The sequence below is a fragment of the Hirsutella rhossiliensis genome (genome assembly GCF_020360975.1).
Source record: "Hirsutella rhossiliensis strain HR02 chromosome Unknown scaffold00013, whole genome shotgun sequence".
NCBI classification, from domain to species: domain Eukaryota; kingdom Fungi; phylum Ascomycota; class Sordariomycetes; order Hypocreales; family Ophiocordycipitaceae; genus Hirsutella; species Hirsutella rhossiliensis.
In genome coordinates, this window is record NW_025408679.1 from 2,240,561 (window position 1) to 2,295,349 (window position 54,789).

The window sequence follows — 54,789 nt, forward strand, 5'->3', positions numbered from 1 at the left end:
GGTCCGTTGTCTTCCTTGCAGCTGTGGGCTCCTCGGGTATCGTATCCTGCTCGACCGCGAGGGTTCGGTACTCCTCCCATAGCTCTTGCACAGCCGCCCTTCCTCTGGCCAACCAGTCCGGATGATCGGACCACTGCGACTCGACGGTGGACCAGCGAAACGCGGGATGGAGGACGAGGCTTGCGAGGTACGCAGGGCTATCCTCCGTAAGGGCGTAGTATTGATCCAGCTTCATCCAGCCGAGATTGCAGCCGATTCGCAGGTACGGTTCCTCGTCCCGTTCGTGCTGTAGCTTTGCCTCTTCTAGGTGCTTCAGAAGCCACTCCATTGTGAGCAAAACTTCCCAAATCGCGCCGAATTTGCCTTGTCGTGGCTGGCCCTCTAGGCGCTTTGTCGCGATCTTCAATGGTTTCAGGATCGCCAAATACTCTGCAATAACGGACCAGTCCTCAGTGACCATCTGGTCGTCCACAATTGTAGGCTTCTTGCGGCACTTCTTCGGCATCGGCTTTGCCCGTGCTGTGTCCTTCTCGCCACATATTGATTCCACTCTGTCACTTCCGCTTGGACCAGCGAATCGAGTGCATTGCGAAGCATGTAGCCCTCCATCATCGCTTCGGACGAGTTCCAGCGAGTAGCGTTGTCCATGACCACATCGTAGGTTGTTTTGTCTTCGAGGCCCAGGGCGGTGTTCTCGATGGATTGGAGCATGTGGAGCCTTTCAATGCGCTGCCCAGACCTTTCCACCCAGTGAACGATATTGTGCAACTTGCCGATGGGGCCCTTGATCTCCAGAGTCTGACCTCATCTTGGATCTCTTTGTTGGCTTGGCAATCCTCTTCGAACGCGTCGGCGTCCGTGCCGAAAAGGATGGATCGGGCGACGAGGTTGATGATGTGGCCGCAGCAACGGAGCCGACGATGCTGCTTGTTGAACCCCAACTCAGCGCCCAAGTCTTCAAGGCACGTGTCGTTGCTCTCCGCATTGTCTGTGACAAAATATCCAACGCGATCCTCGAACCCATACTCGTGGATTATCTCGCTGACACGGTCGGCCAGGTTTTCCACAGTGGCGACCTTCAATCCGTGGCAAGCCGAGGAGAAACGTACGGAACTTCCCTTCGTCATCAATAAAGTGTACGGTAAGGCCGAGCAGAGATGTGAATTTTCGGGAGGACCAAGCATCAAAGGAGACGTTGATGCGGCTGAGCGACCGACGAAGCAATTCCGTCACGACACCTTTGTGACAATTGAAGGAGCGCACAATCCAGTCGCGTATTGTGCTATGAGTGGGAATACTGCCCGAATCCGCAATTGCGCTGTTCGCGTAAGCCATAAGGTCGCGAAAGTACGGACTCTCCAGTTTGTGGAATGGTATGTTGTCGCATGCCACCCAGCGTATCAAGAGATGTTGAAAGCGAAGCGGTTCAAAGGACGAGATGAAGGCATTCATCAGAGCCTGATCCTTCGGTCGGTTGGAGTCTAGGTCAACCACGTCGAAAAGAGTGCGTTGCTTCTTCCTCTGTGGTAGCATTGGCCCGCCTTTGTTGATGTGGTGAATTTCTTCCATGTGACTGTTCGCTTGACTTGTGGATGCAGCATCGTACATATGGGTAATTGTAGCCTTCTTCCCGTGGCAGGCCTTGCAAAGCCAAAACCGATGACCGGAATCGGTTTTCTCGATATCGAACCCATGCTCCCATACCCATCCCGTCCGCGCTCTTTTTCTATACTTGCGTATGGAGAAACCGAGAGGCGATTCCAATCGATGCCTTCATATCCAACGTAGTCGATCGAAGGTGATGTGTCAAGGTCGGGGAGCTCTCGGGAGCGCTAAAACTGGTGGACGGGACACTAGAAAGGGCGGCTGACAGCGCCTCGCCTTCTGCTGTATGCGCCATTGCAGTCAAGTGCAGAGCTGTCCCATTTTGGCCACCGGCTACAAATATTTCCCCCAGTAATATGGCAGACGCACCCAAAGATATATTTCACGATCAAACGTGTCAGGTAAAACGCAAAAAGAAAGCTTAGTGACACGGCCTGGAAAAGCAACTGCCAGTAATAAGCGACCGCTCTGGGCCGGGGCTGGCTCCCAAAAATTATTGGCCCAGGTCGCCATTGTGGGGCGTATCCAAATAATTGTCACGGCGAGCGAAAGGGGACTGCAGACAAAGCTAGCAAGATACTCTGTAACGAAAGAATACTAAGATGAAGAGGAAAGAAAACCACATAACTCCTAACGCCGTGACCTCCTCATATCCTCCCTGTCGCTTCGGACCTGGATGACGGGGCTGCCCGTACCTACCGTCGGAGCTGCCCGTGCCCGGAGCTGCCCGTCCGAGCTGCCGTCCGCGGGTGCCGTGCCCGTCCGCGGTTTCCGTAGTAGTCCCCAGGTGTGTCACGGTAACCCAGGGGTCCCAGGTAGGGCCTGACACTACCCCTCCTTCCGGAGAGCTCGCCCGAGCTCTGACCAATGCCGTAATGCCAATACCCAGAGACATACCTACTTCGTTACCCGCCGTCGCCTCATTTTTGTGTTGTCTTGCCGTTGAGTCGGGAGGTCGTCATCTGGTGTGTCTAGGGCGACTTGGTCCGTCGCCGCTGCTTGATCCATGCAGCTAAGCGGCCCGGAGGGCCAGGCTTATCGGGGTGGGCGTTGTGGAAGTGTTGTAGGGCTAGCGGAGCGTTTTGAAGTTACTCGCTAGATACCAATCTGGGTCCGGGTCCCAACCCTTCCAACTAACCTGGTATTGCAGCTTTCCCCTGGCAATCCTGGATGCAAGGACTTGGTCGATCTCCCACTCGGATTCCCCCTGTATGACTACCGGCGGGGGCGGTTCGTAGGTCTGTCCTGGTACCGGATCCGAGGGCGCTTTAAGTAGTCGGCTAGCGTTAATAACCCGGTGGATTTTCATCGTTGGTGGTAGGTCCAATTCGAAAGCGTTTGGCCCTTTGCCGATAAGACCCGAAACGGGCCTAGGTAGGGTTGATCAAGCCGTCACTCGGGCGTCCCGTTGACCAGTGTCCCTTTTCAGGTATACCAGGTCGCCTACCTCCCAGTCGACCTCCCTACGGCGTTTATCCGCCTGCCGCTTGTATTCCGCCTGCTTGGTGAGTAGGGTTTCCTCGCCCACCGGACCCCTCGGCGGCCCGGGAGGCGAACTGCTGCGCCGCTGTTCGCCCTAGCTGCTCTCTGGGGGGGGCCGTCGCTGTGGGTGGCGCCACGGACCAGTCGAACGACATTCGGGGTAAGTATCCCATCTCAAGCTCCGCAGGTGCTGACCGATGCTCTCGTGTGGGTGGGTTGAGTGTGCGAAATCCAAGCAGGGGAGCATTTCGGACCAGTTATCCTGGTAGTAGTCTAGATAGGGACGGAGCTTTGTCTGTAGGAACTGGTTTATTATCTCGGTCTGACCGTCCGTCTGAGGATGTTCGGCCGTAGATAGCTTCATCTTCGTCCCCACGAGGCGACAAAGTTCGTTCCAAAGCTCGAAATAAACTGCGGCCCGCGATCTGACGTAATGGTCTCCGGTGCGCCGTAGGTCCTCCAGATATGCTCGTAGAAAAGCCAGGCCATATCCTGCGCGGTACAGGTCGTATATGTCGGTAGGGAGAACGTCCTCTTGCTCAACCGACAGACCGTAACGAAGACCGCCGTATACCCCTTCTTGTCTCGTGGCATTGTCTTAAAGTCCATAGAGATGTGCTGCCAGGGGCGCTCCGGAATTGGCAGTGGCTGGAGTAGTCCCGCTGGTCGGAGGCGGGAGTCTTGGGACCGCTTGCAGTCCGCGCAGTTCGCGCAGTAACGGTCAATAAAACCTCCTATCCCGAGCCAGTAGTACCGTCTCGTTAAGATCTTCCTCATCTTATTCCGGCCGGGATGTGCCTGACTTCGCGGACGGTGCGCCTCGTGACAAAGGGCAGTCCGTAGGTTCGCCTCGTCGGGGACGACTAGTCGTCCATCGTAACAGAGGAGGCCACTCTGGACTTGGAACCGGGAGTCTGGTATCTCTGCTTGCTCCTTTCGGAGCGTAGCGAGGGTGAAGCCCGGTTTGCCTGGAGGATCGCTTCGATAAGCTCGAATCCTTCCAGTAGGCACCCATCTCTAGAGTTTGGGGTCTCGGCTTGTCTTGCGGAACCGGGGGTATATGGCAATAGTAGGGTCGTCTCCGCCTGCGGCGCCTGCGGCTATAGCAGCCCCTCCCGTCGTGCCCCCTGCAAACTGAGTTGCTGGGATTAGGATCTGCGAGCGGTTCAACTCCTTGAGCGCCTTCTGTAACTGCACGTCCTGGGCCTTGCGGGAAAGAGCGTCGGCGACGACGTTTTGCTTGCCCGGGCGATAGTGGATTTCGAATCCAACCATAGCAAGGGTCTCGATCCATCGAGCTTGCCGTGCGTTTAGCATCCTCTTTGTAGCGAAGTACTGGAGGGCTTGGTGGTCGGTGAAGATCTTGATGACTCCGGGAGCGACTAGGGATACAAGGGCATCCATTCCTTCAGGCACACGATAATAGCCAGGAGCTCCTTATCGTGTATCTCATAGTTACACTCCGCTGCGTTCATCGTTTTCGTAAGGAACGAGACCGGGTGCCATTGTCCATCGTCCGCTAGTTGTGAGAGCACGCCCGCGATAACCCCATCCGACGCGTCAGTCTCTAGCTTCGTCTCGCGGTCCTCTATGAAGTGGACGAGGACTGGCGCGGTAGTTAGAGCTGTCTTTAGGGTCTCGAAGGCCTCAAGGCACCGGTCGTCGAAATCCCACCTACTCTCCCTGTCAAGCGGTTTAGGGTCGGCAGATTCTACCGTAGTTACGGATAAACCGACGGTAGAAGTTGCAGAATCCGAGGAAGGACTGCAGCTCTTTTTGCATCGTGGGTCTGCCAGGTCAGGATAGCCGAGACTTTCCTAGGGTCGACGGAGATACCATCCGTACTAATAATAAACCCAAGGAAATCCGTCTTTGTGACACCGAATTCGCATTTCTTGATGTCTACTTGAAGACCCGCTTCCCGAAGTCGCTCTAGAACGAGCCGTACGTGTCGCATATGTTCCTTCTTATCTTCGGAGAACACGAGGATATCATCGAGGTAGGCCGTACAGAAAGAGTCGAGGTAGTCCCAAAGGGTCGTGTTAATAAACCGTTGGAACGTACTAGGCCCGTTGCATAACCCGAAGGGAAGGACCTTGTAGTGGAACTGGCCGTAACGCGTGCGGAAGGCGGTTAGTTCGACTGAATCCGGTTCGAGCCGGATCCGGTGGAACGCCTGCCTAATATCTAGCTTCGTAAATATCTTCGCCTTCGCAATGCGGTCTAGGGTCTCGCTAATAAGAGGATAGGGTACCGATCCTTCTTAGTTAGCTGATTGAGTTCCGGAAATCTACGCAAAAACGCAGCTTGCCATCCTTCTTTTTGCAAAACAGACAGGGATCCGAACTGTGCGCTGCTTGGCTCAATGAAGCCCTTCTGGAGACTATCCTGTAAATACTCCTTCATAGTCTCCAGCTGTTCGCGGTTAAGGCTGTACAATGGGTGCGTTCGTAACGCAGCAGGCCCTGTTAGTTCGATCTTATGGTCTACCCCTGGGCGGGACGGAGGCATCCTATTGCTGTCCTCGCGGGAGAACACGTCGGCTAGGTCTGCGAGCTCTGGAGGTAGCTTTTCTGCGAGGAAACGGTCGTCCTCGTCCTGTTGGTTATCCTGCTCGCCCCTTTCCCCGAGCGCCTTATCGATCATGTGAAGGTTGAGGAAAGTCACATCTTCGTAGGCATGCCGATGGTCCTTCCTGCGACGGATACCTGCGTGGAATGCTGGTGCCGAAATCATCAGTATATCGAGATCCTGCGCCCTCCGTTGGTACCGTGGCCTGATATCCTTCTGGCAGGGTCTCTCCACTCGATGCCCGCCAGTGCTCGGTTCATCTTCCCAGGTCATCCCCTCGATGAGTAGAGTACCGTGGACGATGTTGCCGTGGGCCGATGGTGCTCGTGGCCCTGTTGGTTCCTGTATCGCGGGAGAGATCTGGATGATATGGGCCGCGCCGTCTTCTTCCTGGTCCTGTCTTTCTGCTTCTTCCCAAAGGTGGTCTCGCCGCTCTACGTCGGCCTGAACTCGTAGGGAAACTGGCTTCGGTACATAAGACGAGAAGCCTTAAGTGCAATATCCGGGATCCAGTCCCTCTGGGCTTCCAGCTCAGGAGGGAAGATAAGGCGACGACGGCGGCAGTCGAGACGGATATCGAAATGGCTCAAGAACATAAGTCCTACGATCAGGTGGAAATCGTTCCTCGTCCCATGAAGATTGCAGGGCGCGCATGCGGGCTTGCCTTCCATTCTTCCTGCTTGGGACGATAATTTCGCTTCGTATTCTTCGGCTGGGTGTTCTCCAGATCTAACAGGTAGTGCTCAATGGCCGCCCTGACCCGGGGATCCTCTATCGCGTTCGACATGGTGCAGGCGGTCGCCGTCGCGACGGTGGCAATGGAGGAGGTGGAGGAGGTGGGAGGAGGGAGGTGGAGCGCAACGCGCGTGAGCGAGACCGAAATCGAAGGTCTCGCGCAGGGCCCCGCGGGCGTGGACCTTCGATTTTGCCGTCCGATGGCGGTAATCCGACTAAGAAAACGCCAGCCCCGCAGGGCCGGGCCTTCGAAAACGACATGGTTTTGCGTGGGGCGGGGCGGTAATCCGATTACCGGATGACCGGTCAGCCGGCCCCGGGACCTGTGACACCAATTATTATCGGCGGCCATCTCTCCGAATTCGATGGGCTCGAGCTTATCCAGAACAACTCCACACGCTGGAATTCGTGGTTTCATTCGATCACACGAGCGTTAAATGTTCGAGAACGTTTGGAAATCTTCTCAGCTCGTCATGTACCAGGGAGAGGGTCTCAAGGGATTTCGAACTTCAAACTAGATGGACAGCACTGGTTCGAGCTTGAAAAGATCGAGCTCGCACTAAAAGACTTCTTCGCGGCAACTATGCTTGCTGAAGGAAACAAGACATCCCTCGCTGACTGGTTTTCGACTTTGGACTGTCTTCTCCGCGAGATCAACGAGACGAAGGATCACTACCATGACATTCACGAGGAAGACGACGACGACAACTTCACGTGGAGGTATCTCCAAGGTTGTGCAGATGCTGCGTGGTCAAAGTGCGAGGAGTATTACAGCAACCGACAACGGAATTGGCAACATCGATTTCCTGAAGATACTGATCTTCCGCCAGCGTATTACGCAGCTCAAGTACTCAATCCGTATCGAAAGTGGGCATGGTTCAGGCAAGAATGGGTTCTTCAGGGCGACGAAGGAAGACAGAAGTGGTATGAAAGCGCACAGCTGGCGGTGAAGCAGCTCTGGGAGACAGAGTATAAGGAAAGTACCCTGTTGAGGCGCTACCACCTCCAGTCAGGAAGGACAAGGATCCAGACCCAGCATTCGATCGGCAGAGGGAACATAAGCGCATTCGCATAGACGGCCCGGCTGCTGCCACCGATCTGTATGAGCAGTATATTTCGACCGACCGGCTGCATGACGAGGAGGCAGGTTGCGATGAGGCCATCGCCTATTGGCTATCCCGTTATGACTCGCAAGAGACCTCGCCCGCTTCGCTCTGGATCTATTTGCGGTTTCCAATGTCAGATGAGTGCGAACGGCTGTTTAGTAGCGCAAAGCTTGGTATAGTTGATCGTCGAGGTAGGCTTAAGGCAGATATCATAGAGGCTTGTGAGTGTCTACGTGCCTGGTATGGGAAGCCTCGGGCTGAGGATAGCGAAGATAGCGGGGATAGCGAGAATGAAAGCGAATAAGCGATCAAGTTGACAGCTAGTAGCCAATACATTTCCTATTTTTGCAACCCGCCTCATTCTGAGCGGTCTTGGCGGTATTACTGGTATTACCGGTAAGCCATACCGGTAAGGATATCAGCAGGTGGTATGGTATGGTATAGAGGTCATACCATACCATACCGGACCATTCCGATCACTGATTGAGTCGTCGTAGAGAAATTCTGCCACGGTTTCCTTCGCAAATTGTGATTGATCAATCATCAGCTTTCCATTGTGCCTTTGAATCCGAATTCCGAGAATGTTCTCTGCTTCTCCGAGGTCTTTCATCTCAAATCTTCCCTTCAGCTTTTCCTTGACCCGTTCAATGGCAACCTCGTCCCCCCCTGTAATCATAAAGTCATCCACGTGCACGCCGATGATTACCCCCGACTCTGTATGTCTGAATATTGTCGGATCCACTGTCATCGGTGAGAAACCAATCTCCTTGAGATATTCTGATATTAGCAAATACCACATCCTTGCTGCTTGCTTCAATCCGTACAAACTCTTCAGGATCTGAACGTATTTCCCGAAATATTGCTGGAGCTCAGTTGGCACTTTCATGAAGATCCTTTCCTTTAGGTCTGCTGCAAGGAACGCAGCCACAGCATCCATCTGGTATACCTTCCAGCCTTTCTTCGCCGCTAAAGCTAGAATGATCCTCATCGCATCGAGCCGGATCGTGGGTGCGAAGGTTTCCTCGTAATTGATCCCGTGTTTCTGTGTGAACCTCTCGCGACTAGACGTGCTTTATACCGTAGTATCTTCCCTTCTTTGTCTTTCTTGTGATCAAACACAAGCTTGGCATCAACTACTTCTTCTCCGTGCACGTCAACTTCGTTGATTTCCTCCGAGAATGTCTGTCGTCGAATGAGATTCTGAACTTCCTCATCTATAGCTCCTACCCATTGATCCTTCTCACTGCCTTCCATCGCCTGTCGGAAGGTAAGCTTTTCGGGTCGAAGTCGTACAGGTCTGTATTAGGCTGGAGAAGCGTCCTTGCTACCATGGCTCTTTCCTTCCTGCCACTCTCCCTCGCTTCTTCAGACGTTCTGCCATGCGCTGTTCTTCTCTTTGCCGCCATTCCAGCTCTGCTCGCTGCTTCTCTGCTCTTTTGAGTGCCACGGCCTCTCGTTGAATCTGGGATCTTGTTTTCGGCAGACTCCTTTCAGGAGAGGTTATATCCGCCTCCCTGTATTGACAATGATTGTGTCTCCTTGGAGCTCTTCCTCCGAATCTGCAGTGTCTTGGTCGGTCGGGTTCCCATCCGCTGCTTCTCCGGCATCCTCCCCAGCTTCTGTAGCTTCCTGGTCCGTAGTCCTATCCCCGACCGAATCTTCGGCATCAGAGTCATCATCAGTGAGCTCCCCTTGCTCCTTTTTCTCTTCCTTCTCATCGTCATACTGCGATTGTGATTCTTGGCTGATTTCATTGTCCATATACTTGCTCTCATCGAATTCCACGAATCGAACCTCGTGGACCTTCTTATCAGCTGGGTTCCAGACTAGATAGATTTTATCTGTCTCCTCTTTGTATCCAACAAAACTCCTTGCCATGCTCTTTTCAGAAGCTTTGTTCTCTTTTCTTTGGGAATAAATACCCAGGCAGGACATCCGAACACTCTCAAGTGCCCTGATCTTGGCTTCTCTCCACGCCATAACTCCCATGGGCTTTTAGCCATTCCCTTGACAACTCCCCTATTTCTCAGATAGGCCGCTGTTGCATTCGAAAACTCCCAGTATGCTGCCGGGAGGTCCATTTCGTGACGCATAGCAGACCCCCTCTCTGATATGGTTCTCATGCTCCTCTCAGAGATACTATTCCCCTCCGGGTGGTAGCCCACTGTTGGTTCGATCCGAATAGCTCTCCCGTGCAAAATACCTTCATTGCCTCGTTTAGAAACTCCTTTCCGCGATCAAAGCGCATCGCCTTGACCTTTTCGCCTTTTCCGTACTCGCGACACTCCGCCTCTGCAACAACTACCCAGGCTTTGATCTTGTCGGTAATTCTCGTTTTGTCTCTAGAGAAATAAACCCAAACTCGCCCGGTAGCCTGATCGGTGATTGTCAGCATGTACTTCATTCCTTGAAGTGATAGCTCAACTGGCCCCAAAGATCTATATGGACTCTCTCCAGCTTTTCTGTCACCGCAGACATTGGCTCCTTGAGACTTTTCTTGTCATTTGGCCTCGGTGCAGCTTGAGCAGAATGACGGGCAGAATGAGTTGTCTCCGAGATCATCCATTACGGCGTTCAGTTTGCCCTCCATATGCTTTCCAGGGTGTCCCAGCCTAGCATGTAGTAGTCTTTCAGGCATCTTCAGGATTGACTTCAGCGCTACCCCGTTATCGCCACCCTTTTCTTGGATTGTATGGGCTCGGTGCCCTCTTGTCTGGCTCAAGCGCCACACCTTTTATGTCTGTGGCCAAACAGCACCTCCTCCTGATTTCTTGTCACCGTGACTGTCTTCCCGGAGAGTCCACGACAATACATGCTCCCCTGTCTTCCAGTTCACCGACTGATAGCAGGCTGCTCGTCGCCTCCGGGATGTAGTGCACCCCACGTACTATTGTCGACCTTGCTCTTCCTTTCTGTGAGACGTAAAAGATCCTCACATCTCCTTTCCTCTTGAACGAACCTCGAGGCCGTCTGCAATCTCAACACTTGTCTTTGTAGGGGACAACTTTGAGATAAATTGGTCTTCCCTTGGGGTGATATGGACGGAAGCACAGCTGTCGAGATACCATTGTGGAGGGGCTGTTACTTTTGTGTTCGGAAGCAAGTAGGTAGATCTCTCAGATTCACTACCACTGTCTTCAAGGATCCTGACCGCGTTTGCCTTTTCTTTGCTATCCATGGCCTCTCTCGCCTTCGCTTTTTCAGAGGCTAGCCAGGTCTTCCCTGCTTTGTTCGATATCGCGTATCGCTTAACGAGGGACTGATAAATTGCTCGTGGATCGGTGAGATGGTTGACTGAGTTCTTGTGGATCTGGTCAATACTCTGTCGTATTTTCATTCTCGCAAGAGAGACATTTTTAATGTCCGCAGCATTCTCTCCTGGCATTGATAAATCTGACGATTCCGCTGTTGCCATACCGGTGACGCAGCTCATAAGATCGTCACTCAACAAGTTATCTTCAAGATCCATCTTCCAGCTGTCAAAGGTCTCTTCCATCAAGGATGGTTCCTTTGTAGTCTTTCTTGCCCATAGTGCCGGGTCTTTGCTGTCAACCGTCGATTCTTGACGAAAAGTGTTCTCATATGCCGAGTTCAATCGTGCAGTGGAAGCAAAATAAAAGCAACCGGGTGCATAACCTGTTGCGATTGAACTTGCTTCTATTCAATTCTGTCTGACAGCTCTCAACATATATATACATAGTGGCACGTCCGTGCCACTATCCAGTGACTCACCACTTGTAAGTGCTGCCTAAACATGTCTTGGTCCATGTCTCATACCAAGTCAACAGGGAGAAACTCTGGGCGATTGAAGCAATACTGGACTCGAAACGCACAAAACAGAAAGGCTTCCAGTACCATATACTATGGAGAGGCTTCGACCTTGAGCAGGCAACATGGGAACCACTACAGAACGTCGTCAACGCTCACATCGCCATCAGAGACTTCGAGAAGCACAGCAAAACAAACCCAGACCCACGAAACAAGAAGTGCAAAATGCTCGCCTACAGGCTCAGCAAGACGTGGAAGAATCAGAAGCGATGGAGTAAGGGAGGCCCATGTGTGAGGGAACGATCATGTGACTTTCATACTTATGAAATGTCTCACTTTGATTCATGTAAATAGCGAAAGTCAGAGTCTTCCTTAGGAACCTCCTTCTCTCTTCGTAGACAATCACTTTACCCAAGTCGCACCCGACCTTGTTCGTGCACTTGTACCGTCACAAAGGTGCTACCGGTAATAATAGCTGTATGCCTTGACTCGGAAGCACAATTTCTCGCGAAGGAGAGATCAAAAGTGGGCATAGAAGTGAATAAAGGGACTTTTCATAGGTAGATTCCCAGATGATCTGATAGTCTGTGATTTCCATGTGTTCTTTATCCGTCTAACCCTCCCTTTATATCCTCTATGCCTTCCCTAAGTTAATATCCCGTTTTCAGGTATAGTATACATTCTATCAGGAAGAGGGCACTTCTTGCCTCTTACTGAAGGCCACGTAAGTCATCTATGTCAGCACATTCAGCTCGATCTCCTGATCAATAGCTTTGCAAGCTATTAGGTCGATAGTTTAATCTCTTGAGGTCCCCGAGCCAGTAAAAGTTATGCCGGACTCCTCAAAGGGTCCCCGTTCGAATAGGAGATCCTCCGGACCCCTCAGTGGTCTAGGAAGAAGAAACAACAGTCTGCAGACTTCCCTTCTTACCTGGTTTCAAGCTGTATTATCTAGAGAGACCTAGAGACCTCAACTCGTTCGGACCTTCTTCTCGACACAATTTGCACAAACCAGGCAAGAGTAGTATCACATCGTCAGATTAGATTATAGCCCAAAAAAGGCGCAAGAAGTTGCACGATCGAGTCACCGAAGAATTATCTCTTTTGGGTGTTGTGTACCGGTACGGGGCTTGAGGACGTGATGGTTTTAAGATTTTAATACTAAAGTTGCAGCTTACAGTCCGCCCCAGAATTGGGAAAAGATATCATTTTACGTTGCTAGAGGCAGCAGCATATAATAGCAGCAGGCTCCATAAGACTAATGCATCTGCTTCAAGCCATATATTGATGCGAGAGGTATGATAAATGTGCGATGCGCAATTGCTGCAAAAGGCGATGCAGGTATACTACAGTGGGGTGTAGCCTGATGTGACGCATGCGGTGGCCGGTATTTTTTTGGTGCGGTTTTTGCCAACCTTGCCTAATGTGCGACCGTAGGATCACCTAGAACCTCTGGTTCTGACACCTGCTAACGGTCGGCCGAGCTTAAACTCCTGAGGAGAACTCCATACAACGACCGAAGCATCCATGCCGTAGTCTATCAAATCGTTCCAAACTCGCCAAATGAACCCGCCACAAGAAATCGAAGTTGGTTGTATTAGTTGTAGGAACCGAAGGCGTTACCACAAGCGGCGGCGGCGGCGCGACAGGCGGGGTTACCAGGGTCGTTGGGGGGGGCACAGGCACCACAGGCGGGGGGGGCGTTGCGACAGACGGCGGGGTTACTGAGGACGTCACAACTGGGACAACCGGGGGCGAGGACGGGGTAGTTGACACAACAACAGTTGAGGGCGGCCACTCGTTTCTCCAGTTTTGCCCCCGATTCTGCGTCCAAAACTGGGCTTGCTAGTCCCAGTCCGGCAAGGGCTGTCAAAAGGACGATGGTGACCTTCATTTTGCCAAAGTTTAGGTGCTCAAAGTGGGAATCATTCAGCCGTAGGCTGACTTTACATTAATCGAATAAGTTTTCCCTAATATGAGGGTTTGGTGCAGCAGGGATCAGTTAAGTTTTCTGACATCTGATTGGTTGTATGGTTTCTAAAACGTAACTCAACTGGATGATGGCCTTCTAAAAGTGGGTCCAATTTTGCACTTGCCCTGAATGTCACAGAGCTACTCTGAGCATCGCGGGTCGCCAACAAACCCATCGTACGCAGCTGCTTTCAACCGCAGTGAACCCTATGCCTCATCGAGGGTCTCAAGGTGGCGTGGTTTCCATCGTATGCATTCGCTGTGGCGAGGAGAAACCAGCGCAAGACTTCCTCGGCAGAAGAAAGTCGGCTGGGCACACCAAGAGCTGCTTGGGCTGCCGCAATAAGCGCGCCTATCATGTTGGCTTTATCTCGCGCTCCACAAGATGTTCAATGCTGATCAATTGAAGTACTCCAGGTCCAGACGCATAACCCAGACTTTGAGGAGGTCGCGGTCCGTCCTTCCTCCGCTGACGGGCCTGCTGCGAAAAGAACAGACCGAGATGCTCGCTTACAACCCGAGCAAAAGATACCTAAAGCCCAGCCTACATCATCTGAAAGTTTCCAGGAACGTCATACAGTGAGGTTTTCTTCCGAGGACTCGATGAGCCAACCGCGTGTAGTGCTGGGGACACCACTGCCGCCGACCCAACAAAGTTCAGGAAAGGTTTAGGAGTTGGCAGGTTCTCACCAGAATCCGTATAAGAACGGTTAGGGGCTACGTAACTCCACTTGATGCTACCAAGACGTAGATGACGCAATGAATGCATGACTGTAGATTCTTGAATTTTCAGGCCTGCCTTACCGTTGACAGCAGACTTGCAGCCTTCGGCTGATTGTACGCCTTGCACCACTGCTCTAAAGTGCAAGGCGTGACGATTTTTGCCAACCTTGCCTAATGTGCGACCGTAGGATCACCTAGAACCTCTGGTTCTGACACCTGCTAACGGTCGGCCGAGCTTAAACTCCTGAGGAGAACTCCATACAACGACCGAAGCATCCATGCCGTAGTCTATCAAATCGTTCCAAACTCGCCAAATGAACCCGCCACAAGAAATCGAAGTTGGTTGTATTAGTTGTAGGAACCGAAGGCGTTACCACAAGCGGCGGCGGCGGCGCGACAGGCGGGGGTACCAGGGGCGTTGGGGGGGGCACAGGCACCACAGGCGGGGGGGGCGTTGCGACAGACGGCGGGGTTACTGAGGACGTCACAACTGGGACAACCGGGGGCGAGGACGGGGTAGTTGACACAACAACAGTTGAGGGCGGCCACTCGTTTCTCCAGTTTTGCCCCCGATTCTGCGTCCAAAACTGGGCTTGCTAGTCCCAGTCCGGCAAGGGCTGTCAAAAGGACGATGGTGACCTTCATTTTGCCAAAGTTTAGGTGCTCAAAGTGGGAATCATAAAACTATCCAGCTAAAGTCGAGGTGTGAAAGGTGACAAAACTTTCGACCAGCTCGAGCACTTTATAGTTGTAAAGTCCTCAGCACTCTCTGGCCAGAACATCAAATACTGTTTTATACCACAGGATTTGATCGTCTATTCCGAACCGTGCGGAATCTACGGGCTAGAAAGCCATACCTTAAGGTATGTGACGTATGTCTCAGCGCCACCAAATTTGTTAAGCAAAGCTGTAAATTTGTGCTACGAAGTGACGAAGTACACAGAGTCTGAGCCATTTGATCATATGCACAGGAGCGAACAGGAGCCTCTTGGATGACGATTAATAAGGGGAATTGTTGGCTTGCTTGCAATCCTCTCCAAGCACAGCCTTCGTAGCACATAAATTTACAGCTTTGCTTACTCCTGTGACGGCGTATTCGGCGGCAACCCAGGTATCTTATACAGAACGTACCTACAGATATCTCTCGTGTTGGGCGGGTATGCTACTTGAAGGCATTCCAACGTATGGCTCTAGGCATTCCTGCCCGTGGCTGCAGACATTCTTGCTTGTGGCTGCACCAGGTCCTCTCCGACAACCAGAAGATGGAAAGGAACACAACTCCCTGATAAGGAGAAGAGAAGTTAGATCCTCCACGAGCAGCTACGACAACAGCAGCCGATAAATCCTGCATACGCCTCGCTCCTACCCTCGGAGACGCGTTTCCAAGTCGCTGCGGATGCCCTCAATGATATCCGGCAACGGTATGGGCCCCTCATGAGCTCGCCATCACGAGAAAACTTACGGGTTCTTGCGAAAGTGAACACCGAGTCTATCGCGATGGCGTCACATTCCCAGGGCATAGTAAGCGATAAGAATAGCCGAACCCAGGCGTATGCGAATCGAATGAAGAGAGGCAAGATTGTCAGGCCGCGCGGAGAGTTTATCACGAGCTCCAGCATGGCCGACATCACCCAGGAGTATGAGAAGTTCCAGGCAAAGCAAACCAGGCTTCAAACGCGCCAGGAGATAAGGATGCATCTTAAACGAGTTCGTGGAGAAATGCAGAAGATCCGAGAAGACTATAAAGTCGGGAAGAAGCAGTTAGTCAATGGCAGAGTCAAGAAATTGAACTTTAAGCCCTGGCTAGAGTTTACGGGACGAGACGTTGAGTTCTACACTCTAGAGCAAAGTTGCGATACCCTCATGCGGGAGCTCAAAGAGCCATCCAAGGATTCCTTTTTCTACGATACCACGAAGAGAAATAACTCCGCCAGAGATGTCAGGGCGCGCGCAGCGACCCGACCTCGCCCACTTACAGATATGTCGTCGCTGCCCGGCAGTGACGATACCGTCTATTTCACAGGCCTCGATCTTGACAAACATAGTGAGGATGGCGCCGACGATAAAGACGAGGACAATTTACTCGATACGCAAGAGAATATACCCTCATCGCCGCCGTTAGCAGCGGTTGAAGCGGTAGTCGATACACCATGCCCTCGACCGCACACCCGACCGTCCAACAAGATACAGCAGACGCTCCAGGAACACAGGTATGGATAAAATAGCTTTCAGAAACGCATAACTGGCGAAATTACTACAGGAGCGGTTTAAAAAGCTGGATGCCCGCTGCAGGCGAAAGGGGAGTTCTAGGGGGTCCCCCCCTATTAGAAAGTGTTACGATCAAGGCCGATATGGATAACCAGAAGGGACTTGGAAGAATAGTTAATTATCGACTTCTTAAGGAAGAAGGGAAGAGGAAGAGGAACCGAAGAAAAGGAGGAAGCGGTCTATATACGTAACGGTATGTGGAAGTGGATACCGTAAGGTATGTGGAGGTGGATACCGTAACACGCCCATCCAGAACTTCGGGTCACAACGATCAAGGCTGTAGAAAGTATCGAAAAGGAGTCGCTGGTATTTCTTGCCGATGGTGATGTGGGAATGATGGTGTGGTGTCTGCTAACACTTGCATGTAAGAACAGTGAGGGACCAAAGATTTTGCAGCACGCCACGGCATAAATAGTGTACTTTTTTTGCTATGTCCATGTGCTTCTTCCGCGACTTTTGTCAGAAGATGTTAGAGCAAGAGCGCGGCAATAGCTTTTATATTGAAGATTGTAAACGTCATTGGAACCCGTCGGAAAGAAGCCCATGGCCGCGCGGAGACGATGATGTAACGTCCTCCGGGTCCACAGCGAACATCGCTATGTCGTCTCCAAATCCATCGTTTCTTCCGTCGCCTATGGCACAGCGTCGCCCTTTCACAAATTCAAAACGTCGTGACGATCTAGCGCCAATCTGCCGCTTTCTGGGCTCCAGCCCTCCCAGAGGCTTCATTGAGGGCGAGCTCCACAGAGTCACTGTTTCTGCGGCTCGGACCTAATGAGGAAGTAGGTGAATATGCATCGTGGATCAAAGCTGAAGCTTTTTGTATAACCTCAAATGCTTTTTGCGACATGCGCGACAAGGATATAGTGCTGAACTCGCTACCTTCAATTTGTCCGCCCTCGTCGCATTTCGCCGCAAATATGCCTCCAAAGACCCCAACATTAGCTCAGTTATCTGATATCAATGACCTTCCAAGCAGGACGACTGGGTCAGCCAGAGATAGTATAAGAACGTGGCGGCCGAATAGGTTTTCGGCCGTAAGGGTAAGGCAATATAGACCACCTAGGTAGACCTGGCCATGGCTCTGGAATGGCATCTGAGAGGAAGCAGTGGGAGGCCTGGCTTCCTTTAGCCCTTGAAAGTTGGCGTCTCCGTCTAAGAATGCGCCCTGGTCGCAAATTCCCCAACTTCCGTGTGCTTAAACACTTGACATGTCGTTCTGCGTCGCCCGTTTGCCCTTCCTCCCCGTTTTCGCTATGAAATCGATCGGTTCGAGGCTCTGCACCAACACAGACATGGTTGACTCAGGAGCCGTGGTACCGCCATAGTCAGATGTCTCTCTCGCGTAGAGAGCAGGGCAAGGGGCATAATGTTTTTAGGGTGCATCTGTTCTCCTCCCTTTTTTCTCCCTGTCTGCTGTACCATTCTCCCATTTATGCCCTTTGCCCTCTCTTCTTCAGTCTTCCATCTCCTTCCTTGCTGACTTACTAATGCTTAGGCACCCCCTCTCCGCGTCAGCAGGCCGACGCCACGATATCGTTCCAAGATGGGCCTACAACGGGAAATTCATCGCCTCCGAAGGGGTTGGAACAGGGCGTCATCCGCCCCTTCACGCGTCTTGAAAATCGCACTTGGCTGCATGATCGATCGGAAAGAGATGTCTACGGGCTGCTGATCGACGCCTACCGACTGCGCGTTGAGGACATGTACAACATTGAAGGCGAAGCAGACGCGGATAGCATATATGGTGGTGCCGCCAATGGGCTGCGTGGCTTCAAGCGTTTCCTGGAGCGCCTCGAGCGTTGTCCCGGTATGCTGCCGCCGTGGTGGGATGCAAAGAAGAAGAAAGAGTGTGAGACACTGGGTATGACCTACGAAGCGCGGTGGAAAAGAGCGACATCATCGAGCAATATGGGGATTCCCGATTCCCTATGCAGCTTCGGGTGTTTGCCGAGTCCGTGTACGGTCGAGCTCCGGGCGGGACAAGTGGGACGGCGATGAGTCAAATGATGGTCGCGATAGAGCAGGGTAAAGCAGAGGGGATGGAGTCGCATATGATGGACATGTCAGCAGCCATGCTTGGTCGGCGGTGAAGGGATACGCTTGGTTAGTCGACAGCACCGCAGATCGAGTAGAAGCTGGCCGATCGTGGCTACGACGTACGAAAGGGTCAAACTATCGGGATGGTTAGTATACTGCCACTACTTTTCGAAACCTTGGTCCTCGGATAACCGTCTCGTTTCCGCGGCCAAGTTCTTGAGTCTCTGCATTCCATCAAGTATGGCCTGATCCAGCCCATTGCCAATGAAATCATGGTGTCTCACGGGACCAAGAAGCTTGATGCCCCGAAGCGAGGTGCACCTGGACAGTTGCACATAGAGGCTCGTAAAATCGCACTTGGAGGGTTCACCATTGGTCACACGATTTCCACGCAGCTCCAACAGTACCTCCACGAACGTTTTACCCTGGGCTTTGTAATCAGTGAGAACGAACGCTGGTACGACGGGCAATCCACGTCGCGTGCATCTTGCTGACAAGAATTTGAAGTGAGAGTTAGTCGAATCAAGTGTATGTGACATGGGGCGGATGAGTACCGTCCCCACCGGGAGGGAGGGTATCGCCAAGGCTTTCGTCTCCTCGGACTGCAGAAGAATCCCGAGCGGTGGCCCGAAGTGGATGGTCACGTCATCCGCCAAGTGGTATCCTGGGTGATTGGGATCGAGTATTACGTCCACGGCAGTAAAGTCTGCCCCATTCACAACTTTCAAGCCAGTGTAGATGTTCTTGTTCACAACAACAGGCATGCCCTGAGCGTAGAAGAAGACGCCGGGGACCTTGCAGGCGGAGTCGTCACCTTGTCCTATGGTTCGCGCCACGATGTTTGGAGAAAGCGTGCCGTTGCGCCAGGTGTGAGTCGAGACAAAGATACGGATATGCTGCTTGTTGAAGCGCGCCCAGCCCACGACAGCTTCCATGTTGAGGGCCCACCGGGTGCGGTTCAGCGGCGTTATAGCACGCAAACCATCATGGAAGGTGATTTGGGAGCGTCCTACGATATTGGCATTGAGCAAGTCGAGGTCTTGCTGTGTCTGCCGCCCGTTACGGACTCGATCCAGGAGTGCGCGAAGTTGGGGATCGTTGCGGGCCCGGACTTGGTCTTCAAGGAGCACAACGGTTTTGAACATATGCCACAATCTGCAGCCGCTGTGGTGAGAGATGGTCGCTTGTCGCAGGGTCTGTGTTCGGTCCGGCGGTCTGTTGATCAGGAGGCTTGTTTCCCGCACGGGGGCGAACTGGTAGAAGTCTCCCATCAGTAGAACGACAGGCATCCCACCAAACGGTTCGTCCGGACAGTCACGGAGTGCCTGCAGGTGACGACTGACGTTGTGCAGAGTGGCTCCTCCCAGCATACTGACCTCGTCAATCACGAGTACCAGCTTCTGTTTCCATATCCATTTCTTCGCCTCCGAGAAGGGGGGAGGCGGTTTGTTTGGATCGCGATGGGAATCTAACCCACAGGCCGAGTGGATTGTCGTGCCGCCAATCTGGGCCGCCGAACTGCCTGATGTGCCGGTTATCTGCAGAAGATGTGGCTGGTTTCTCGCCGCGAACACGTCCTTCAGGGCATCGATGATCCTCGACTTTCCCGTGCCACCCGGCCCGCCGGTATATTGAAGATGCTGGCCCGCTGAGTCCGGATTGGCCGCATAGTTGTCCAGAAACACGCAAACGAGTTGAAGGGCCATGGTCTGTAGATAGTTCAGTGTAAAGCTGGCCGCGGTGGTGTGCCCCATCTCCACGAAGCTAGTCACCGGACTGACGTCGACAAGCATCCGGTAGGCGTACGCTTCTAGGCATAGAAGGGTTCGCCCTCCTTGCCTCAGAGGGATTGTCTCGGGGGGGGGTTCGGCGTCCGTCAGCTCGCCGGCCTGATGGCGGAGATGTGCCCATAGCCGAAAGATTGTCCAGTAGAGGGCCGTCAAGTTCAGAAAGGACCAATGCGGCACGTTGGTAAAGTCGGTGTCATAGCCAAGGAGGTGGTAACAGACCTCCACAGCCGAGAGTTGTCGCTCAGAGAAGATCCGATTTGCCGTTCTCATCAGGAACTGACGGCTTTCGTTCAATACTGCCTGCTGCCTGTCGTCGGGCAGGGCGGGACCTGGTGCGCGAGACGTCGGACGACCGGCTTCGCGAAGTTGGCGGGCGACCTCGGTGGCGAGAGCAATGCGCTTCCACATCGGCGTATCCAGTTTGGTGGCGTAGTTCGTGATGTAGTACACCATGGCCAGGCCCTTGGTTTTGGTCAAGATCATCGAGACGTCGTGATTATGACGAAGGCCGACCGCCAACGACTTGTTGTACCGGTTGACGAGTGGATGGTTGCGCCGGATCTGAAGCAAGCCGTCCTCTGTGAACCCTGTCTCCTCGACGATCTTCCACGGTGCTTTGAAGCGGCAGGCTGTCCGTCTCTGTTGATCTGCCCCCTGTTCGACGACCCCCTTCAGAGAATACTTAAGGCAGGTGTACGTGTGGGAGTGCACTTGGCAACAGTATGCGATGAAATTGGATTCGCCTTCGAAGGCCGCAGTGAGAGCCGAGGTGCTGGTCATGACCTCCTCCACCGGGTGGATGGGCTTCCTCTGTTGTCGCACGGCTTTTCCGGCATCTTCATCTAGACACTCATGAAAGACGGAGTCTACGTATCGGATTACCTGGGCACGATATGCTTCTTCCGCGGGATTGGCCATGTCGTCTATCAGGTTCGGTAACCGCATGTTGCCGTCCAGCCAGAGGAGTCCATGCAAGTGGAGGCTGCCTCGCTCGTTCGTTTCCACCGTTGCGTAGTAGTGGCTAATATTCCCAAAGATGGATTCTTGGCCTGTGTTCACGTACTTTTTAAAGAATAAGGATATTTCTCGGTGGAAGAAGATGGCCGAGCTGACCGGATCCATGGTGCTGAGGGCGATTCTGTCGTATTTTTCACGGAGATCGGCCAAAAGTTCCTTTGCAGACTCATAATCGTGGAGCCTATGAATGGCAAGCTTCATCTTTACCGGATTATTAATGTCGTTAGGACTGATGGTAATCCAGATTGCAGGCATACCGGCGCGAATGTCTAGAGCTTGTATCTTCCTCCGCATAAGTAAACGGGATTCGTTGGAGAGCGGCTGTGCATGGCCAAAGACCGACAGCTCGCGAAGCAAGAGCGATATGTCAGGGTCCGACGTAGTCCTTGTCTCCCGCATCTCCGCCTCGGCTCTCTTCAGTCGGTCCTCCGTCAAGTTCGCATACGCTTGCTCGAGCCTGTGGAAGGAATCTTTAGCGACACGGACCATGCTGATGCGGCGGTTGGAGGAGCGAAGGAGGGTGTTGAATACTAAGAAACAAAAGACAGGATGGGTGGCAAATCGGCCTCCATGCCGTTGCAGTACGTATCTGGCCCGATAATTGAGAGAGTGGTTCGGACGACGGTCGGCAGCGTCGCTTTGTCGGCTATGACTCGAGTCGCCCTTCGATTTCGGGCCGCCCCTTCCCCACGGAAAAAGCTTCGGAAATGTTCGAGGGAAGAAATCTTCGTGCAGATTGTCTGCAAAATCCGCACCACGCTCTACTCGGACAAACGGCTGGTCTCCCGTAGTTTGGACCTGCATAACGCACGGCACAGAGTTGCCATGTCGATCCGGATTGGGGTTGACGATGTCGGCCAGAAACGACAGTTTATCGGACTCGGCGAAGGCAGCCGGACCATCGAGAGGAAACATGCCGGACGTAGACGTCTCACAGACAGTGTTCACTTCCTGGCCGATGGCAGCCGGGTCGGGGACAAGAGTCACCGGCTCACCAGGAGAGGGTTGAGTCTGCTCGGTCGAAAGAGTACAGTCCAAATCGCAAGATTCGGCGACGAAAGTAGGATCGACCGAGTTCACGAGATCATCGATACTTCTGAAGCTGTTTTCCTCCAAGCCTCGATCAGTATCCGGCACTATGTGGTCCGTTTGTGTCCTCTCAATGGTCGACGGTTCCTCTCTTTGCATGCGGTCCATGATGACGGTCGGAACACTGGACCCATCGGCATACTGCCAGCCATCTATCTCTGCTTGGTTGATTGCGACATCCTCGTAAAGCGGGTTGCTCCTCTGCAGCCATGCCAGGGCAGCTGCCACACGAGATTTGCGCACCTGAAGCAGGTGTCTGACGTCTGCGGAGCCAGGCTTAGCCGAACCGCTCCAAGAGACGTGGATGTTCTCAATGGCCTGCAGTAGGGGATGAGGAAGAACCGTGGCCACAAGATCGTCCACCTTGTTCGGAAAGACGACGATATGTCCTTTCACGTGCTTGCGGTAGCTGATTCCCGAACGGGTCTTGTTGTCGACTGCGAACTTGGTGATATAGCCAAAAGGCGCATGTAGGGCAATGAGTCTCTCTTCGACGGGAGATAGGTCATCAAGCTCATCGGGGTACCGATGCTCACAACCGATAGCCATGTTGTTGACAGAGCAGGCCTTGGGCAGCCGTCCACTGTCGAAGCTGACGCGACACTCGCGGCACACGTCAACTCTGGCGCCCTCGTGTGACGGAAGGCACGCGCCACACTCTTGGATAGTCCTGGTCGCCCGCCGCATGGAGGGCGACAAGCGATCCCTCCACTGCATGGTGGCGAGTTCGCAAGGCGGTGTCTTCCTATAGCAGAAGACGCAGTGGGAAACCGGCAACGTCCGTTCCTCGGTAAACGCTTGGTAGAAAGATTTAGCAGCGTCTACCTGGAGGGCAACTGGAACTTCGTTGCACCAGAATCTTGTCGATGATGCCTGCTCCTTGACGCGGAAAGTGGCGTTGTAGTGATGCAGTATGGATTCGACAGAGTCTCGTTGAAGTTGAACGGTTTCTCGCGTAGGCCGGGGCCTTTTGGGGGAGCGCCTTGGCTGCGTAGGCAGCGGAGTGGGAAGCGTTTGCCCTTCTCTAGGTCGCTTCGCCGGCTTCGGTGATGGAGTGGCTGGCGGCTGCGTGTGTGCAGTATATTGGGGTTGGGCTTCACGGCGGCGGGTTCGGTCTTCAGCGCGCTGGCAGTCCATATCATGCAACACACGGATGATCTCATCGTGGGGGGTATATTGGGATTGGGCTTCACGGCGGCGAGCTCGGTCTTCAGCGCGCTGGCGGTCCATATCTTGCAACAGACGGAGGATCTCGTCGTGGGGGACCCTGACAAGCTGTGGCCGGCGCTGAAAGGTCGTTTGCGATTCAAGGCCCTCCGAGGTGCGACGAAGCGCTTCGGGTGAGACCGTGGCTGCCTGTTCTCGTGGCATGGTAAACGGGGATGGTGGGAGGACGAGTGCTACGAGGAAGCAAGAGAAAAGAGGCAAACGGTCTGTCGCCGGGGTCCGGGAGCAAGAAGTCGATCATGACATCTAGTCGTTACATCTAATAATGGTTTCGAATGCTTATGGACGGAAAAGTCGGCCGAAGAAGTCTAGAGCACCCACGAAGGCAGACCTTTGATCCCGTGGTGGTAAGAGACGGCGGGGTAGCCGGGGTTAGAGGTGAGGAGGTAGGAAGAAAGCGGTAAAAGAACCAAAAAAGTTTATGTTCTCCCACAGGATTGAATGGTCAGACTCCCATCGGATCCTATCTCTGTAGACTAATCTGGAAGGCCGTTCTTCCTTCGCAACGTTCGCCTCCACCCGACGTTGGAGGGCAATCAGACTGCACAGAGGAGTGTCTGCCCATCCCGTTTTTGCTTTGCTTCAGAAGAAAGAACTGCTTTCGTTCCACGAAACGCACACCTTCACCGCTGCGAGGAGAGGGCGGAAGCATGGGCGGAGCGGCCAGTTGGGCGGGTAATAATGGGGCGGGAGCAGCGGGAAGGGTTGACGGTTGGAGAAGGTGGCGTGGAGGTGGCTGGAAAGGCGGCGCAGGCGTGCACGGGCCACCATGCGATCCGAGCTTACGGAGGGCGGAAGAAGGAGCCTCGTTCCTCAAGGCATACAGGAGACCGGCCCTTGCAGGGTCCGCCAATGCCTTGAGGAACGAAGGAACGACGAAGGTGGCGGTGAAAAGTGGCTGGTGGGCACGGAGCGGGGGTGTGGCGAAGGACGCGGAAGAAAGATCCTTTCGTCACGTCGTTCCTCGTTCCTCAAGGCAAAACGCGATGCACACTGCCAGACGCAAGTACAGACTTGCTCTGGACAGAGGGCGAGCCCTCGTATTTATGCCTGATGGCGGTGACGCCATCACGTGTGGCATGGTCGGCACCCTGCCTTATTGTCTAACGATCCATCCGGTCCCCGTGTGTCCGGGTCTGCTACTAGGGGGCCTCAAAGTCGGCCAATCCCGTGACAGCTCCACAGTCACGGGGGCGGTTGACCTAGAAAAGCTCGTTGACCTGGAAAAAGAAGTACATAAGAGCCCCGCCATTTTGCTAGAACTTAAAAGTACCTCTCTTCCCGCGATAAGTGCAACACATGTTCGCTTTATTGCAAGCTAGTCATAGCAATGCAAATGCATCACCATACTGCCTTTGAGGTGTTTTTGGTGTTTTGGCATCGAATTGAGCTCTATTCGATTTCTTCTTCCTTCCCAGCCTCGAGCGCGTCTTATGATTCCTCTTCATCGCATCTCGATGCCGTCAGCTTCCAAGGAAAGCGTCTGACGGCAAATAGCACGCTTATTTGCCTCCATCACCACTAATTCGGCTGCTTCCTTTACAATCTCGCGATCATAGTACTCCGGCCACATGATCGCCTTGCTTTGCCCTACGCCGCGGTTGTGTAGCTCGCGGAGAATCCTGTAGCTTGCGCACATCCACTCATTGCAATTGAGGTGTGCGCGCTTGTCGCCCTTGGCCCAGAGACCTCTGATGTCTCGAATCCTCGCCTCTGTGATGCTAATCCTGACGTTGAAGCGTACCTTGCGAAGCCAGCGGCGTATATAGCCAGCTTCGTCGCGAACCTCCTTATTCCTGACTCTCTGTGCCTCCTCTTCTTGTGCCGCTTGTCTATTGTATTCGTCTCGGGCGACTCGAATTCTAGCGTCACCGACGCTTAATGGGCCGTATCTCGCTACAATAGTTGTCTGTTGCTGGAGACTGGAGCGCTTGGCTTGTTTCTCTTTTATCTTCGTCATCTCGGCCGTTGCGGTGATGCCGTTGAGAGCGAGGTTTTGTCGGCTTTCCGCGCCTTCTCATAGACGTATGTGACGGAGGAGTCAACGGCATGTGGGAGTCAACTGATGTGGCTAGACGAAGCTGTACGTAGGCGTGATACCTCTGAATCGTAGAGAGGTTGAGTCTCGGCGTTGAAACATTGTTCCAGTTGAATCGTTGAATCGAGGGCGGCGTGTGGCGATGGTGTTGATGGTCTTGCTGCCTGAGGCCCGCCCTGAGGCTCGCTTTCGATCGAGCCCGGCAGGTCCTTAATAGCCACTTCTTCTGTGAGCGACGAGAGCGTGTCTTGAAGCTGAGAGAGCACGATCTCGGGATTGAATGGGAAGAGGCCACATTTCTGCCAAGATGAGAGAATTGTGTGCTTTTTGAAGGTGCGAGTGCGGACCTCTTGAAGATGATATAGAAAATCGGACTTGTTAAAGTCATATGCCCCGTCAGCAATCTCACGATGTAGAACTTGTTGATGCCAGTGTTTGTATGACCTAAAAACGCCGACATCAAGAGGTTGAAGCTGATGTGTAAGATGGGGAGGCATTGGGAAGACCTTAATGTTGTGATCGAAGCAGAAGTGAACCATCTCTTCTGTATAGTGATTATCACAGCTATCCATAAGTAGAAGCCGCTTCTGAAGTGGATCAACTGGTCTCGTGTGTTTCTCGAAGTGTTTGATCCATTCAATCGCGATGACATCGTTAATATACCCCTTTTGGCTGGTTGAAATGATGGTATCGTCGTCAAGGCTGTTGCTAACCCAACGGGCAGGAATTTGGACCCCAGGAGTATCACAAACGAAGGAATGCAACTCCCAGCTGCAGAAATAGCCTCAATCGCTGTGACCGACACTGTATCGTGAGCGTCAGATAAAATAGGGGTATCAATCTCGCGGAAGGTCCAAATAAATGTGCCTTTATGTAGATATCCCACCATGAAGCCCGTCTCGTCGAAATTCCAGGTGTTCTTAGGGAGAATCTCATCTTTCTCGATCGTTTGAGACCAGCCGCGAAAAAAAACCTCAACGTGGATGCGATCTTGCATAGCCTTCCGTTTGATGTCTCGCGCTGCTGCTCTTCGACGGTGGAAGAGTTCTCTATGCCGCTGTATAAAGCGCTTGGCCCAGGCTCGCGATGCTGTAGCTCCCACGCCCTTTGCCTTGAGAATGGCGTTGGCGTGTTGTTGGAGCGCACGACCCTGGATGTGGTGCCCTGTGTGATGCGGCGATGTGCCCAGCAAAATACCTCCTCTTCATCCGAGGGATCAAGCAGGGCACGGTTGCCCCCATTCTCGGCCGTTGAGTGATGCCCATTGACTCGATAATAGAGGCGCTTGTAGGGTACGCCAAGCGCCTTCGCCGCGGCCACAATTGAGCCGTAGAAGCCCTCGTAGTAGAGCTCTGCTCCTGCAATACCGGTAGTTCGCGTCTCGAGGTTTGCGGTTGTATGGCGCGAAAAGTTGGGTAAGCCGGTGGCAGAATCGATCCATTTTTGGACAGCAGACTCTTTAGCTTTTGAAGAAGCCATAGTCAAAGAATTGGCCTTCCCTCGACGACTATTGAGATAGTGACGTGGCGATAAAAATGTAGTGTTATGACGCCATCGTGAAATGGGTTCTGAATTATTGCCATAGGGGGGTATACGGATATGCGGGGTCGAATTGTAACTATGGTAGATATGATCTTAAACATGTCTACTTTTTATTGTATGATGCGTGCACACTAATTGAAGTACCCTGTTTTTTTCCAGGTCAACGAGCTTTTTCTAGGTCAACCGCCCCCCCGTGACTGTGGAGCTGTCACGGGGATTGGCCGACTTTGAGGCCCCCCTAGTAGCAGACCCGGACACACACGGGGACCGGATGGATCGTTAGACAATAAGGCAGGGTGCCGACCATGCCACACGTGATGGCGTCACCGCCATCAGGCATAAATACGAGGGGCTCGCCCTCTGTCCAGAGCAAGTCTGTACTTGCGTCTAGCAGTGTGCATCGCGTTTTGCCTTGAGGAACGAGGAACGACGTGACGAAAGGATCTTTCTTCCGCGTCCTTCGCCACACCCCCGCTCCGTGCCCACCAGCCACTTTTCACCGCCACCTTCGTCGTTCCTTCGTTCCTCAAGGCATTGGCGGACCCTGCAAGGGGCCGGTCTCCTGTATGCCTTGAGGAACGAAAGGCTCCTTCTTCCGCCCCCTCCGTAAGCTCGGATCGCATGGTGGCCCGTGCACGCCTGCGCCGCCTTTCCAGCCACCTCCACGCCACCTTCTCCAACCGTCAACCCTTCCCGCTGCTCCCGCCCCATTATTACCCGCCCAACTGGCCGCTCCGCCCATGCTTCCGCCCTCTCCCTCGCAGCGGTGAAGGTGTGCGTTTCGTGGAACGAAAGCAGTTCTTTCTTCTGAAGCAAAGCAAAAACGGGATGGGCAGACACTCCTCTGTGCAGTCTGATTGCCCTCCAACGTCGGGTGGAGGCGAACGTTGCGAAGGAAGAACGGCCTTCCAGATTAGTCTACAGAGATAGGATCCGATGGGAGTCGGCGACTTTTTAAACACGCACGGCGACTTAAGCCCCATTTGGAAGAGGACCCGCCACCAAAATTTGCCGGCCCCCTTTCCGCTCCCTGTGCCCGATTTTTAGTCTCCCTGTGCACCTTACCGTATTAGGTAGAAGCATCGCGAATCGGCCAAGACATGCATTTGTGTGTGCAACACACCAATTAGAAGGTAGTCACGGATTGTAGAGTCTTGCGTTGAACATTATGAACTTGAAGCTATTCGCACATTTCCTCCATATCTTCTAGCCGCATTACAAGCTCATACGGCTGCCGCATTGCGTGGCCTCTTTTCCGCCGTGGCGAGCGTTCCCCCTTTCCTCTAACTGTAGCGTTACTTATCTGCGAAGCCGGGGCGGCATGAATCCTCCTTCCACTGATGTAGGGTGCTAGAAAGAGGGTCGAGGACCCAAGGGTAAAGAGACGAGGGCGCTCGCGATGCCCCGTTGAGAACCTCCTTGACGCGGCGGCCGCGGCGGCTCGTGATATTCGAAGGCGGAGGTAGCCGCCGCATAAGTTGGGTGGCAGACTCTGAGCGCCGGAAAGTCTGCGGCTGCTGGTATGAGGTCGGTTGTGTAGGCGTTTGACGGATCACGATGTCGGCTTGTGGTGTTGACACCGACCACGAAGCTATAGCCGGCCCAATGCCAAGATAGTTGCCAATAGCCTCAAGCCGCGAAAGCACTGTCTGCAAGACTGGCTGCCGCTGTTGCTGTTGCCCGCGAGGCTGTGACTGTTGCGAAGCTGGTGGGGTAGCTGCTGCTGCCGCTGCTGACGAGGCCACAGGTGCAGTTACAGCGGCTGTTGCAACGGCTGCAGTCGTGGCCACAGGTGCAAAGGCTATGGCTCTGGCTGGTCTGCGGCGCCGGGCAATGACTCGAGGATCGCGAATTCGTCTGTATGGGTCTGTGACGGCAAGATCCTGCCGTAGAAGCCAGTGGCTGTCCCACAAGTTCAAGGGCAAGGGTCTTGTAGCTATAACTTTGCGGCTAGTCCTCCCTTGGACCTGGAGGTACGAGGCGATAATATGCTTGCAGGGCAGCCCGTATTGGGCAGTGAAGCTATTCCCACATTCCCCAAGTGGCCGCTCTTGTGGTTTGAGGAGGCCGGCCGAGGCGGCTAGTGCCTGTTTCTGTACAAGCTCGAGAGACCGATATGACGCCTTCTCGACGGCATCCTCATATAATGGTAGCCGGAACGGGTCGCGAGTCCGTCGTGATTCGCGCTCAACGGTCCGATCATGGTGTTCTCGTGAGGTTGAGGCTTGTAGTTGCAAGGCATGATATAATTCAAGCAGGTTCGACTGGCCGTTGCGAAGGAAGGTGCGAGAGCTTGAGTGAAGGGATTCACAAGGCGAGGTCGTTGTGTGGCCCCAGTTGCGGTAACGGCAGACCCAAGCGCGCGCCCATTGTGTTCGTACAGGCATCCAGATCTCTTCTACATACCTAAGAATAATGTGCTGGTCTGAGAAGGCGCCTTTGACGATGCCCCAGCGGCTGTTGAACTCGTCCTCGGTCGGGGCATACACTACGGACCGGAAGGCTGTTGTGAAGGCACAGGGCCTCTTTTTCCGGCAGTGGCTCCGGTAGCTGCAGAGCGCCCGGGTCTTCATCGTCTTGGGGCTCTTGCGGCGGGTCAAATGGGTCATCATCGTCATAGTCGCCAAGCCAGCGCTTCTTCGCGTTTGTAGTGATGTTCTTCATGATATGCCACGTACAGACCTGTAGCTGCGAGTCCGGGAAGGTAGCCGACAATGCAGCGCGCGCAGCAGCGTCATAGTCCGTGATGATAACGTGTGGGATAAAGGCATTGCCGTCAGCCTCGCCTCTTAGCCTTGCCTTTGACTGTAACCACTCGCGAAGCTGTATAAAACACCAGGTAAATGCGTTCGTGTCTTCGGAAGGATTAAACAGAAAGCCACAGGAAGATAGAGCCCAAGGCAGTGATTCCATTGATCTCTAGCAGCTTGAGGCCATATCTATTCGTGTTGTTCGTTACGTCGGCCATCATGAGGTGTGAATGTTGTGCCCAAAGCCGCAAGGCAGGGTCAAGGCCCACAATCTGGTAGAAGAAGCGATCCTCATCGTCAAGTAGCTCTTTATGGAAGGCACCTTCCTCGTCGAGCCTGGCAATAAGCGCTTGTGTGGATGTATGTGCCCCAAGCTCCCGGAGACGAAGCCGGGCACAGATATTCGCGATGTCCTGCTCTGTTGCAAGTAGCCGCGGGTTCTTAGCCCGAAGAGCAAGAAGGATCTGCCGCGCCGTTAAGCCAGCATCGCGAGATAAATCTTTAACCTGCTGGAGTTGATGTGGATGAAGGCGCCGGTATTCTGGGAAGGCGCCGGCCCTATTGGCCTCATGGTTGTGCCTTGGGCACATCACAGAGACTCGCCAGAGGCCTCCCTCTAGCTTCAGGCGCACAACCTTGACTCTAAACGGGCAGGAAGTCCGCCTAGTGCCAGTCTTCCGGAGTCCTAACGAGGCTGACTTGTATTCACGGCCGCCGCATGCGCATACGATGTCGTAACGGCGTGGGAGCCCATGTTCGTAGTTGCTTGGCTTGAACTTAACTATGGCGTAGCCTTGGCAGCGCGCATGCCGCTGGAGCTCGTCAAACGCATCGTCAAAGGTCTCAAAGAGTGGCATATTGTTTGGCGGGGCTGGAGAAGCATCTTGACAAAAGAACGGTTTGATTAGCTGCTTTGTGGCGGTTGTGTGCCTCTGGAAACTTAGCTGCGCAGACGCGATGTGGTATTGCGAGGTGGGTGGTTATCACGAGTTATTTTGGCTTGTGGTGTTGTACCAGGAGGCTGCTTGCCGCGACGCCAATTGTGTGTATTATGGTGTGTTACGCGTCTACGTGTGGAGTCTTGCCAAGTACGGTAAGGTGCACAGGGAGACTAAAAATCGGGCACAGGGAGCGGAAAGGGGGCCAAATTTGCCGCGCGCCTTCCCAACGAGCGCTTTCTTTACCGCGCCCGGCCTAGCCCCCTGCCTCGTCACGCCTTTTTTTTTTTTTTTTTTTTTTTGGTTGTATTACGCCCGGAGGGTTCCCCCATAGAGCCACTACGCTAGCCTGTCTACCTTCTGTACATTGTTCCATCTCACCCAAAGCCCCACGCTTCTTTTCATCTGTTTCCAGCCTCGTTCGCTATGACATGACAGGCCTGCTTGAAGGTCAGTTTCTCCAAGTGTTCAGCGTCCTACCTTCAGCGACTGAAGCGCGGTCTGCCAAGTTGAAGGCTGTTGTGTTAGTACGATTGTCCCTTGATCAGCACATGGCCCGTTGCCGGTCCATGCTAAAACGTTTCGTTGCCAATGCGAACTGTATTGTCGCCCGCACAGCCCCCATATCAGGCTGCCACTTGTCGTCGTCTGACTCTGCCTTGCCACCTAGGAAGAAGGACAAGTCTCCCATCTTCCCGCCTGCATATCGACTCATGATTTCTCGTTGTACCGTCCATTTTCTGCATCGGAAGAGGAAATGTTCCACCGTTTCCGCCGACTGTCCACACGTGCATTCATCCGATTCTACTGCCCCGATTTTGCAAAGATAGCTATTCAGCCGCGATTTGCCAGTTCGAAGCTGTACCAACACTTCCGATTCCTTTCTTTTCAGCTCGTCGTATAGCTTGCGGGTGTGCTTGCCCGGCAAAGCCTTATCGATGCGCTTCGAGTAGTTTCAACTCCTTCTGGAATCTGACGGACTCGAGTGTGTCCGTTGAGCAGCAAACGTAACGTGGTTGATCTTGCTTGGAACGTTGCTGGTTCGGCGACGCATTCATCTCGCGTCGCCCTTTTCGCTTGCCTTTGGCCAGTGGCCCGAGTGAACTCCTCATTCTTTGCAGGCACCCAACGAAGTCTGACTCTACAGCCTCTTCTCGCCAGAAACTCAACAGATCCGTATATCGCCCGTATCGTGCACTGGCCAGACTGCTGCCGTGGCCGCCCGATGACTTGCAGGACAGAGCGGTTGCTTGTCACAACTGTGAGGTCTCGGTCACGAAGGCCTAGGGAACACACCTCAGGGCCGTGGCGATTGCCTCGAGTCCTGCTGTGTAGGCATTCTGCTCATCACTGGAGCCGAGTGACGGAATAGCTGGCCAGCACCTCGTCTGCGCTGTTGAGGAGAGCGTCTCGAACGACGCCCCCCAACCCGACCTTGCCTTTCCTTTGAGAGCTGGATGTCGCGATAGTGATGTCCTCCGGGTCATCCGACTTCAGCACCTCCACTCGGTTCGTCTCATATGTTACCTGCACTCGGTCGTCCCACGGCGCCAGTGCGAACTCGTGGATGGTTTCCAGGCGTTTGGTATCTAGTCTTTCCATCGCCGAGGCAAGCTTCTGCATTGGCGAGGCATACCTTCTGTTCAGCTTCAGCTTCAAGGATGTCAGGGATGCGTCCTCGGCAGCGTCTGCGTTCTGATCCAGAATCTCGACGCCGCTTGAGCATGGCGTTCTCGAAATGATTGCACGCTGGCCTCGGCCTCGGCCACAGCCGTCGCGACCGTACGGAACCCTCCCGTGATCGCCTGGGCTCCGACTCGCTGGGCCCTCTCGATCCACGTTGCTTCTTTCGCCTTGCATGCATGCGACCAAACGTTGGAGGCATAATCCATGGTCGGCGCTACGGTCGCAGTGAACAGTTGCCTTGCCGTTCGTGGTGAGGCCATCTTCAGTCGTTTCAGGCACATGGCAGCGGTCAGCCCCTTGGCGGCTACTCCGGCGATATGCTCCTTGAAGCGAAGTGCTTGATCCATGATGACTCCCAGCAGCTTCACATTGTCCTTCGGCTTGACATCATTCCCTCTGATGGTGAAAGGCGAGTCGCTGTCGCGTTCTGCGATGCGTGTGAAGTGAATGACGGACGTCTTGTCCACTTCAAACGTGGCGCCGCTGCGCTTCTCCCACTCGAGCGCATCATCGATAATCGACTGAATACCATCTCTGTTCGACTCGGCCGTTGGTCCAGTGACCCAGGCAGAGTAGTCGTCCACGAAGGCGATGGAGCCGCTGTTGTTACTGATTCGCTTCTGCACCAGGTCCGCATTGAAGAACAGAAATGCCACCGGTGATAGTGGAGATCCTTGGGGTAAGCCGGCCTGCGCCAGGGCTTGCTGCTCGGATGTGTGCCCGTTGACAACCACCGATGCGGTCCGTTCCGAGCAGAATGCGTCTACCCACTTGACCAGGCGACTCGGGATGCCTCGAGCTTTCATCCTCTCAAGCAGCCGCTCTTTGCAAACTCCATTGTACGCCCCTTTGACGTCGAAGCTGACGAGACTCAAAACCTGCCCATTCTCCAAGCCTTATATATCCGCTCCTGCAGAAGCACGAGTGCTTGGTCTGCCGACCTGCGTTTCCGTGCACCAAAGTGGTTCGCGGGCAACAGCCCATGAGCTTCGACTGCATAGCTGATGCGTTCTGCTACGACTGCTTCCAGAATCTTGCCAGGGTTGACAGCAGTGAGATCGGTCGCCACGCCTTGGCCAGAGTGTAATCGTCCTTACCCGGCTTCTTCAGCGGGATGATCTTGGCCGTCCGCCATTGATGGGGCACCACGCCCTCTCGAAGCGATAAGTCGAAGAGCGTCCACACCCGATGCTTGACCACGTGCCAGAGCTTCTTCCACACAATCACAGGGAGGCCGTCCTCCCCCGGCGCTTTCCAAGACTTGGCCGCCATCACCTTTTCCTCAATCTCTTGCAAGGTGAGGTCGGGCATGGTTATCGCTTCTCTTTGCGGACGCTCACCCTCCGGTTCGATCATGGTTGGCAGAGGCGGGAAGAAGGTGCTCAGGAGCTCCTCACCTTGCTCTCCTTTGCCTTTGGTGATCGAGCCGTCGGCTCTCCTCAACGGCGGCACCTTGTCATCGAACACATTCACGCCGGGTTTCAGATACTTGACCACTTTCCAGATGTTGTTCTCGTCGGTGACGAAGTCGTCCCAATGGGACTTCTTCTGTTTCCGCACGTTGTCGTGGTACTCCTTGGCAGCGTCCTGGCGCGTTGCTCCAGATCCGGCTGCGGTTGACCGGCTCTTCGCTGCGCCCTTGCTTGATTGCGCCAATACGTGTACGTTTGCCGCAGTCGCGTCAGGTCCTTTGTCCACCATCGCTTCGCGTATGGCGGCGGCTGTGCCCGAGGTGTCAGATCATGAAGCACCTTGGTGACCACCCTCATGAGCTGATCCGCCTGCGTCTGTACCCCACACTCCACGGAAGAGGCCGAAGCTCGTCCTCGACCCTGGTTGCGATGGCGATCCACGGCGCGTTCTTGAGCATCAGGCGCTGTGGAAACGTTCTCTCCGGTACTTGAATGTCGAAGGCCGTCTGGATCGCTCTGTGGTCTGACCCGTGATCTGTCGGGTGAGTCATGCAGGATATCACCTCGTCTGCCAGTTCTGCCGATGCCAGCACCAAGTCGATGGTGCTCTCCTCGTCCGCCCTTTGCCACGTTTTCGTCCCTCTCGGCAGGAGGCTGCTGAGACCAAAGTCGTTCATCAGGTCGATGATGGGCTGGCCCTCCCCCTGTCTGCTCGCTGACACTTCATCTCCGCCCCAGAGGAGATCGTGGCGGTTGAAGTCTCCCGCCAGAACCACATCTGTGCGGTTTCCTGTCCCATCACGGAAGCGATCGATCAGGTCGCGCAGCGCTCCATCGCGCTCGTCAGCGCCTCGTCGTTCTTTCCTTGCACGTACACTGATACCACCATCACTTCCTCCTCGAGTCGGAGCACCACTGCTGTGAGATCGGCCGACGGCACAGGCACTTGCTCCGCCTCAAGGTCACTTCGGATCCAAAGCATGCTACGGATCGGCCACAGGCCGTCACGAGCACACGTCGGTATCATCTTTGTCCAGTTATGGTGTCCCATAGGGCTCGTCACCACCTCTCCGTCGATAACACGCGCATACGGCTCAGAAAGAGCCAGCACAGCAAAGTCCTTGAGGCCTGCGTCGTTCATCAGGCTTTGCTGCACCACATCACTCTTGTGCGCATTCAGCTGTAGGATGCGGAGGGACTCAAGCATCACTGTTCGGGTTCCTCATCCTACATTTCCAGCTGAACGACTCGTGCGGTCCGCCACACGGGACGCATTTTGGCTCAATTGCTGTGCACTCTCTGTGGTGATGCCCAACCTTTGCGCACTTGCCGCATGTCCGCTGCTTCTTGCATGCATATGCTTTGTGACCGATCTCCTGGCAGTTGAAGCATTGGATTGGTCCCGTTCTTGGCTCGAATACATAGGTGGTGGCTGACTCTCCCGCTAGGTCAAAGTAGTGCCCTTCTAGAAGCCTTTCTGCGTCGCTTTTCTTGGTGACATACACCACCATGGACCCGTACGCTTTGCCAGACTCTCGTTTGCTCAACCAGGAAATCTTGCCAATGGTCACTCTGTTTTCGGCACTCAAGGCCTCGATCGCTCCAGGCAGAACGTTGCCTTCCGCGTCAAGGATTGCTGTGCGGTTGGCGTTGTCGACTCGGACCGGGTACAGCTGGTCTCGCATAACTCGTGAACCTTCCACGGCTGTCTTCTGCGCAGCCTCTTTGACCATCTGAAGCTCGGCTTCGTCTCTGCAGACGATCTTGACTCGGTCGGCATTCCGGGACTCTCACGACTGCTGCGCACCTCCAGGTCTCTTGTCCGTTCATCGCTCTCATCTCAGTCTCGATGGCCTGGCGAATTGATCCGATTTGCGCTTTGTTCTTGTTCGACTCGCTGACGCGAGATGTGTCGATGGTACAATGGAGAGGATCGCTGGCTGTCTGCTGCTTTCTTGGGACAGCTACGCTGGATAGACTCGTCGGCGGGCTCGCTGGCAGTGTGCGCGCAATATCGGCAAACGTTGCTCGAGCGCCGCTTGACAGAGTCACCTCACCCGAAGCATTCAGCTTCTGCGTAAGCTGGGCCAATTGCTCTTTTAAAGCGGCGACTTCTCTCTGAAGATCCTGGTGTCCCCGTTTTAATTCCGCGTCGTGCTCATCGCTCTTGCGTCGAAACTCTTCCTTGGATTCCTGGACTTGGACCTCCAAGCCTCGGATCAGATCTTCCTGTCCTTGAATGATGGTGCTTTGCTTGTAAACCGTGGCGCTCAGCTTCCTGATCGTGTCGCTTTGCTCGGATACTCTATGTTTCAGGTCCACCATCTCGTTCCCCATATTCGCCAGCATCTCTAGAACCCTCTGCATCATCGATTTGGCGGTCTCCACACTGCTGCGTGACTTCACCTCGTCAACTCTTTCGCCTTCATTGCCGACCGATGAGACCCGCGTCGTTCGGGCCGTGACTCGCTTCGGAGCCCTTGCGGATGCATTTTCCAGTGATCGCAACGTATCTTGCACGCGTCCGCTGGGCGTCATCCTCGCGTCGGACGCGTCGATGGCGTCGGGCTAGTTGGATCTAGCCCCGCCACGTCCGCCAGGACCGCCACTTCAGGCTCTGCCATGATGGCAAGCAAGAGCCACACCTATCCCAGAGTAAAGAAGGATGAAGAACTATCTACGACGAGGAACTGACGCAATCCCTCTCAACGGCGAAATTCCGTTAACAATCTCTCGTCACGCCTTTCCTACCCGTAGCTCGCGAGTTCCAAATTAAAGTGGGGCGTGGCACGGGTAGCACCTGCAATTGCATTTGAAGCTATCATCACATAACCGCTCTTTTCAACACAACCACAACGCCGCCACCACGATGACTACGATCGAGCCGACCGAGCCCTATAGCCCTGAACCCGAGCCTATCGAGAATAGGGTTTTTGCACTTATGCCGAGGCCCTGAAGCCCTCAAGGATGATGAGCTTGCTCGCGGTTACGTGGCAGTTGTTGCAAATAGCAAGACTGCCGGCAAGGCCAAGCGCAAAGAGGGCACGATCCGCTGCCAATACAGTGGCGGTTACAGACCTTGGCGAGAAAACGAGGGCAAGTACAAGACTTCGACGAGGAAGTCAGGATGTGACTTTTATAGTACTATCCGCTTCTATCGACCTACACAGTCATACAGAGTCACTCTCAAGGCCGCCTCCCACTCCCACGAACCTCTCTTTGCGCCTGCTGCTTCCTCTATCGTCCGTCAACGCAGCCAACGCAAATTTGGTATCGAGAGGCTATACGAGATTGTTGAGGGCCACAGCAAAAACCCAGCCAATACGCTCAAAGGTATCGCGAAAACGATCCAGCGAGACTATCCTGAGGTCCTCATCAACTTTGCCGACGTAGCCTTCATCCAGCAACAACTTCGTCTTTTCCGTTACGGTGCCAGCACATCTACACAAGCGTTTATCGACGTACTCAACGAGGCCCAGACTAGAGGAAGTCGCCAACTTTACAGTTAACCGTGGCCCTGACGGCAAGCTCTGGAGGATATTCTGGACATACGCTGACTGCATTGCTGACTGGAAACGTAATCCTGAACTTCTCATCATGGATAATACGTACAAGGTCAACCGCTTCAACCTGCCACTCCTCCAGGTCGTTGGCACTACGGGACTTCACAAAAGTTATAGTGTTGCGTTTGGTCTTGCCGCCAAGGAGGATGAGGGTGCCTTTAGTTGGATGCTCTCACAGCTACATACCGCTGCTGAGCAAGCTGATATCCCTCATCCAGGCGTTATAATTACTGACTTCGACGAGGCTCTTAAGAACGCCCTCAACGCTATCTTTCCACAGTCACAGCAACAACTCTGCACTTGGCACATCATGAAGAACGTGGTCCTCCACATCAAGAAGAAGTGGGTAGGCACCCTCGATGGTACCGAGATTATGGGAGATGGAGGCGATGACGAAGACATCCGCCTCGCCGCCGAGGCTGCCCTTGCCACAAGTCACGATGCAGACCGACCAGAACGACCGATCGACCGTGCCGCCGAGGCACAGATACAACACGCCTCTCAGCTAGCAGACCAGTTCGTCAGGGAAGAAGACCCGGATCGTGAAGGCAACGAGGCAGCGCCGCCGCCGCCCCAACGGTCCTTCAAGCACACGGCTGATGGTATTCGTGATGCCTGGGTATCAGTCATGAGGGCACGCACGCCCGAGGAGTGTAACGAGCAGTGGGATCTTCTCTGTACAGAGTTTTCTGACCAGCACGGTAGCCCAGACCCTATTACCCTCGCACTGATTTACCCTATTATTATTAACAGCTATAGCCCTCGTCAACTACTTCCGTACGACCTACTACCCGTGGCGTGCCCAGTTTTGCCGATACGCTATTCAACGGCACCGAAACTACGACATTACAGTGACTTCTCGTGTAGAGCACTCATCACGAGTTAAAGTCACAGTTACGCAACCGCTTTATCGACCTCTATCAGCTGCAAGAGCACATCAAAGAGCTAGTTACGGAACGGCAGACCAACCATCGCGAGTCGATTCAGACCGAGTTTACAAGGGCGAAGGTCGAATGGGGGAAGCATACGATGATGAGGTCGTTGCACCGTAAAATAGGCTGGAAGCCGATGAATCAGATCCTCAAGCAAGTCAAGTTGGCACGAGACGAACTGGCTGATAATAGCGGCCAGAGGCCATCGGTTTGCACAGGCGCCTTCACAGACCAATGGGGGCTGCCCTGCCGGCATACAATCCGTGATCTAATACTGGCTGACGAGGCCGCTGCGATCCCTTTACATCTTATTGATAGCCACTGGCTAATTCACGGCATGACAGTAAGTGTCACACTCTAGCTATAGCGCTCATACTAATTTGCTGGCAGCCTGAACAACGGCAGTACATCGAAGCAGACCACGAGCCCGATCCTAACGTTGTCCCGCCGCGCCGGCGCGCAAACAACAGACCCGAGGAGCTCCCTCCGTTAGAGGCATCTACGGGCAGGATCCTTAGTAACTGGGAGCAAGAGGAGCACAAGGCTACAGCACAGCTCGGATCACAGCCAATAGGGACGCAAAGAGGAAGAGAAAGGGCGCGGGCACTATCGCGACCAAAGGTCGAATACACTTGCTTCCGTGAGCAGCCGGGTTGATGATCTTGGCCAGCAGATCAACGACTTCATCAAGTCACAGGCAGCAGCAACGCCGGTGCCGTTATCACAAGTGCCGCCGGCCTTCCAGGGATACCAAACGACGATGCCCTCATTTCCACAGGCGCCGCCGGCCTCAAGGGATACTATATGATGCCACCGCCAGTATCACACGTGCCTGTATACATACAGGTGCCGGCGCCGGCATCCTACGCCTACACGATGCCACTTACGCCCTCACGGTGGCAGGAGCCTAGGGCTGATATTTGAAGATTTTGAAGTCGAATCGGCCTCGGGACCCTTGAATTGAATGAAGCGGAATCGGGTAAGGTCTTCAAATTCGACGAATCGAAAATCAGGAGTCTTTATTCAATTCATTCATCAAAATCTTGAATGAATGGCGATATGGTCGAAATATACGGTGAAAAAAAAGGATCACCCCGCTTCGCAGCTGCCAGCCAAGGGGCATGCAGGGGAGGAAAAGGCTAATGCCCAAAGCCACCCACCAAGGGCCTCCCTTTTCTTTCGGAGCAGACACACACGTACACATCAAGAAACTATCGGGAAGAAAGACAGACATCAGATATGTGTCAATTGCAGCGCACCTGTAGGAGCGCGTTCCACTTTTGCCTGCATGGCGCAATGGTCTTCGCAACAGAAACGAGCTGCTTTGACCCCCATCCAGGGTGGTTTTCCATATCTAAATATGGAAATACCCTTTCCATGAATGGCATGGAAAAGGTATGGATATGGATCCATGTATTTTGTAGGAATGTATCTATCTAGTGGTGTGACCAACCATGACCATGGTTGGTACGTGACCCGTACGGTCACGTGTGCGGCTGAGGGCAGCGTACCCCTTCTCTCCACGCTGGCCTCTGCCTCCTTAGATAGAGAACAAGACGAATACAACATCAGGTTAACCCTAGTACCGTCTCATTGCAGCAGCTGCCGCAGGTGCCTACCCACACTGATCAGTGACTGGCCCACGCCCGTCACAGACAGCTAAGTAGAAGAGACAAATTCCTCAACCTTCGAAGGTGCTATAGTCCGCGTCACTTTACTGTGGCCCTGAGTAGCGCTCAGAAGAAGGTTATTTGTGCTAAGAACAAGGAATCTCCCCGCTGGTTTGCCCAGCCGCGCGAGAGTCCTTCCAACTGTTGATTACGATCGCCCGCTAGTTTGCCTAGCCGTGAGCACCGGAATCGACAGGCGACCACATCGCAAACAACTAGTAAGAACGTTCGACCCTTGACGTTAAGTAGCAAGATCCCCGTCAGTTCAGTCTGGCCGCGAACGACCTACTTAGTACGCGACGCTCGACCTCCTACTTGCGACAACTCGTATACGAAGAGACCAATACGAACCCCACATCGTCTCATTCATTTGATCACGATGGCCCCGACCGCCCGAGCTATGTCCCCAGAAGCCCAGCTCGAAGAAATATGCGACCAGATGCAGGCACTAGACATCCAAGCATCCGCATTCCGACAAATTAATATCGACCTTTGGGACAACGATATCACACACGACGAAACGGACAAGATCGCAGTAACGACATATGTGGCAAAGTTCATATTCATCGTTCAATCTGGCAGTGATCAAGGATACGACCTCCTTGGTTACTTCCAACAGCATTTTGAAGAATGGACCGAAGACACATGGGACCGCGCCCGAATGAATACAAGAGAGCCCTCAGAAACTACTAAGGAAAGAGGTATCTACACAGGTTCACAAAGGGGAAATTCAAACACAATTTCTCCTATTACAAACTATCGAGAACCCACAAACCTGGCCAGAGCAGGAGTTTACGGAGATGGTGTTTGATGAGAGGACTGCTGCCTTCAGGAGGCAGACAGCATTACTAGGATCAAATGCTTCCACTAATCCCCATCCGTCTCAACCTCCTTCACCATCAGTTACGCCCTTAGCAGCACCTCGTCAAGGTCTTAACGAACCACAACCTATTAAGACCCTAACGAGCCCTGCTAACGCACCTACTCCTGCTCCGACTATCCAAGATAAACCTGCTCCGACCTCTCTTACTATTCATCCGACTTCCTACCGCTTCCAGAACCCCGATCTCGTCCAACCCGTCACCAACTCTGTCAGGGCCCTACCTGGGACCCCTGGGTTACCGTGACACACCTGGGGACTACTACGGAAACCGCGGACGGGCACGGCACCCGCGGACGGGCAGCTCCGGGCACGGGCAGCTCCGGGCACGGGCAGCTCCGACGGTAGGTACGGGCAGCCCCGTCATCCAGGTCCGAAGCGACAGGGAGGATATGAGGAGGTCACGGCGTTAGGAGTTATGTGGTTTTCTTTCCTCTTCATCTTAGTATTCTTTCGTTACAGAGTATCTTGCTAGCTTTGTCTGCAGTCCCCTTTCGCTCGCCGTGACATAATACTAAGATCGCCCTTACCGACCCCAATACCCATTTGCGTTAATTGCTCTGCCAATTGCGCTAAGTGGTTATTGCCGCCGGTCACGCCGCACACCCGGCACCCCTTACCCTACGTGGAAGATTCCAAAGATATCAGTTAGAAACTGATCTTCCGTCCGCTAGTACGCGTACGATGGCTCCTACGACGAGCGAGACTCCGGCCAGCCTAGACGGGCCCGCCGACGACCACGACTGCATCGAAGTACAGATGGCTAGTCAGAAGAACGAGAGACAACCTGATCCCCTACTTGAGGGACGAACGACAATGCAGAGACCGTTAGAAGAGACGGCTAGAGTGGGCCGCGACTTCCAGGTCCCCCAGAAACTGACAACAGACTTGCACGAGCTCCTCCTTACGGATTCCGACCAGGACCTCGTCCAGCAGTTCGCACACACCGTCCTTGCCGCGCAGGAGAACCCTACCCCCTTTACAGCAAAGACAGGCCGCACGAGCGGGACCCTAGACGCGGCCTGGGTGAAAAGCGTCATCGCGAATGCGAAACATGAGGGTCTTGCTAGGGAACTGCAACACTTAGTCAACGAACGTAACGCGGCGTTACAGTTACTTCGTTGGACGGTCGAACGGTCCAGCACCCGAGAGAAGGTTGCCCGTCAGATCCTCGAACGAGCCCTCGCGAACCAGAAGGAGCTAGGCCGTCAGGCTAGAGCTCGCCAGCAAGATCTTATGGATTACACGGACCAGATCCGTGCGATCGAGGCGAGCTATGCAGGCATCAAAGACTCTGGGGCGCTCCGACAGGATACCCCGGGCCCCTCAGGAGCACCACACACCCCACGACCTCACGCCATCTCCCCCGTCTGAAGAACGAACCCCCTCGCAGGCGCCATCGTCGACTACGTCCACAGCCCGGACCCGGCACAATACAATCAAGATCAAGGACCCGGAGCCCTTGGACAATGGATCGAATCCGCGTTACGCTGACTGGAAGGCAGCAGTGGAGCGGAAGATGGAATTAAACGCCTACTTCTTTCCCGACGAATTCGCTAGGATTACGTGGATCGCGACCCTTATCAAGGGACAAGCGCACGAGGTCCTAGCGCCCTACCTCGCGAAACAGGACGACCTCGAGATCAGATCCGTGGGTCAGATCTTCGAGCTCCTTGGGTCAGTTTACGATAACAAGAGCCACAAGTGGGAGGCGAGGCAGCGGCTGGATAGCCTGAAAATGAAACAAGGGGAGTCCTTTATCGACTTCGCAGCGAAGTTCGTAACCCTTGCGACAAAAGCAGGACTCCATGACCGAGACCGGATCACAGAGCTTCACAAGAAGCTCACCGGTCGGATCCGCCTAAACAGCCAAGATATCTACGAGCGGTACGAGGAGCTTACGTTTGCTCAATATCGTGACCGGATGACTGCCCGGTATCTTGTTCAGGTTGACGCGTTAGAGGGACTGAAGGAGGACCGAGAGGAGGTTGCGAAGACTAGGATACCGACCCCAGACCGAGGAATAATCCGCCTCCCTCGGTCAAAGGCAGTCCGATTCGCTCCCCAAACCGAGTTACGGGCCCAGCGACCCTCGACCCCGCCGACTACCACGTTGCCGTCTGATGGTACCTTTAAGGGAACTGTTTCGTTTGCAAAGACCGGGCCATCAGGCTGCCGTCTGTCCGACAAAGGATCCCCACGAGTGGCCGCACTTGTGGCGGCAGTGGGGACGGTAAACGACCAACTGAGAGCGTTATTGGAAGGGTCGGACAGCGAAGGTAGCGAGTCGCAGGACGATCAAGATGAGGAGTTCGAGGTAGCGGAAATGCCATAGCCTGAGCAAAGGCTCCGCACAGGCTATATCCTAAGTATTCGCAAGCTTACTGAGAACCTGAACTTATCGACAATTGATCACTTAATTGGCGGTCCTAGTTTTGTGATTAATAGCACGATTCGCAAACATGGTCTCGCTATCTCAGTACGCATCCTTGTGGATACCGGAGCACAAACGTGGCTATTAGGCAACTCACGCCTAACAAAGCCAGCAGCTAAACGACTCGACCTCCTAGACGCAGCTATACAGCGCCGCGTTATATTAAGGGAATTGATGGTCGTGCTCAGTGTATCACTTCTTCTATCCAAGCAGACTTCCAGCTCCAGGGGCGGACTTTCCGCGATCAACCGATCCTTGAGGCCGACCTAGGGACGAGGAACGATTTCCACCTGATCGTAGGACTTATGTTCTTGAGCCATTTCGATATCCGTCTCGACTGCCGCCGTCGTCGCCTTATCTTCCCTCCTGAGCTGGAAGCCCAGAGGACTGGATCCCGATATTGCACTTAAGGCTTCTCGTCTTATGTACCCGAAGCCAGTTTCCCTACGAGTTCAGGCCGACGTAGAGCGGCGAGACCACCTTTGGGAAGAAGCAGAAAGACAGGACCAGGAAGAAGACGGCGCGGCCCATATCATCCAGATCTCTCCCGCGATACAGGAACCAACAGGGGCCACGAGCACCATCGGCCCACGGCAACATCGTCCACGGTACTCTACTCATCGAGGGGATGACCTGGGGAAGATGAACCGAGCACTGGCGGGCATCGAGTGGAGAGACCCCTGCCAGAAGGATATCAGGCCACGGTACCAACGGAGGGCGCAGGATCTCGATATACTGATGATTTCGGCACCAGCATTCCACGCAGGTATCCGTCGCAGGAAGGACCATCGGCATGCCTACGAAGATGTGACTTTCCTCAACCTTCACATGATCGATAAGGCGCTCGGGGAAAGGGGCGAGCAGGATAACCAACAGGACGAGGACGACCGTTTCCTCGCAGAAAAGCTACCTCCAGAGCTCGCAGACCTAGCCGACGTGTTCTCCCGCGAGGACAGCAATAGGATGCCTCCGTCCCGCCCAGGGGTAGACCATAAGATCGAACTAACAGGGCCTGCTGCGTTACGAACGCACCCATTGTACAGCCTTAACCGCGAACAGCTGGAGACTATGAAGGAGTATTTACAGGATAGTCTCCAGAAGGGCTTCATTGAGCCAAGCAGCGCACAGTTCGGATCCCCTGTCTGTTTTGCAAAAAAGAAGGATGGCAAGCTGCGTTTTTGCGTAGATTTCCGGGAACTCAATCAGCTAACTAAGAAGGATCGGTACCCTATCCCTCTTATTAGCGAGACCCTAGACCGCATTGCGAAGGCGAAGATATTTACGAAGCTAGATATTAGGCAGGCGTTCCACCGGATCCGGCTCGAACCGGATTCAGTCGAACTAACCGCCTTCCGCACGCGTTACGGCCAGTTCCACTACAAGGTCCTTCCTTCGGGTTATGCAACGGGCCTAGTACGTTCCAACGGTTTATTAACACGACCCTTTGGGACTACCTCGACTCTTTCTGTACGGCCTACCTCGATGATATCCTCGTGTTCTCCGAAGATAAGAAGGAACATATGCGACACGTACGGCTCGTTCTAGAGCGACTTCGGGAAGCGGGTCTTCAAGTAGACATCAAGAAATGCGAATTCGGTGTCACAAAGACGGATTTCCTTGGGTTTATTATTAGTACGGATGGTATCTCCGTCGACCCTAGGAAAGTCTCGGCTATCCTGACCTGGCAGACCCCACGATGCAAAAAAGAGCTGCAGTCCTTCCTCGGATTCTGCAACTTCTACCGTCGGTTTATCCGTAACTACGGTAGAATCTGCCGACCCTAAACCGCTTGACAGGGAGAGTAGGTGGGATTTCGACGACCGGTGCCTTGAGGCCTTCGAGACCCTAAAGACAGCTCTAACTACCGCGCCAGTCCTCGTCCACTTCATAGAGGACCGCGAGACGAAGCTAGAGACTGACGCGTCGGATGGGGTTATCGCGGGCGTGCTCTCACAACTAGCGGACGATGGACAATGGCACCCGGTCTCGTTCCTTACGAAAACGATGAACGCAGCGGAGTGTAACTATGAGATACACGATAAGGAGCTCCTGGCTATTATCGTGTGCCTGAAGGAATGGATGCCCCTTGTATCCCTAGTCGCTCCCGGAGTCATCAAGATCTTCACCGACCACCAAGCCCTCCAGTACTTCGCTACAAAGAGGATGCTAAACGCACGGCAAGCTCGATGGATCGAGACCCTTGCTATGGTTGGATTCGAAATCCACTATCGCCCGGGCAAGCAAAACGTCGTCGCCGACGCTCTTTCCGCAAGGCCCAGGACGTGCAGTTACAGAAGGCGCTCAAGGAGTTGAACCGCTCGCAGATCCTAATCCCAGCAACTCAGTTTGCAGGGGCACGACGGGAGGGCTGCTATAGCCGCAGGCGCCGCAGGCGGAGACGACCCTACTATTGCCATATATACCCCGGTTCCGCAAGACAAGCCGAGACCCCAAACTCTAGAGATGGGTGCCTACTGGAAGGATTCGAGCTTATCGAAGCGATCCTCCAGGCAAACCGGGCTTCACCTCGCTACGCTCCGAAAGGAGCAAGCAGAGATACCAGACTCCCGGTTCCAAGTCCAGAGTGGCCTCCTCTGTTACGATGGACGACTAGTCGTCCCCGACGAGGCGAACCTACGGACTGCCCTTTGTCACGAGGCGCACCGTCCGCGAAGTCAGGCACATCCCGGCCGGAATAAGATGAGGAAGATCTTAACGAGACGGTACTACTGGCTCGGGATAGGAGGTTTTATTGACCGTTACTGCGCGAACTGCGCGGACTGCAAGCGGTCCCAAGACTCCCGCCTCCGACCAGCGGGACTACTCCAGCCACTGCCAATTCCGGAGCGCCCCTGGCAGCACATCTCTATGGACTTTAAGACAATGCCACGAGACAAGAAGGGGTATACGGCGGTCTTCGTTACGGTCTGTCGGTTGAGCAAGAGGACGTTCTCCCTACCGACATATACGACCTGTACCGCGCAGGATATGGCCTGGCTTTTCTACGAGCATATCTGGAGGACCTACGGCGCACCGGAGACCATTACGTCAGATCGCGGGCCGCAGTTTATTTCGAGCTTTGGAACGAACTTTGTCGCCTCGTGGGGACGAAGATGAAGCTATCTACGGCCGAACATCCTCAGACGGACGGTCAGACCGAGATAATAAACCAGTTCCTACAGACAAAGCTCCGTCCCTATCTAGACTACTACCAGGATAACTGGTCCGAAATGCTCCCTGCTTGGATTTCGCACACTCAACCCACCCACACGAGAGCATCGGTCTAGCACCTGCGGAGCTTGAGATGGGATACTTACCCCGAATGTCGTTCGACTGGTCCGTGGCGCCACCCACAGCGACGGCCCCCCCCAGAGAGCAGCTAGGGCGAACAGCGGCGCAGCAGTTCGCCTCCCGGGCCGCCGAGGGGGTCCGGTGGGCGAGGGAAACCCTACTCACCAAGCAGGCGGAATACAAGCGGCAGGCGGATAAACGCCGTAGGGAGGTCGACTGGGAGGTAGGCGACCTGGTATACCTGAAAAGGGACACTGGTCAACGGGACGCCCGAGTGACGGCTTGATCAACCCTACCTAGGCCCGTTTCGGGTCTTATCGGCTAAGGGCCAAACGCTTTCGAATTGGACCTACCACCAACGATGAAAATCCACCGGGTTATTAACGCTAGCCGACTACTTAAAGCGCCCTCGGATCCGGTACCAGGACAGACCTACGAACCGCCCCGCCGGTAGTCATACAGGGGAATCCGAGTGGAGATCGACCAAGTCCTTGCATCCAGGATTGCCAGGGAAAGCTGCAATACCAGGTTAGTTGGAAGGGTTGGGACCCGGACCCAGATTGGTATCTAGCGAGTAACTTCAAAAACGCTCCGCTAGCCCTACAACACTTCCACAACGCCCACCCCGATAAGCCTGGCCCTCCGGGCCGCTTAGCTGCATGGATCCAAGCAGCGGCGACGGACCAAGTCGCCCTAGACACACCAGATGACGACCTCCCGACTCAACGGCAAGACAACACAAAAATGAGGCGACGGCGGGTAACGAAGTAGGTATGTCTCTGGGTATTGGCATTACGGCATTGGTCAGAGCTCGGGGCGAGCTCTCCGGAAGGAGGGGTAGTGTCAGGGCCCTACCTGGGACCCTGGGTTACCGTGACACACCTGGGGACTACTACGGAAACCGCGGACGGGCACGGCACCCGCGGACGGGCAGCTCCGGGCACGGGCAGCTCCGGGCACGGGCAGCTCCGACGGTAGGTACGGGCAGCCCCGTCATCCAGGTCCGAAGCGACAGGGAGGATATGAGGAGGTCACGGCGTTAGGAGTTATGTGGTTTTCTTTCCTCTTCATCTTAGTATTCTTTCGTTACAGAGTATCTTGCTAGCTTTGTCTGCAGTCCCCTTTCGCTCGCCGTGACAGCCGAGATCCCCGCCACAACTCCGGCCGCAGCCGGGCTGCTTGTTGGCGGCAGAGATAGCGCCTCGGCAGGTACGGTCGTAGAGCGAGGTAAAGGCGTGTAGCGGTGATAGCTAACCGGACGCAGGTAGATCGGCGATAAGACGGCAGGCGAGGGAAGAGCAGAAGAGGAAACGCCATCTTAGTAGTGGGCAGGCCGAGCGGAAACGCGCCCGGGTCGGTGAAAGGGTGCCGAGACCAAGGGAGCTGCAGGCCGAGGACCTAGCCAGCGCGCTGCGGCACCTCGACGAGGAGTTCGAGGCGGGCGAGAGGCTGGCTAACGAGCAGACGTGGTGTGCGCCGGTGCCGCGCGAGAGGCAGGTGAGGACGGTGCGGAAGTTCTACCGGGCGTTCCACGACGCTGGCACGCTGCCGATCGCGACCTGCACGCTATGCTACCGGAAGCGGGCCAAGGGGAGCTGAGGAGATGGCGTGGGAGGGTGGGAGGTGGTCGCGGAGCGGTGTTGCGGGGGGCGGGCGGTCCCCGTTCGGGTGCCAAGCCTGCTTCCCGGAGGGCAGGCCGGTGGCGGTCTGCGCAGAGTGCGCGCGATGGGCCGGGCGTGAGGGGGCGTCGCCGGCCATGCACCTCCATGGGCGGCTCGGCTGCGAGCACGCGTACCCCGACGAGCTAAAGGACCTCACGCCGCTCGAGGAGAAGCTCATCTCGCTCAACTCGTGCTACGGCTTCGTGACGAAGTATAGCATCCCCGGCGGCCAGAGGCAGAGCGTGAGGTACCCGAGGCACGTCAAGGGCCATATCACGGTGTTCCCGAACGACGTGCAGGGCCTGGCTGCCAAGGTGCTCCCGCACCCGCTGGTCCGGGTCATGGACGAGATCCACGTCTCGTGGCAGGGCGCTGAGAGGCCCGGGCCGCGGGACCTATCAGGCCTGCTGTCGGTAAGGCGGTCGGCGGTCGAGAGGGCGCTGGCCTGGCTCAAGGAGAACAACCCGCTCTACGGCGAGGTCGAGATCGACGCGGCGGAGATAGCCAGCTGGGGGGCGCCGCCGCACGGGGTGCCGCCGGTGGTGTGCGAGCGGCTGGAGCGAAACGAGCCGTCGGCGCGGGAGAGGACGCAGACGGCGCAGGTGGTGCCGCCGTCGGAGCGGGCCATGGACGACGGAGGCGCGGCCGAGATCGAGGAAATCCTCGCGATGCTAAGGCAGGGCCAGGACCCCGCCGAGGGGAGCCGCGACGTCGGGCTCACGTGCGAGGACGACGACAGGGACGGCGCTAGGCCCGAAGAGGACGGGGACGTAATCAATGAGGTAACGTCTTCCGGCATGTTCCCGTTAGATGGGGCGCCAGATGTGGCCGACGCCGAGAAGATTCGCTTCGCCCGCGACGCGGTCGGGCCCGAGGGAGCGCGCGCCAGCCCGAGGACGTGGGTAGGGACGGCGGCCAGAGGGGCGGCGGGCGACGGCGGCGACGGCGAGCCGTACATACAGGTGCGACGCGGCGAGGATTTCGCCGACTCGGCGGACGCCTCCTTCTTTGCAAAGGCCTTTCCGACCCTGTTCCCTTTGGCTTAGGCGGGCCGAGGCTCGCCGACGAGGACGCCGCGGGAGAGCGCGGGCCCTAGCGTCGGGAACCAGGGCGCCCAGGCGGAGCGGGTTGCAGAGGGCCTTATGTCGACGCGGAACATGAAGCTCCAGGCATGGGCCGACGTCGTGCTGCGGCGTCACGGCGGCCGGTTCGCGACGCACCCTATCTTCGCCTTCCTTGTCTTTAACATGGGCGTGCGGTCTAAGAACCGCCAGGCCAGCATGCTAGGCGTAGCGAGGAAGAACTTCGCAAGGGTCGAGGGCCTACTAAAGTCGTTAACGGCGCAGAGGCTCGAGGCGGCCAGGCCGAGCTCGAGGCCACAGGTAAGACTAGCGACGACGGGGTAAAAGCTCCTCCGGTCCCTCTCCGTGTTCGGCTACCGGCAGCCAATGTCGAGGAGAGCCGCCTTAGTATGCGGAAGAAGATACTATCCTCATCGTTAGGTACGGGGTGCCGGCTATCTGGTTCACGCTGAACCCGAACGACATTACGAACCTAGTAAAGTTACGGCTAGCGGCGCACCGCGGCCGCGACCCCGACGAGGCCGAGGCCTTCCTAAGTGACCTAGGGACCGCGTATAAGCGGACGCGGCTGGCCATATCGGACCCGATGAGCTCGGCCGTCTTCTTCCACCGGGAGATGACGCTCTTCTTCGAGCACTACGTCAACGTCGGGGAGGAGTCGGTGTTCGGCCACGTCGGCGCATACTACGGGGCGGTAGAGACCAACGAGCGAGGCGCCCTCCACATCCACGGGCTCCTCTGGCTAAGGGGCAACGCGGGCATTGGCGACGCGCTCGCCGGCCCGGACGCGGAGGAGCAGGCGGCGTACCGGGAGCGCATCGTCCGCTACGTAGATAGCGTCTTCTCTGAGGTAAGGCGGCCGCCTTAACACAACCCGATGCCCCTATCTGGGGCAGGCTGAGGGGCCTAAGCTGAACCGAGGCCGCAGGAGCTAGACGCAGAAGGTTACTGTGCCATGCAGGCGGAGCGGTCGGCCACGGCGCACATGTCGTCGCGGCTCGACGACGTCGCGCGCTTCACGGACACCTTCGACGAGGAGGCCAACTTCTGCGCGGGCGCGACGCAGATCCATACGCATAGCGCGACCTGCGTAAAATACTCGCTCGGCGTGGGGGCGCGGAAGGGGGACCTCTGCCGGTTTAAGGCGCCGTGGAGGTTGGTGGAGAGGACGGCGCTGACGGCGGACGGGGTGCTCGAGATCCGGCGGACGCATAGCATGGTGAACCGGTGGAACAGGGCGATGGCAGTGGGGCTACGACACAACCACGACATCTCGTTCATCGCGACGCAGCGCAAGACCATGGCCCTAATCTACTATATTACTAACTATGCGACGAAGGTAGAGGACCCGTGTGGAAGCGTGTGGCCGCCGCGGCCGAGTTCCTTCCTGTGCTAGAGCCGACGGGAGAGGGCAACAGAAGTGGCGCCGACCGCGACGCCGGCCGGGAGGGCGGGGCCGAAGGGGTAGCGACGGCGGCGGACCCCGTAGGGGAATAAGACGAGAACGTTCCTGCTTAAGGCGGCGAATCGAGTCTTTACGGAGCGGCCGCTGTCGCAGGTCGAGGTGATCGCGCACCTCCTAGGGTACCCGGCGGAGTTTAGCAGCGGCTCAGCGTGGGCGTATATAAACGCAAACCAGCTCTACTGGGCCGTCTTCCGCCGGTGGCGGCACCTCCGACGGGCGAGCGGCGCCGAGGCGACGGGCGACGCGCCGGACGAGACGGTCGTCGTCGAGGAGGCTGGCCTGAGGATCCTCTCATCGAGGCCTACCGGCACCGGGGCGAGCTCCTGCGGGGCCTCTGCCTTTATGACTACGCATCGCTTGTAAGGTTAAAGCAAAACGGCAGCGGCGCCGACGGTATGGCGGGCTGGGGTGAGGTACCCTTCGCGGAGAGCTGGGCGTCGGGAAGGGCTGGGTGCAGGCGCTTAGGCGGCCGGGTTGCGGGGCGACTGTATGCGTCGACGGATACCTCAGCAAGGAGTTCAGCGAGGAAGACGACGAGTCGTGCCACCGGAGGTGTGTACTATAAGACGGGGGGCGCCTAAGAGGAAGGCAGAGCAGCTAGGGGCATCGGCTAACAGCATCTAGGGCGGCGGTGCAGCACCTGGCCCTATTCGTGCCGTGGGAGTCCTTCCTCGGCGAGGAGGCAGGCGACATTAACAACATCTGGGCACGGGCGCGAGTCGCTGGCGCCGAGGGTCGCGCGGCTCGCAGACAACGTGCAGCTCCTCCGGCGGTCGGCGGAGGACGCGAAGCGCGACGCCAAGCAGTGGGCCGCCACGGCCGAGGAGGGCGGTATGACGGCGCCGCAGGCCGACGACGAAGGCAGGGGCGGCCGAAGGGGGCGAGGAGGCATACCGCGCCGGCGGGGCGGGCGACGCGGCTCGGCTCATCGACGTCGTCCGAACGCCGCCAGCGCGGGACAAGTCACGGCGCAGTCAACAGAGCTGCTAGCGATGACGCAGCAGCTCTGCCGGTTCCAGCAGTCGGCGCTCGGGTCGGCGGCCGAGCTCGCGGCGACGGTGGTGGCGGACGAGAGGGCAGGCAGGCGGGTGAACCTACCGGGCTCGGCGCTGTCGGGGCGGCACTGCCGCGGCAAGAAGAGGTGCGGGCCATCAAGTCGCAGCAGAGGAGCGCGGCGCGGGGCGGGAGCGGGCGATCCAGGGCATCCAGGGCGGCGGGGCGGCGGCGGGCGTCGGGGCCGACCGCGGCGCGGCCCTTCGCGGGGTGATGGGGGGCTTCGGCGAGGACGACATCGACGTAACGGCGGCCGACGGCGACGCAGACGCAGGCACGGCGGCGGGGATGCGCGTGCGGCTCGGCCCGTCGAGCTCGTTCGTCGCCGCCGGCAGGGAGCTGGCGGGCCAGCTCACGCTCAACGAGAAGCAGGCCATCGCCCTCCTAATCGTGTGCCGGCAACTCGACCGAATCCGGCAGGGCGACGACGCAGGCGGCGACGGTGGTGGCCAGCTCTGCCTATTCATCGGCGGCGAGGGCGGCACCGGCAAGTCGCGCGTCATCGAGGCGCTCGTCGAGCTGCTCGCCCGGAGGGACCTATCGAGCCGGGTACTGGTTACGGCGACGTCGGGGACGGCGGCAGCGCGGATCAACGGCATCACGCTGCACTCGGCCTGCGGCCTTACAGTCGGCCAGGGCGGCCGGGCGGGAGGGGCGACGAGGGACATTGACGGCGTACGGCTGGCGGGCCAGGGCGAGCGCTTCGTCGACGGCCGGTCGCGGATGGACTGGCAGGAGAAGGAGGTGCTGGTGATCGACGAGGTCAGCATGCTCGGGGCGCGGACGCTGCACGCCGCCAACGAGCAGCTCTGCCGGCTGCGGGGGGTCGGCGCGGGACTTCGGCGGCATCCCGGTAGTGATCCTCTGCGGCGACTTCCACCAGTTCCGGCCGGTGCAGGAACGGTCGATCCTGCTGCCGAGCGCGGCGGTGGCGTGGGACGAGGACGGGGCGTTCGCGGCCGAGCAGCGGCGGCAGCACGACAAGGCGCACGCGCTGTGGCGGCGCTTCACGACGGTCGTCATGCTAGACGAGCAGATGCGGGCCGCCGGCGACCCGGAGCTGCGGCGGCTGCTCGGGCGGATCCGCCGGGGCGAGCAGGACCGGTCGGACCTAGAGCTGCTCAACTCGAGATGCTACCGGCCGGGCAGGCGGATCCCGTGGGAGACGGGCCTGACGGTGGTGACGCCGCTCAACCGGAACCGCTGGAACCTCAACCTAGAGGCGGCGCTCGCGTTCCGGGAGAGGCGGCGGACGGCGGCGCGCGTCTTCCTCTCCGAGCATAAGTGGAGGGACGGCGTGCCGACGGAAGAGGAGGCGGTGCTAATGCTAGGCCAGGGCGACGACAGCGCGACCCCGGTGCCGGCCGTCTTCCTCTTCGTGCCAGGCATGCCGGTCGTCGTGAACCAGAACACGCACCAGGGGCTGAAGCTTGTGAACGGGGCCGGGTACACGGCGGTGGACGTCATCCCCGACCGCGCCTTCCCCGGCCACCGCGTCTCGGCGGAGCTCATCATGCACTTCGGGCCGCCGGCGGGCATCGTGCTGGCCTCGGAGACGACCAAGGACTTCCACTTCGTCGGGATGCCTGCCGGGACGATCCTGCTAACGCCCATCAGCGTCAAGATCACAGCGCAGCGGAAGCGGCCATGGCAGCGCAACGACGTCAGCCGGAGGGGCCTGCCGTGCGCCGCGGCCTTCGCCTGCACCGACTATAAGGTGCAGGGCGGGACGCCAGAGCGCGTGGCGCTGGAGCTGCGGGGGCGAGGATGACGACGGTCGAGGGAGGGCGGTGCCGTCGTCGTGCGACCCGTATAGCCTATACGTGCAGCTGTCGCGGTGCCCGACGCTCGACGGCATCATGCTCGTATCAGAGGTGCGGGAGCGGGACCTAGTGGGGAACCGGGTGCCTGAGGAGATGACGGCAGCGCAGGCCCGGCTAGAGGAGCTTAGCAGGCAGACAACACAGGAGGCGGCCGACTGGCTCCGCAGGTAACGCAGGCGCCCTGCATTTTCCACACTTCTGACGTAAAAGGAGTGTAGGTTAAGGGCCAGGAGGACGGGCGAAGGGGGTGGTCTGTGGAGGCGTGTGGTCTATGGCGGAGTTAGAAGCCGGGCCGGCTTGGGCACCTTCCTCTATGTGGTCTGCGGCGGCGTATGGTCTACGGAGGCGTTGGAAGCGAACTGCGCAGCTGGAACTAAAAGGGGCAGCAAGGGGGCAGGGCATTATGCATTTTTATTTATTAACGAATGAAAAGCGAGAACATCGACGAATCAAAAGCGAGAAAAGAACAACTGACGAATCAAAAGCGAGAACGCCAGCGAATCAGAGGGCGGCATTTGCGGGGGGGAAATCGATGGCGAATTTTTTTTCTCCCCGGGGAGGAACCCTACAGGAGAAGGCTCGCCTCGGGCTCGCGCAAAGAGCCTTGAGGAACGAAAGTTTGTGGTTGAAATTTGAGGCTGAAAAGGGGGATTTATCTGTGTGTTTGATGTTTCAAGGTTTTGTGGTGGTTGCGGCATCACTGGCACGGAAAAAATCTTTCCCGCAGTAGCTTGCATCGCGCGACGGGTGACTGGGGGCGAAGAAGATCGGGCGCCAAGCTGTCAGTCATGTCATGCAGCAATACGTGTGAATAAAAAGCAAGGAGAAGATGAGAAGTGATGGAGGAAGAGGGGATAAAATAAGGCGTAGAGAATTCGGCCTTGACGCATCATATGCGTCAGTTAACGTACCTCACTGAGTCATGCAACGCACCACGTCATGCAACAAATTGCCCGACCGGCAAGCCAGAGCGAAAATTAATCCTGCAACCGACACAACCATTTAAAATACTATTAAACATTACAATTATGTGAAACACTTCATACAGAGTCTATCTATAGGGCCCAATTATCTATACACCTCCTTTTATTAACTGTACACCAAAAAGTGGATCAACTGTGGCTGGGTCAGGCGCAGTGCCGATGCCGCTAATTTTGGTGCGCCCATTCCCGGCCGG

General features: G+C 55.7%; 9 protein-coding genes across 9 annotated transcripts; 4 read left to right on the top strand and 5 right to left on the bottom strand.

Annotated features, from left to right (window-relative positions):
- Positions 1 to 4,104: 4,104 nt before the first annotated feature.
- HRG_09819 (uncharacterized protein) lies at positions 4,105 to 4,869 on the bottom strand (the record flags this gene model as incomplete). Its single annotated transcript, XM_044868290.1, has 3 exons — positions 4,105 to 4,407; positions 4,506 to 4,693; positions 4,824 to 4,869. 3 exons carry the CDS (start codon positions 4,867 to 4,869, stop codon positions 4,105 to 4,107), a joined length of 537 nt encoding a protein of 178 aa, XP_044716871.1.
- Positions 4,870 to 7,917: 3,048 nt separating this feature from the next.
- Positions 7,918 to 8,436, bottom strand: HRG_09820 (reverse transcriptase (RNA-dependent DNA polymerase) domain-containing protein; the record flags this gene model as incomplete). The annotated part of the gene is made up of 1 exon (XM_044868291.1): positions 7,918 to 8,436. One exon carries the CDS (start codon positions 8,434 to 8,436, stop codon positions 7,918 to 7,920), a length of 519 nt encoding a protein of 172 aa, XP_044716872.1.
- A 6,959-nt stretch (positions 8,437 to 15,395) lies between these two features.
- On the top strand, positions 15,396 to 16,181 carry HRG_09821 (uncharacterized protein; the record flags this gene model as incomplete). The annotated part of the gene is made up of 1 exon (XM_044868292.1): positions 15,396 to 16,181. One exon carries the CDS (start codon positions 15,396 to 15,398, stop codon positions 16,179 to 16,181), a length of 786 nt encoding a protein of 261 aa, XP_044716873.1.
- A 2,249-nt stretch (positions 16,182 to 18,430) lies between these two features.
- On the bottom strand, positions 18,431 to 23,536 carry HRG_09822 (PIF1-like helicase domain-containing protein; the record flags this gene model as incomplete). The annotated part of the gene is made up of 5 exons (XM_044868293.1): positions 18,431 to 18,694; positions 18,824 to 20,673; positions 20,908 to 21,533; positions 21,888 to 23,132; positions 23,184 to 23,536. The coding sequence occupies 5 exons, from the start codon at positions 23,534 to 23,536 to the stop codon at positions 18,431 to 18,433; spliced, it is 4,338 nt and encodes a 1,445-aa protein (XP_044716874.1).
- A 1,300-nt stretch (positions 23,537 to 24,836) lies between these two features.
- Positions 24,837 to 26,909, bottom strand: HRG_09823 (DDE superfamily endonuclease domain-containing protein; the record flags this gene model as incomplete). Its single annotated transcript, XM_044868294.1, has 4 exons — positions 24,837 to 25,408; positions 25,480 to 26,138; positions 26,165 to 26,594; positions 26,660 to 26,909. 4 exons carry the CDS (start codon positions 26,907 to 26,909, stop codon positions 24,837 to 24,839), a joined length of 1,911 nt encoding a protein of 636 aa, XP_044716875.1.
- Positions 26,910 to 32,324: 5,415 nt separating this feature from the next.
- HRG_09824 (endonuclease-reverse transcriptase domain-containing protein) lies at positions 32,325 to 36,125 on the bottom strand (the record flags this gene model as incomplete). Its single annotated transcript, XM_044868295.1, has 10 exons — positions 32,325 to 32,480; positions 32,535 to 32,606; positions 32,655 to 32,742; positions 32,821 to 33,241; positions 33,304 to 33,366; positions 33,444 to 33,988; positions 34,140 to 34,587; positions 35,085 to 35,134; positions 35,274 to 35,510; positions 35,566 to 36,125. 10 exons carry the CDS (start codon positions 36,123 to 36,125, stop codon positions 32,325 to 32,327), a joined length of 2,640 nt encoding a protein of 879 aa, XP_044716876.1.
- A 1,230-nt stretch (positions 36,126 to 37,355) lies between these two features.
- Positions 37,356 to 39,177, top strand: HRG_09825 (MULE transposase domain-containing protein; the record flags this gene model as incomplete). Its single annotated transcript, XM_044868296.1, has 7 exons — positions 37,356 to 37,473; positions 37,540 to 37,683; positions 37,768 to 38,022; positions 38,075 to 38,172; positions 38,216 to 38,596; positions 38,644 to 38,893; positions 38,951 to 39,177. The coding sequence occupies 7 exons, from the start codon at positions 37,356 to 37,358 to the stop codon at positions 39,175 to 39,177; spliced, it is 1,473 nt and encodes a 490-aa protein (XP_044716877.1).
- A 2,310-nt stretch (positions 39,178 to 41,487) lies between these two features.
- HRG_09826 (retrotransposon nucleocapsid protein) lies at positions 41,488 to 45,851 on the top strand (the record flags this gene model as incomplete). Its single annotated transcript, XM_044868297.1, has 12 exons — positions 41,488 to 41,899; positions 41,954 to 42,061; positions 42,222 to 42,929; positions 43,451 to 43,544; positions 43,609 to 43,757; positions 43,806 to 44,377; positions 44,444 to 44,650; positions 44,926 to 44,980; positions 45,111 to 45,298; positions 45,356 to 45,519; positions 45,583 to 45,704; positions 45,748 to 45,851. The coding sequence occupies 12 exons, from the start codon at positions 41,488 to 41,490 to the stop codon at positions 45,849 to 45,851; spliced, it is 2,883 nt and encodes a 960-aa protein (XP_044716878.1).
- Positions 45,852 to 48,284: 2,433 nt separating this feature from the next.
- On the top strand, positions 48,285 to 53,560 carry HRG_09827 (AAA domain-containing protein; the record flags this gene model as incomplete). The annotated part of the gene is made up of 10 exons (XM_044868298.1): positions 48,285 to 49,229; positions 49,299 to 49,571; positions 49,660 to 50,121; positions 50,200 to 50,610; positions 50,761 to 50,994; positions 51,194 to 51,288; positions 51,361 to 51,454; positions 51,498 to 51,816; positions 51,893 to 52,614; positions 52,673 to 53,560. 10 exons carry the CDS (start codon positions 48,285 to 48,287, stop codon positions 53,558 to 53,560), a joined length of 4,443 nt encoding a protein of 1,480 aa, XP_044716879.1.
- Between the last annotated feature and the right edge of the window lie 1,229 nt (positions 53,561 to 54,789).